A 72,089-nucleotide genomic window follows, 5' to 3' on the forward strand; every position below is an offset into this window, starting at 1 on the left:
AATTGCTTTGATTACGTTAAGGAATATTCCCTCTATACCTGCTTTGGTGAGAGTTTTGATCATGAATGGATGTTGGACTTTGTCAATGCTTTTTCTGCATCTATTAAGATGATCATATGGTTTTTGACTTTTCTTTTGTTAATGTGGTGTATGATGTTGATTGATTCCTGTGTGTTGAATCATCCTTGTGAACCTGGGATGAATCCCACCTGGTCATGGTGTACAATCTTTTTGATATGGATTAGGTTAGCTAAAATTTTGTTGAGAATTTTTGCATCTATATTCATCAAAGATATTGGCTGATAGTTTTCTTTTTTGGTGGTATCTTTGTCTGGTTTTGGAACTAGGGTGATGATGGTGTCATAGGATGTCTTTGGGAGTGTTCTTTCTTCTTCAAAGTTTTGAAAAAATTTAAGGAGGATAGGTATAAGTTCCTCTTTGAATGTTTGGTAGAATTCACCTGTGAAGCCATCTGGTCCTGGGCTTTTATTTGTAGGGAGTGTTTTTATGACGTATTCAAATTCATTTCTAGTAATCAGTCTGTTGAGTTGGTCTGTTTCTTCTTCAGTTTTGGTAGGCTGTAAGGTTCTAGATAGTTGTCCATTTCTTCCAGATTTTCAAATTTGTTGGCATATAATTGTTCATAGTATTCTCTTATGGCTTTTTGTATTTCTGTAGTATCTGTTGTGATTTCTCCTTTTAGAATTGGCTGGATTCTCACTCAGATTTGGTTTGATGTCATTAATGATGTTATTGCATACAAAGGAAGGGGGTGAGATAAGGTTTATTACTGATGTAACTGAGGTATCTGGGAAGGCAAGGCATTCCTCTCATGTAGATCTGAAATGGTTTGAGGAACAATGGAAAGAGACAGGCCTGGGTTTATTATGATTAGGAGGCAGGGCAGGGTGAGGTTCCCATATGGCAGAGGCCTTGTGTTTTGACTCTCCTGATGGCACTAAAAGAAGGACTTCTTATCTATTTGTCCAGATATAAGGCACAAGAGGTAGAAGGAGGTGGGGTTTAAAAGCCACTAGAAGTTAAATATGAAACAATGGAATCAAACTCCTCATTACAATCCACTACAGTGGAAACATGCTGCCCTTGCTTTGGTTAACTCAACTTTGAACCTCTTCCTAGGTTTGGCAAATTCACCATCCTGTGAAACTTGTACAGAAATGAGACTTACCTTCTAGCCTTCAGGAGTTAAAAACCCCAGACATTGGCCTTCTCTGAAGCCTAGAAGCTTGACTGTAGGTATATAACCCAAACCAATTCAAGTAGGAAACAAGGTTCATTCAAAGGTCATGGTTAATACCCAGTGCTGACAAGAGCAGAAACACCAGTAGAGGAAACTTGCTATAGTGATTACTGTGCCCTACCAAATTCTTAAAAAGCTGTGACTTTGGCTATAGTCCTGGCAACCTGCCTCCTTTGATTCTTCCCTATTTATAAATTTGGTTCTCCAGGCCTTTCATCTCTCTGTGAACCAGAAAGCATCTCCCCACAAATTCTTTTCTGCTTAACTATCCAAAATCAATTTCTGTTGTTTGTAATGAATAATCCTGACTAGTTACAACATACACACACACCCACACACACACACAGGCACTTGCACATTCACATGCAGGCACATACACACACTGAGTAGGGATGCTACATATATAGAGACACAAAGGTAGAGCGAAGAAATAAATAGCTTAACTTTGGCTTTTCAACAAGTCTCTGGTATGTTGCTCCATAATTAGAGTGGCTGTATCCTAGAGATATTCTCTAAAAAGGAAATACAGAAATGGGAAATTATAAGCCCCCAATTTTAGATTCATCAATTTAAAAAAAACATTTTATATTAAAACTATTGATCACAAGATATAACTGTAGTTAGTAAGAAATCCTTAGAGTATAAGAAGATGGATGGCACAAGTACCTTTGAAAATGCAAAGTGCTGGGTGTGTGAATATCTTAATAAAAGGACATATAAGCATCACATATTTCAACAATATAAGATTGAGTTTATATGCCAAGAATGACCATAACCTCTTCTGTGATATCCTCTTATTTAGGTACATATATTATTACTATTTCTTATAGAATATAATCCTTAACCTTGAAGCTACAATTGCTGCCAAAATATTTTATATATTTGTTATTGGATATTGTATTTACTATCTGTATGATGTTAGAGGAAAATTTGTTAGACTATGTTTGTTGTAGCAAATTGAACTTAACCTTTGAACTTGAAATGTACACATCGGTTCTGTGATGATTTTCTCATTGTAAATGATTGTGCTAACTTCATGTTCTACATGAATATAAATGCCTTAAAGTTACTCCCTAGTCAAAGAGCCTCAGCTTAATCTTTCATGCAGTTTCTGAAAACTAAGCTTGGAGTTGTAACACACCTATGTGTAAAAGCAATGAGAAGTTTCTTTCAGCTACAGAAGAAAATAGAAGTCATTGTCTTCTAATTATAAATAGTGAAAAGTTAAACATACCCATGCATATAGATATAACTATAATGGATGCATTGAAAATGGATACCAATACTTCTGAAAGCTTGAATATTTCTATTATTCTATAGACAAGAGCAAAATCCACCTTGGGAGGCAGATGGTTTTCGAACTGGTACTGTGTTGGGCTGTCAGGCTATCAGATGTGAAGCCAAGCTCCTATGCTGGCATGTGTTTTAAGTGTAATCATATGAAAGCCTATCTTAGATATGAAAAGAGTTGTCACCTCTATAAATTACTGTGTTGCTTGAAAGCCATCGCCTACTGGAGACAAGATAGGCTGGTTTCCCCCCTTAGAAACTGGTTACTTGCTCACTTGGGCACATCCTTGGACCACCTTTCCCAAGTTTCCTTGCAGATAGGCATGGCCATGTGACTGAGCTCTAGCCAATAGAGAAAATGAAAGAAAGTAATGTTCTGGGCCTGAAGCCTGGAAGAACTCCCAAATCTGACTCTCTCTGCTTCTCCCCTTTCCTCTGGCTAAATGCAGATAAGTACAGTATCCTTGGAAGCCATAAAACGAAGAGGATAGAAACTTAAGGTAAAAGACTCTGAATCTCTGAATTACTGCTTGAAGAAGATCCATTCTCAATTGCAAAAATCCACTCTGAATTTTATGAGAATGGGATATATAAATGCCTATCATGTTTGAGTCATTACATATTTCTGGCTCAGCTGGTAAGTTAGGCTGGGCTCTGCAATTTAGGATATAGTGGAGCCTAGGGAGAGATGTGGCTGCTGGAGTATCTGGGTGGAGGAACAGTGATACGAAGTCTCCAGTTAAAAAAAAAAAAAAAAAAAAAAAAAGGTCTTTTTTCTTTGTGATTTTGTATTGTTACATATTAGCACTTGATCATAGACATAATTTGGGGGAAATGAGGGAAGAAACTTCCCACTCTGTCTCAGAATTTGGGGGTAGATGGAAGAAATTACCTCAGGACAATGGTAGCAGTCTGCAAAGATTTAAAAAAAAAATTTTTTTGACAAATGGAAGACTTCTCTGAAAAATGCTCATAAACCCTTAGCGATGGAAATGATAAAAGCTGTAGCCATGTGACTTGGGTCCTCTCTTATTTCTGTATTAAAAGAAAGGTGGCTTCTGAAAGCAGGAGAATTAGGATCTCCGACTTATATAGTTGTATATTTGGGGCAAAATATATTTCAAAGTATGCACCACCATGCTAATGTAGCCGGCCTCACCCTAGCTAGTTTCAAACCCCTGCCTACTGGACAGATGAATCAAAGGCCATCTTTGCATCTTTTCAGTAGAGACAGTGCCCACAGAGAAGCCACATTCTCAGATTCTAGTTCTAAAGGCATCAACATGGTGTGAATCAGAGATATCCACAGGGAAACTATTTTCTTTCTGCCCCAGTGATCTAATGAAGCCTCTGAAGTGCAGAGTTAGAAATGCATAGGGTACAAGAAGCAAGAAAGAAGCCATAGAGGAGTATGTCTTGTCCACCACCCCTTTCCTGTACAAATAGAGAGGGTAGAGAATAAAAGTAGAGGATATCTCAGAAGTTTGGGTACTTCTAGTGTAGGGAGATTGATGTCCTGCTTCCTTTATGGAATATTTCAAATTTTGACATTTCTCTTGGTTTTTTGTGTGTTTGTTTACTTATTCTTTTAAGAGCTGAAGTTGGCAAGTATTTCTCACACCACTGCCCAAGTGATGATAGAGGTCAATAGAGATGAGGTGGTGACAAGGCAAATCTTGGCATCAGAGGGGCCTGATATCACCATCTCGTATTTCCTTCCTAATAATGACAGACACAGAGAAGGCCATTTGTATCCAGGAGCAGAGGACTTTATCCAGAGAGAGCTTCAGCCAGGAAGGGAAGATTCCACATAAGAATGCATGAATAGACCACCCAAACTGGGGATTGAAGGAAAGCTGAAATTTACTAAAGATTGCCAGTGTCAGAGAACTGAGTGTGTACTAAACAAACATCTGCAACTGTCCAGTTGACTGCCTTCTGCAGAAAGTACTGGGCATTCATGGAGGGAAAACACATGCTGGACAGAACATCATCCATGAATGAGATGAGACAGAACAAGAAATAGACCCTTCCTCCTCCAGCACAATTATTGGGCTGTTAGCAAAACCCTTTAAGAATCTCATTGGGCCTAGGTATGTATCCCAAAACTTATACATGAATGTCCATAGCAGCATTATCCATAGTACCCAAAAGTGTAAACAACCCACATACCCATCAATTGATGAACAAAGAAGCCAGATACAATGGAATATTATTTGGCAATAAAAAGAAATAAAGTATGGATTGATGTTACCGTATGAATTAATATTTAAGACATTATGCTAATTGGAAGAAACTGACACAAAAGTCTACATTCTGTATATTTACATTTATATGAAATACACAGAAGAGGTAAATACATAGAAATAAAAAGTAGATTCATGGTTGCCAGGAACTCGGTATTGGGGAGAATAGGAAGTGAAAGTGATTGCAAATGGTATGAGGTTTCTTTTTAGAGTGATGAGGATGTTCTAAAATGATTGTGGTAATGATGGTTGCACAGCTCTGTGAACCTTATAAACATCATTTTATTTTATTTTATTTTATTTTATTTTATTATTTGTCTTTCTGCCTTTTCTAGGGCCGCTCCCCCAGCATATGGAGGTTCCCAGGCTAGGGGTCTAATCAGAGCTGTAGCCACCAGCCTATGCCAGAGCCACAGCAATGTGGGATCCGAACCGCGTCTGCGACCTACACCACAGCTCACAGCAACACTGGATCCTTAACCACTGAGCGAGGCCAGGGATCAAACCTGCAACCTCATGGTTCCTAGTCAGATTCATTAACCACTGTGCCACATAGGAACTCCTATAAACATCATTTTACTATTCACTTTAAATGGATAAATTATATGGGATGTTATACTGAGTTAACATCCCAATGTTACTGTTATTAAAAATAGAATCTTATTGGGGGTTAGAGGGGACTATGGGGAAGAAGATGTGAGGGGCTGATGAGAATGCTCATAAACTGGAAATAACTAAGTTATTATTGAATCAGCTGAAAAAACACAGGAACCTGATTTACTACTTTCTACTATTTTCAGCAATGGAGATTTGTCAGTTATTGGTTCTTTTGGAAAGTCAAATTTTTGATATTCCTTTCCTCCCATTATTTTCCTCCCTTCCTTCAAGTTTCCCAATAAGAGAGACCATCCAAGACCTGCAGTCTAACAGTTCGAGCCTACATAATCTCTCTCCCCTCTTGTCTTCTCTACCAGATGACTTTCAACTTGTCAAATTCCTTGCCATCTTCTTTGTGGCTTCACACACAAGAACACTGCTGGTGATCACACACATTCTCCATTTAAACTGGAGAAGCCACAAAAGCTCTACTTGAATGGATTTCCCTGGTTAGCAATCCCATAAGTGGAAAACATGCCCTTCCTCCACTCAGGTCCAACTCTTACTACACAATCCTGAGATGCTGCTGCTCAGGGACGAAAATGGCAGTACCAAAAGGAGCACTCAAAATTCTCAGGTGTGAACTGCCAGTACTTTGGAGACCTTAGGAATAGGCCTGCACAATAGTGCTGAGGTAAAGGAGGGAAGGGGCTCCCTCTTCGAAGGCCCTCATCCAAAGAGATGACAAGGAAAGGTGCAGAGGGAATGTCATTTCTGAAAAGAACATGGCAGACAAGGAGCAGAGGCTCTAACCAAGGAAAGACCCTTTGTCCTCAACAACAATCCCTTCTGTCCCCTTAAAGTTCATCTCTGATGTCACTGTGAAGTCTTCCTGAGTCTTCTCCTTAAATATACCCTAGTCAGAATTCATATCTGCAGGCATCTTAGAACATCCAACATGTTAATGGGTTACCCCTTAACATCTTAAAATGCTGAGACACCTACAATGTATTGAAAACCTTAGTGGGAGAGGGTAGAGAGAGTAAGTATGGGTTTTTTTTTTCTTTGCTTTTTTTTTTTTTTTTTTTTTTTTTTTTTGCTTTTTGTCTTTTCAGGGCTGTACCCACAGAATATGGAGGTTCCCAGGCTAGGGGTCTAATCAGAGCTGTAGCCGCTGGCCTACGCCACAGCCATAGCATCAAGGGATCTGAGTCGTGTCTGCGACCTACACCACAGCTCACGGCAATGCCAGATCCCTAACCCACTGAGCGAGGCCAGGGATTGAACCCGCAAACTTCATGGTTCCTAGTTGGATTTGTTTCCGCTGCAACATGACGGGAACTCCAGTATGTATTTTTTCTTAATCCCAAACTTTTTTGACCTGAGAACCCATGTTTTCCCAGAACTGAAATTAACTTCATATAGAGTCTAGTGCGCCATGGCATGAAGCTTGGAAAGTATTGATAAATATCAAACTCCTAAGGGAAAGAATAAGTCCAAAAGTTTGATTGCATCATTCCCCAAAGAATGTCTCTTGGAATTTTATTCATGCATAGTATTCTTCTGCAAAAGGATTCCATGATTAAATAGGTTTTGGGAAAACTGCCCTTGCTAAAAACTGTTTGGGTTTTTGTCCCCCTTAATACATATAGATTAATTTCTACCACTTTATCTTTGCCTCCAGGTATTACTTCATCTAAGGAAAAGGATTTTAATATTTGCTTGAGTTAAATAACCACATATATTTGAGAATGTAACAAACAATTTCCATCTAAGCTACATCACCAAGTCAGATAGCAAGGCTCCCCCCGATCCCCTTTTTTTATCAAAATGACTTAGGTTTCTTCTAGTTACAGGTGAAGTTTTATATATGATTCATCTCTGCAGCTCCTCTCCTGCAATAACATCTTCAGCATAGAAGATACTCAAGACATTTTTTAAAATAAAAGAACAAAAGATAACACGGAGCCATAGCTGAAAACAGAATATAATCCTAGATGGAAGAGAGGTTTATCTTTATATTTTTTTTCTGATAATCCATAGTAGTCATCAGAACTCTGCCATTCATGACTGGATCCAAGCCCTTTTAAGAGCCACAATATGGTCTGCCACATCCTCCAAGGTATGCATTCTGCATACACCTGGAGAAAAAGAGCAAAACCCTTTGACTGAAATTACATGATGTCCAGAGGCTAAAATCAAGCTTCTGGGATGTTGTCCAAGTAAGGCCCAGCATGCAGGGTTTTTGCCTTGAGGACTGGCAGCAATATCTCCTTCGTGGAGGTAATTGATCCTTCGCCTAGTGAGCAGATGTTACTGGAAGGATGATGTTTGTAGCAAAGGATTGCCCCAGGCATTTGATAGCTTCCATAGTGGTTTTGACAGGAAGCTAAAGAAGCCAGCACTAGTGGCCAACCATTATCTGCTTGTCTGAATCATCCTTGTGCTAAGAAAGCTACTGACTTCACATACAAACTTCTAAAAGTAAAACTCTATCAACTTTCTTCCATGTAATTTTGTCATCCCACTGTTTAAATATGGCTATGAAAGAAGAACAGTTTGCCAGATTGGTGGGTATCTTGCCCAGGAGTCAGAATTATCTCCGTGTGCCATGATCCTTGCTATTTCTAGCTATCAAGTTTTTTTGAAGAGAGAGAAGGCAAAGTTGATCAATTCATTCACAAATGCACTTCATTTGTTTATTCACCAACACTTATTGAATGTCTACTATGTCCAAGAACTGCTAAGTTGATTCCTTACTTTAAATCTGACTGATTCACACAAACTTTATACCCATAGCAAGCCTCCACCTTGCTTGCATTTCACCTCTGGAAGCTATATACCTTCAGCCAATCACTTTCTCTGCTATTCCTTGTTCTTTACCTTTCTAGTTTCTTTTCCCTACTTTAATTGAATATTTCAGCTTTTACTCTCCTTCTGTCTAGCTGGTTTGCATATCAGAAGTCTTCTTTAGAGAAAGAGAACCAAGAGGAGATAAATATGAAGAAGATTTATTTTAAGGAATGGGCTCAAATGATTGTGGGGGCTGACAAGTCTGAAGTCTGACTAGCAGGCTGGGAACTCAGGCAAGATTTGATGTTATAGTGTTGATTTCAAAATCTGTAGGACAGGCCAGCAGACTGGAAAGTCAGGCAGGAGTAGACATTGCAGTCTTAATCTGAAAGACATAGGACAGACCAGTGATCTGGAAATTCAGACAGATTTCCATGTTACTGTCTTGGGCAGAGCTCCTTCTTCTCTAGAAAATATGTTCACGCTCTTGAGGCTTTCAACTGATTGCATGAAACCCACAGACATAATCAAGGTCAATCTCCTTTACTTAGTGTCAACTGATTGCAGATATTAATCACAACTATAAAATGCCTTCACAAAAAGATCTTGACGAAAAGTTAACCAAACTGAGTAACATAGCCTTGCCAAGTTAACACATAAAACCCAACACAGTTTGATACCCTGGATTTTTTCTTATTTTCCCTTGGTGATAATGTAGAACTTGACTTTCAGTTCCTACATATCAATTCCACATCTTTGAGTTACCAACTATATTAGATTTCAGGGATTGGGAGAGAATCTGAAAATGGCAATGCGTACATGGAAGATATTTGGACCCAACTCTCAATGAACTTCTGCTGCATATAAACACTACTTAAGATAACTTTAATTATGTCTAAGTCTCTATAGTGGGTAAGTATGTATGAAATGTTAGAATGGCATAGTGGAATGAGGGATTAGTTTCATCTATTAGAGGGAATATAAAAGGAAGGGGATTCACAAAGTTGAAATGCCATATCTTGAGGATGAATACAACAATTTTGGGTGGAGAAATGGCAAGAAAATGTTCTGAGCAGAGGAAACTGAAGGAATTAAGGATTTAGTGGAATACAATGAAGTCCAGGTGTTGCTTATTTGTAGAGAGGGGGAGAAAGTAAAATGGTCAGAGAAAGGTAGGAAAAGGAGTTTGGGAACAGACTGGGAAGGACTTTAGATGTCTTAATTAGTGGTCATCACTTTACCCTATAGACTTAAAAAACATAAAAATTTCACATAAGATACAGATAGATTGGGAAAATTTGGGATGACAGTCTCAGAAAGATGATGTGGCAGAGAGTAAAGAGGAAGCCTTGCCAGAAGGCTACCCTGTATAATTTTTCTGGGCTGAACTTCATCACCACATTGTCATAATCAGACATTTCTATTGATGAGGACCTTCTCATGAGAGCAAGGTTCTCCTTCAGCAGGAGGCCAGAGGCAGCTCACCCAATTTGTAGCTTGTCATCTGTTAGGATTTGAAGCTTCACCTGATCCACAGCTTCATTAACGTTATGTGAAAATGCCTTGGGGATTCTTAGTGTTCAGTGTAACCCTTGTGACTGCTCAAGAGGTGAGCCTGAGTTTGTAAGCTGCCCCTGGCTCAACCACCTCCTGTGAAAGCATGAGCTAATCAACTCAGTTTATAGAAAGAAGAAGTGATTTTTCCCTTTCAATTAAAAAAAGAAAAAAGAAGAAGAAGGGCATTTCACCATCTGACTTGGTGCTGATGTAGCATGTGGAAATTAATTGAAATTTTCTCATATATATATATATATGTTTATATAACTCAGGAAAATATCAAAACCCTTTTCCTGAGATGAAGTAATGGCTGGAGGCTAGAAGCAAGGCTAATACCAAGTGAGGTTTTATGTTGCCTACTTAAGGTGTCACCACAGAGCATGTCCTAAAATGTGAGCTTTAGGAAACTGGCCCTGGGGGCCAAGTATGTCTGGAACAGCGATCTGGGGAAAGGAGGGGGTCACTTTTGATTATCCTGCTCCCCAGTTCTGAGAGTCCAGAGTGTGGACTAGATAACTTGTTCATAAACTGAACCTAAGAATAAAAGATTGAGTCATTGAGATGCTGCAAGATATTAGCATCATTTCTCAAATTTCTTAAAGACCTTAGAGTGGAGCTATCATCTTTATGCTCCCACCCAACATGGAATCTCTTTCCTTCCACCTCTTTCTCCACTTGCTTTGAGCAGTAAAAAATAAAGAAATTTTAAAACATAAATATGCATACTTCCCAATCTACAACACACTGTGTGGTCACCACACTGTTCATAAGGTATACAATTCAACTGGAAACCCCACATCTTTTCTTTTCTTTTTCTTTTTTTGGTCTTTTTGCCATTTCTTGGGCTGCTCTCACGGTATATGGAGGTTCCCAGGCTAGGGGTCTAATCGGAGCTGTAGCCACCAGCCTATGCCAGAACCACAGCAACTCGGGATCCGAGCAGCGTCTGCAACCTACACCACAGTTCACAGCAACACCAGATCCTTAACCCACTGAGCAAGGCCAGGGAATCGAACTCGCAACCTCATGGTTCCTAGTCGGATTCGTTAACCATTGTGCCATGCCGGGAACTCCAGAAACCCCCATCTTTAAATGGAGTTCAAAATGGTGAATAATGGAAGAATAAAGATGTGCTCTAAGTCTTCTGACAGTCAAGTCCACTTATTACCATGTAATTTCCCCACCCTTAGAAGGGTAACATTCTAAGAGAAAAGGGAATAGTTGTAATTCCTCCAAATTTCAGTACTTTTTTAAATTCCCCAGGCAATATGGTAAGTGCTATGATACTTTAAGAAGATGAGGAGGAAACAGTGTGAGACCAAGACCATGTGATTCATAGAAAAGGAAACATTCTTTGATGTACTTAATTTCCTAACAAACAATAGCATGGAGAGCTCCTAGCCCTGTCACTTCCATTTTCCCTAATATTAGAACTCTGCTAAGCTTCCGCCCACCTTCTTTCTGTGAAACAGTCTCACAAGGGACTTTATGAATGCTGTTTGCCCAGAGGGCATGGTTCACGTTGGAAAAAAGTACCATTTACCTCAGTATTTCCAAAAGATTTAGTTGGTCCTCTTTGCTCCATTTTGCACTCAAAATTTAGAGAAATAAAAGTTTACTAATACCTTACTGAGTAATCCTGAGAGATTATTTCAAATGAGTCAATTAGATACAAACAAGGTTTCTTTTCTAAAAATTACTTTTAGTTGTAATTGTTTGCTGAACAAACTTCATCTCTACCAGGTACCTACCTATCTGGGTGTAGTTTTTCCCCAGAAGGCATCATGTAAAACAATCTTCTGGGAAATTACAGTGTATCAGAAATACAGGTAACTCTTCCCTGTTCATAGCTATATCAGATAATTACACTGGGCTGGTCAATGAAGCATACCTTTGGATATACACACCATGCTTAATACCATCTCACATTGACTCTGGCCTTGGCCATGTGACTTGCCACAGCCAATCGGGCAACAGTAAATATAAGGGTTGACAGTGCTTGCTCATTGGGGTTTAACCTCTTGGAACATCACTGTTGCCACATGAAGAAACTTGGTCTAGCCTCCTTAAAGATGAAATATCACATAAAGATAAAAGCCCAACATTAATTTGTTTTCTCAGAGAAGTATAGGTCAGGATGGGATCAGATGTGCAAACCATATACTGGGGGGAAAGCCCGCAGTGAGTAAGTGGAGGGAGCCAGGTACAGGAAGAGTCATCACAATGTGATGTAAGTCTGGCCTTATGAAGGAGACGGGGAAGCAAGGGTGCTGGACATGCTAAATGCAGTTCCAAGAAAGTTTCAGCTATGCAGACAAGGATTCCTGGGACCAAAATTGCCTGGCTCACAGAAATAGCTTTGCCTTTCTGTGCTTGCCATGCTCAGTCTTTGACCCCTGGAAATTGCGGTCTCCACATGAACAGGGCAGTGGACAGAGCGCCAGCAGCTGGGACTGTGAGTCAATTACTCTCCCCTAAGCAGGATGTCTAAGTGACTTATTTTCATGCCCATCTCAGCAGTTCTTAGAACTCACATTACTTAGTTTCCACCATTGGAGAAATATTGATATGTTCCTCATAATTTTGGCTGAAATAATCCAGTGGAAGGATCTAAATGCATCAGCTTGATCTGCAACCAACACCTGGTCCAATCAGCTGTACCCAGAGAGGCAGTACCATGTGTGACCACAGACACATGGCACAGGGAGTCCACCCCTACGTGTTGGGGAGACAATTCCTAGAAGGAGATGCATTGTGAGCCAGGCAATCACTAATGCTTTGAAGAAGTGGAACAAACAGATGCAGCCAGAGGACTCCCAGATCACATCACCCATTTTATAAAATCAGGTGTGTAAAGACGGTCCTTTTAGTCTATGAGCTTCCATCTGTGACAGTAGTTCATGAAGTCTTCCTAAGCTCCCTATTCAGAACAAATGCTTTCTTCTCCTCTAAGAGCACAATATTTCCCCTTTACTACACTATGCTTTCTATGAGGATTAAATCAGTTAACTCACACATTTAAGGAGCTTAGAAAAGAGGTGGACCTCAAGTGAACAAGTGTTCAAGAAGTGTTAACTACAATTGAGGTTATTACCATTGTTAAATTTAGTGGGATGCATCCCCGTCTCCCTCACTAGATTATATGTCCCTCAAAATCAGGGACTACTTCTTGGCACCCTGAAGAGCAAATGAGTCTCATGGTGAATGCCTGGTGAACTGAACTGACTGAATCTACTTTTAAGAGCACTCAGAAGATAGAGCATATGAAAAGCTAGAGAGTCCCTATGCTGCCACAATGTGTGAGCTGTTGTTATGTAGTCAGATATTAATTATCCTTGGGTAGAGCCTCCACGTTTTGGATTAGCCACAACACATGTTTAATCCCTTGTCACCAAAATGCTTCTAGGACTCTGCCCTGAATTGGGATCCGTTGGGAACGGAAAAGTAATTTTAGTAATTAGCCCATGCAGAACCTGATCAAAAGGTTAATTTTCTAGTCCCCAAAGAACTCAGTGCAAACAGAAGTGATTTTTAGATTCTCCACCCTTATCCCTCTCTTTCATTACTAGGAATGAAGGAAGGTTTCCTTTAAAAATCACAATTATTGTATAATCAATGGAAATGCTAGAAGTGACAGTCTCTAGGTAGTAGGACGGGAAACAAATTTTATTTTTTCAAGTTTGTTTATATATTTTTTCTATTTTTAAAATGAGAGTGTTCTCTTTGCATGACAAAAAGTTTTTTCCTTCCCCCATCTACCTAATCACTGTTTAATTGGGTTAGAATAAATTTCATGGTACTCACAAAAATTCCAGAATAAATTAGTCAAATGCTGAGTCTCAATTTTCTTATCAGTAAAGTGGAAGTTAAACAATTCCCTTAAAGGCTGGCTTAAGAAATAAATGGCACATAGCATAGCGCATAGTTCAGGCTCTTAAAATGTTTTAACTTCCTTTTTAACTGAGGTTTTGTGATTGTGAGGAGCACACACTTCCACAGAGAAAATCCATGCATGTCAGCCCCATGAAATTGATAATAAAGATTCTCATATGATATATTTAAACCATAGAATTGCACACAGTCTTTTTCTGAGGTATTTTTTTTATAAATGTATGATACATATGACCCAGGGTTATTGTTGCAGATTCTGATTCTTTATCTAAATAAAGAACACATTTTTTGAGATGATTGCCAAAAGGAAAAAAGACTTTCCCCAGGCATAGTTGGCCCTACCCTTTGCTTTAAAAAAAAATTTGTTAAGGTATGACTGACATCTAAAAGTTGTACATGTTTAATATACACAACATGATGATTTTGGAGAAAATTATGTATCCATGAAACCGACATTATAATCTATTATAATCTTTGCAATAAACATATCCATAACCTCCTTTTAAAAGTTTCCTTCTGCCTTCTTTATGCTTTCTGAAGACTATAGAAAGTGCCCCTCCTAGGCTTATAGAGTTGGAATTCTATAGAGACAACAATTTGCCTGTGTGGAGACTACTAATAAAATAGAGACCAATGGGAAAATACCTCAGATCAGAGAAAGTGCTTTATGTACTGCAAGAGTACTAGGGCATTCAACAAAAGAAAATTGGAAAATTCCAGAAAAGAACAGTTACAGGAACTTCCAAAAATAATAACAGTCAAATGATGAACAATGAACACAAACATTTGTTGAGTGATCGCCATGTGCCGTGTGCCGAGCCAAGCGTTTTGCATGCATCATTGTGCAAGAGTCTAATGAGATATCTATTATCATGCCCTTCTGAAGATGAAAATACTTAAGTTTTGAAAGGTGAATCTCATACAACTAGTAAATGTCATGGCTGATCTATCTGGTTGGGGAAATTATGCTCATACCCAACTAGTATGTGGTCGATGAACCACATGACCTTGGAGGCCTAGTAGATATTCCTAGTTTAGGATATAAGAATGGGTCTACAGGGAAGGCCGAGTATCCCCCACTATAGGAGGGAGACAGGTTTTGTACAGAGTCATGAAACAGGCTTCTAGGAATGATGCATGATAAGTGTAGCTATTTCTACAGGAAATTTAAAAGACTGTGAAAGCCTCTCATAGGAAGAATTACAGTAGGTACATCCAGGGTTGGAGATCATCTGTATTTGTCAAAGCTGTTTGTAGTTGATTTATTATTAGAGGTGGTATGAAGTGGCATTAGTTTTCTAGGGGTTCTAAAACAAAATACTACAGAATAGGTAACTTAACAGAAATGTATTTTCTTACAGTTCTAGAGACTGGAACTCCTTGATAGAGGTGATGGCAAGGTTTCATCTGAGGACCACGATGGATGAATTTGTTCCAGGTCTTTCTCTTTGCCTTATGGATGAACACCCTCTCACTGCTTTGTCCTCACGCAGTTGTCACTGTGTGCCTCTGGTGTCTCTTCCTATTCTTATGAGTATACTCATCATATTGGATGAAGTGTCTACCATAATAACCTTATTTTAACTCAATCACCTCCTTAAGGACCCTACTACCAAATCAGCTACATTTAAAGTAGTGGGGGTTGGGACTCCAATGTATGAATGTGGAGGATATACAATTTAGCCCATTACAATCTCTGATAGAAAGAAATAATGGGAGAAGGTGTGCTAGGTCTGTGCAAGTCTTGCCCTTTGCAATTCCAGCTGTGTAAAGCAGCAGCTGCTAGGGTCTGCTAGCAACTGTGGGGTTGCTCCCAACTCTGTCCCTGTCAGATCTCATCTGTGCATTGCACATCTAATGTGAGCAGACTTCTCTGTCAAACAAAGCTCTCTGCTACACTTGAGGGCACATTGTGAGACCAAGCAGTCCAGAAGAGAAGTCTCCCTAGTAGGTACTGGTAGGGGCTCAGGGCATGTGGCTATAATGGTTACCTCCTCCCTTCCCTCCATTAAGTTAGCATGAACCATGGTCCACAAGAGAAAGCAGAGTGATGTGGCTGGAGAATCTCAAGTCTGGTGGAGAGATGAATTGATACTATTCCAAAGTTTGCTACAAATTTGGAGTTCCCATTGTAGCACAACTGAAAAGAATCCGACTGGGACCCATGAGGTTGTGGGTTCAAACTTGGCCTTGCTTAGTGGATTAATGATCCAGTGTTGCTGGAGCTGTGGTATAGGTCACAGACACAGCTCGGATCTGGCATTGCTGTGGCCGTGGCATAGGCTGGCAGCTGTAGCTCCGATTAGAACCCTCACTTGTGAACCTCCATATGCCGTGGCCCTAAAAAGACAAAAGACAAAACAAAACAAATTCTGACCAATGATGTCTTCTATTTCTATTCACACAGAGATCTGCTATGTCGTTTGAATTCTGTAGCTTCTTTTCCTGGTTCTCTTATTCCCTGGGCTCCTTTGAGATAGGTTTGGAAATAAATGGTATATCCAAGTAGGAGAGATCAAAACAGTGGTAGAAGCAGGGTGTCTCAGTTTGGTCAGTATTGGCAGGTGGAGCGAGGCATCACCCTGTCCCCTCCACCTCTCCAACTTCTCTTTTGCAGATATTGGAACTAAAGAATCTCTAGGGAGAATAAGAAAGAGACTCATGTATTTGCTTTCGAATTGGAATTCAGACATTTAAATGCATGTGTGGAGCAAGGGCAAGAATGGAGGATGTATTAAAAGACATTATTTTTGCCAGAGTCATCTAAAAACCCAGAGAGAGCCAGCCTCAAGGCAAGAGCATGGTACATTGAAGAAGACTCAGGAATCCAGCAGGGGGTAATTTATCCAGGTATTACAGAACTTGAATTCAGCCCAATAGCATCACTTGGATGAGATTTTTTTTGCTTTGACCATAAATAGGTTATGTGGGTATAATCTTGTAACTCAATGAACTCAGAATTTATGCCCAAGCAACTCTACCTGACAGGGCACAACTCATAGGTTGCAACCTTCTTCATCCATTCTTGGATGACCCCCAAGCTGCTCTGACAGTGTGACAAATTAGGACCAAGTGACTAGGATAATTGCCCAGAATTTACATCTAGAAATACCACCTGAAAATGGCAAAGATAACAGGGTGGTGGCTGCAACACATCTCCCCTTGTCCACACAGAACCTCCCAGGGACTTCTATAAGGAGTTGCTAAATTCAGGCTTCAGGCCAGCAAAATTCAGGTGTTAACACTTGAGTGCTAACATTGCTCAACATCTGCTGGTAAAGCCTGAGCATATTGGGACTATAATTAGCAAGAGTGGTTTGTCTTTCTTCTTTCTTACATAGTTTTCTTCAGGTGAAATAGTTTCCCCTTCCTAAGCTGTTTTTATTTCTCATCAGACATAAGCTCTCCCTTTGCTGCTTGACCTGAAGCCTGGTAGGTTAAATTTAGGTAGTTAGGGCAAGATTATGACAAAATAGGTATCATGGCAAAGAGTAAAAGAGGAACTTTGAGTCTAGGAAACTTGAGCCCTTTGGAGGACTCTGAGGAACCCACTAGATGGAAAGAATAAAGCACTATGACATAACACTCAGGAAGCGCTGAGCAAGTGCTTGGCACAAGAGAAGTACACATAAATGTTAGTTCTTATTAGTGTTATGCCAGGTGCCAATGCCTTCCTCCTGCCTTTCCAACCTCCATAGGACCTCATGACCAAGGATTCTATTAGCTCAGGAGGTTTTAAACTAAACCTATTATCCTCGACAGTGAAGCTTCCCAGGTGCTGCTAAGTGATAGAATCAAGATTTGAACACAAGTAGTTTGATCCTGAGATTCACATGCTTAACCATTATCCTATGCTGACTATCCAGCTTAGCTAGCTTCCTCATATTCCAGCTTCTCTATGTTTGCCTTGTTCCTTCCCCATCTCATGCCTTTCTTCAGCCTGACGGATGAATAGGGACTGGATTCCATCCACCTGGAACTCAGCCAGTACGGAGGAGAATATATTAAGTGGCAAACAAATGGTACGAAAAGTTCCTCAGAGAGAAGGAAAAGTGTTTCTTAAGGCCATAGTTTTGTTTTGTTTCCTACAGGGATTCAAAAATGAGCTCTCAGCTCCTCAGGCCTGCATGAGATTTCTTTCATTCTCAGACTTTCCAAAGGCTTCTGATTTATAACGTGTGTTCTCTGCAGATTGTCACAGAACAAAGATCTTGCCTAAGCAAACATAATGGAGGCACCAGACCTCTGCTGACGTTATTGGGGAGCATCACCTTTCCTGCCATGGGGTGTGAACAGTCATTCAAAAAAGAAAAAAAAAAAAAAGAAAGAAAATAGCATAAAGGAAGGAGGGAGGTGACAGACTCTAAAGGGAAGAGTGGAACTGTCTTGAATGGTAGTTCTAAGAATGACTTTCTCCCCAGGTTTGTCTGTGTTTTGGTTTGTATGTTGTGGGACTGAGCAGATAAGCAAAAGAGGGTATCTGTGCAATGCTGAAAGTGGGATTGGATTCTAGCCCTGTTTCTTCTATTAATTAGTTTCGTGACTTTGAGCAAGACCCTGACCTTCTTTAAGACTCAATTCCCTCATTTCTCAAGCTGGTATGATAACACCTGCTTTGAAGATCAAAAGATGTGAAAGATTTTAATTTATTCATGTATTCCACAAACATGTATTGAGCTACAAATAAGAGGCAGTTTCTATGGTCTTCGTAAGAGGTGGCCTGTATTCTAAAATCTGAACCTTGAGAACAAAATGAAGATGGCGGAATAGAAGGACTGGAGCTCAACTTCTCTCCTAAAAACAACAAAATTCACAACTAAAAGCTGAGCAATCCCCACCCAAATGGACCAGAGACTTAAAAAATATACGCTACTCCAGAAGAATAAGAGGAGGCCACATCAAGAGGTAGGAGGGGCAATTTTGTGATAAACAACCCCATACCTCCCGGGTGGGAAGCTCCACAGACTGAAAACTAACTGGTTCACAAAGAGAGACGCACCTACAGGAGTGAGAGTTCTGAGCCCCACATCAAACCCTCACGTGTGGGGATCTGGCACTGGGAGAAAGAGCCCCTGAGCATCTGGCATTGAAGGCCAGCGGGGCTTGTGTGCAGGAGCTCCACAGGACTGGGGGAAACGGAGACCCCATTCTTAAAAGGTGCACACAGACTTTCATGTGCACTGGATCCCAGGACAAAGCAAAGTCTCCATGGGAATCTGGGTCAAACCTGACTGCAGTTCTTGGAGGACATCCTGGGAAAACAGGGGTGAATGTGGGCTTGTTGTGAGGGAGGGACATTGAAGGCAAAGCTCTCGGGACTATTCAGCTGCTGCCTTTCTCCAGAGGTGGCCATTTTGGGAAAATCTGGCCCCACCCATCAGTCAGTGCTGAGAAGTCCCAGGGCAAACAACAATCCAGGTGGAATCACAGCTCCACCCCTCAGTAAACAGGCTGCCTAAAGACCCCTCAGGCACACAGCTGCCTCTAATCTCATCCATAGACTAAGCCCCACCCAACAGAGGGGTTAGAATCAGCTCCACCTACCAGTGGGAAGGCATCAGCCCCTTCCATCAGGAAGCCTACAGCGAGCCCCCATACAGACTTCAGCCACAAGGGGAGCAGACACCAGAAATAAGAGAGGCTACAACCATTTTATCTGTAAAAAGGTCACCACACCAAAAAACTATAAAAATGAAAAGACAGAGAACTATAACTCAGATGAGGGAGAAAGGAAAAAACCCAGAAAATCAGCTAAGTGATCAGGAGATTCTCAGCCTCCAGGAAAAAGACTTTAGATTGTTGATGCTGAAGATGATGCAAGACATTGGGAATAAACTGGAGGCAAAGATGGATAACTTACAGGAAACACTGAGCAAAGAGGTACAAGATATAAAACTTAAACAAGAAGAGATGCAAAATACAATAACTGAAATAAAAATTCACTAGAAGCAACCAACAGCAGAATACAGGAGGCAGAAGAACAAATAAGCGAGGTGGAGGACAGATTAGTGGAAATTACGGATGCAGAACAGAAAAGAGAAAAAAGACTGAAAACAAATGAAGAGAGTCTCAGAGATCTCTGGGACAATGTTAAATGCAGCAACATCCATATTATAGGGGTGCCAGAAGGAGAAGAGAGAGAGAAGGGGACAGAAAAAATATTCCAAGAGATAATAGCCGAAAACTTCCCTAAAATGGGAAAGGAACCACTCACTGAAATCCAGCAAGCACAATGAGTACCATATAAAATAAACCCAAGGAGGAATACACCGAGACACATATTAATCAAACTGACCAAAATTAAAGACAAAGAGAAAATCTTGAAAGCAGCTAGGGAAAAGAAACAAGTAACATACAAGGGAACCCCAATAAGGTTATCAGCAGATTTTTCAGCAGAAACTCTGCAGGCCAGAAGGGAGTGGCATGATATACTCAACGTGATGAAAGGAAAAAACCTCCAACCAAAATTACTTTACCCAGCAAGGCTCTCATTCAGATTTAAGGAGAAATCAAAAGCTTCACAGATAAGCAAAAGTTGAGAGAACTCAGCAACACTAAACCAGCCTTACAACAAATACTAAAGGAACTTCTCTAGGCAGAAAAGACAAGACAGCAACAGGAAACAAAAATTCCACAAATGACAAGGCTCACTTATATATATAGTAAAGGTATATATACCGTAAACATACGAAATCATCTATGCACGATTATACCACCAAAATCAGAAATCATGAGAAGAGGTGGGTACAAATGCAGGACACTGGAGATGAACTTGCAATTAAGAGAACAACTTAAAACAATCTCGTATACATATAGACTCATATCAAAACTTCAGAATAACTGCAAACCAAAAATCTACAATTGATACAACTAATACAATTGATACACAAAGAATCTCTGAAGAAGAAATATACCTTATAGTAAATAAGTGCATAATCCACCATGAAGGGGGTCATTTGACGTCATTCTTGGAATGCTGAAGTCTTCTTACACCTGATTCTGATTTCCTCTCCATCAAAGAATTTATGATAATTATAATTAAATAATACAACTGTACAATTAAATTAAAGAAAAAAATAAATAAAATCTGAACCTTGCTCCCTATTCTTCCCATGAACCCAATCATGGTTTCTTTTCTCCAACATCCACAATGAAAACATTTTATATTTAAGAAAGAATAGTGAAAAAAAAAGGAAAAGCTTTGAAATAATGTATAAAATTGTTATTGGTGGAGCATGATAATGTGAGAAAAAAGGATGTATACATGTATGTGTAACTGGGTCACCATGCTATACAGCAGAAAGTTGACAGAACACTGTAAACCTTACATAATGGAAAAAAAATCATTATATAAAAATTGTTATTTTAAAATACTTATTAGTATATATTTGAAACCACTTCTGAAGAGTCCAGTAGCCTTGTCATCATCATCTCTGGAGAGAGATTCCCCTCAGTTTAAATTCTACTACGTATTGTCTGTGTAAAGGTGGGCAAGCTATTTAGCCTCCATAAATCTCTTTTCCCACTTAAAAAAAAGGGGAATTTGGGTTACATATATATTACAGGGATGTTCTAAGGATTAAATGAATGTATTAATGACTATAGCTAGGAAAGAAAGGAAGCAAAACTTAATGGCTCACTCAAAACCTAAGGCAAAACAAGACCTGAAATATATATACCTATTCCACATACTGCCAGCTAACTGCCTTAAAATGATATGTTTGTGACATACACATTGCTCATTCCAAGGGACTCTGACTCATGATAATGATAATATTAACTACAGTGTTTATAATGCCCTGTGCTAGGTGCTATGCCAAGTATTTACATATATTACTACATAGAGCTCTTTAAAATACCGGTATATTTGATTATTATCACTAACTTATAGATGAGAAAACTAAGGCAAAGAAAATTTCAACACCTTGCCCAAAGTCATAAATGTGGTAGGTAGTAGAATCAGGCTTTGAACTCAGATGGTTTTACTACAGCATCTGAATTCTTTTTTTTTTTTTTTTTTTTTTTGTCTTTTTGCTATTTCTTGGGCTGCCCCTGCGGCATATGGAGGTTCCCAGGCTAGGGGTTGAATCGGAGCCATAGCCACCGGCCTATGCCAGAGCCACAGCAATGCGGGATACGAGCCGTGTCTGCAACCTATACCACAGCTCACGGCAACGCCGGATCCTTAACCCACTGAGCAAGGGCAGGGACCGAATCCGCAACCTCATGGTTCCTAGTCGGATTCGTTAACCACTGCACCACGACGGGAACTCCAGCATCTGAATTCTTAACCACTATGCAGGTTAAAAAAATTGATCTCCTTTTGAGCCTCAAACCCCTTGTGGCCTGGTGCACCCTGTATCATGTGAGCCAGATGGAGCCCCTTGATCAGTCCCCAGGACAGGGGTAGCCAGTCTTCACACCCAAGTCTCCTATTCTGGTCTTGAACTATAGCAGAGGATGTGCCTTAACTTCCATCCCTGGGAATGGACGAGGCAGCAGTGGTGAGGGGGTGGGATGCTGAGCTGCCACAGCAGTATGTCTTCAATCTGGAGCCAGCATCTAGAATTGACAGTGGTGATGTGGTCAGATTAATTATTCAAGAGGGCAGCTGAGCGCTCAAGAAGCAGAGTCCCTTTTGGTAGGGACTTGACGAAAGGTTCTTCAAATATTGGAAGATCAATGTGATCTAATTCTTAAAGGTGGTTACTCTGTAAGGGAAATGACCTTTTTTTTTTTTTTTCTCCTGGGGAGACAGATAAAAACAGACTGAAATGGAGTGATTAAGTTTAGAATGAGCTAAAAGGTAGAAAGTCAATGGGTTAACTGGTTAGATAACAGAAAATGCGAACAAAGATTACAATTTACTATTATATACCATAGAAATGAGATTTAATAAGAAGGGAGGGAAATAACCTGGGGATACAGGATGTGAATGCGTGAGGAAGCTGAGGGCCTCCTCTGACTTCCCCCTTAATTAAATCTTGTTCTTTGTGGGCTGGGAGGAAGGAGTGTGGGCAGAGAGGCATTACCCTGTTCCTTTTTAGCCTTGGCCTCTGCACCTGTGATTTTTCCCTTCCACCACTAGAATCTTTCAGATCTGCTGGAGAAGAGAGAACACCTTAAAATGCAAAACATTCACCGACCATCTCAGAAGCTCCAAATACCTGTCCATAGAAATTTCCTGTGACTTGACCAGCATCCAGCAAAACCCTGCTTCTCTGTCTCCCTTCTCTTCACTAACTTCTGGGTTGCTTACATTTGAAATGCATGATATTTTAAAGTAATAATAATAATAGCCAGCTTTTGATGGTAGGACACCTATATATATATAGTCTATATATATATATATATAGTCTAAACTGCAATGCTTCTGACAGTACCAAGGTGCCATTGTTAGGCATAAACCAAGACAATCCCAGGCAAATGCAGGCCATAAGGTCATTCTATACACTGAGCATTCAATTTGCGCCAGGCACTGGGTAAAGGGCTTTGCAGGCTTTATCTCATGTATTCTTGCCAACAATCCTCTAAAGGAAGAGGTAGTATGGCCCTCATTTCATCAGCAAAGAAACTAAGTTTTGGAAACGTTCCCTCGGCCGTCATCCAAACCCAGGCAGAAGTGCTGAGTGTGCACCAGCCTGGAAGAGCCACCACCATGGGGCCCACCATGGCTCAGTGGAACTATCTGATCAGCCATAACTTTCCGACTGACGGCATGTCCATCATTCAGTCTTGAGCTAATGCCTCTCTTTCCCACTAAGATACCACCTCCCCACTCCCACCAGCTGGGCTAAGTTCACAAGAAGCCTTGAGTGACAACCTGAAGGACCCAAATTAATATTGTACAGAGCCTGGCAGCCACCTGATTAGGCACCACAATTATTCCTTTCATTGGCATAGAAACTCTTGAAATGTCCCTCCCTTTTTCCTTGGAAGTTAGGGAGAACTTTTAAAAAAGGGTTACATTGTAGCCCAAGAGACAGCAAAGAGGAGGAATGGGAGAGGGGTTGTTCAGAGGAGAGTTCCAGTGCCTTCTTATAAAATGTAAACACAAATTAATCTTTGAAGAAGACTTTCACTTGTGGAAGAGATCATCTCGTTGTGGTAGTTTTAGAATAGGAAAGGAGACCTTCCGATTCCCTGCTAAATGGGAAAAAGGGGGGAAACACTATACTTCCTTTCTTCATTCATGCACTGGAGAGAAGTGTACGGCTTTGCTATTCAGCAGCTTTGTGTGCATGGGCATGTTAATCTAATTCTCTGAAATTCAATTTCCTCCGCCATAAAGGGGAAATAACATCTACTTTGCAATATAGCAGGTATTATTATCTTCTATAATAGGGTTCAAGGACATGATCTAGATAGACTATTTGACTCAATAGAACAAAACTACAAGTATTTCTCATACAAAGAGAGAAAGAGGCTCCAAACCTGCTTTTAGGTGAGCATCTGTCCACAGCCTCCCAGAATCTAGATGTCACAAAGAACATAGGGGTCCCCAGATACACAACAATGATAAATGTGGAGCAGAAGCCACTCCCTAGACCCTCTGACTATAGTACCTGAAGCAGATCTTAGCTCATTTGAAATTCGCAAGACACCGAAGAAAATGAGAACAGTTGGATGCATATATATTTTCAAATTATAGTTTTCTCCAAATAGATGCCCAAGGAATGGGGTTGTAGGATAAAGATGTGCTGTGTATATTATATACATACATGCATAAGGAAATATTTCTCAGCCATAAAAAAGAAATAATAATCCAATTTACAGCAACACAGATGGACCTAAAGATTATCACCTAAGTGAGGTAAGTGAGACAGAAAAAGACAAATATCATATGATAGCACTTATATCTAGAATCTAAAAAAAAAAAAAAAAAACGAATACAAATGATCTTATTTACAAAACAGAAATAAACCCGGAGACATAGAAAAGAAACTTATGATTACCAAAGAGGAGAGGTGGGGAGAGGGATAAGTTAGGTTTTTGGGACTAACATATATGTACATTACTATATATAAAATAGATAATCAACAAAGACCTACTGTTCAGCACAAGGAACTACATTTGGTATTTTGTAATAACCTCTAAGGGAAAAGTAACTGAAAAGAAATATATATATAACTGAATCACTGTGCTGTATGCTTGAAACTAACATGATATTGTATACGTCAATAAAAAATAATGAAATAATTTAAAAAAGAAAACAGGAAGCATTTCAACTCACAAAGACAGATAGGACTGCATTTGGGAAACTGATAGTGAGAAACCTGAATAACGTCCAAATTTCACAGGTTGGCTGAGTAGCTCAAACCATTGAGAATCTGTGCTGATTTAGAAAAAATTGTGTGATATCATGTATAATTTTCATATACCGAACAGGGGAATATCTTAGAATCAGATGAATGTTATTTTGAATCCAACCAAGTTCAGCTCCTTATTATCTATGTTTTCCTGAGCAAACAATCCAGACCTCACTTTTTCGTCAGTAAAATGGGATGAAAGAACAACCAACAAAACAATTGTGAAGATTCAAGGGAAGGTGTAGAAATCTCATGTAGCTAATTCAATTAATTATGAGCTTTTTTTTTTTTTTTTTGGTATTTTTAGGGCCACACCTGTGCATATGGAAGATCCCAGACTAGGGGTCAGATTAGAGCTGCAGCTTCGGACCTATACCACATCCACAGCAACACCAGATCCTTAACCCACTGAGCAGCAAGGCCAGGGATTGAACCTGTGTCCTCATGGATACTAAAGTCAGAGTCGTTACTGCTGAGCCACAACAGGAACTCCTATGAGTATATTTTTTATTTCATCCTTGCACACAAGGGAAAAAGACACCTCCTAGAATAATTTGGATATTTTCTCATAGTAGCAACATATAATATGAAACAAGGATATTTATACAATCCCTGTTAGGCTAGATGTAAAGAGACAAAAATGTTTGGTTAAAAGTAAGTGGATTCCTGACTGATGGTCAGGTGTCAGGTGGGAAGGTGAGTAAGAAGTTACCCTTAACGTATATTAGAAAATTATTTAAGCATTTTCTTGAGAAGGATATTGTCTTCCCAGAGGAAACTTTGAATTAAACAATGCAAAATTTTTCTGACCCAGATGAGATGGCAATCAAATTTTCTTTTACCCTCCCTAGCACAGTATCTGACATATAGATATGGTCATTATTATACAGCAGGTATTCCTGTGGCAATTAACTCTGTGAATGGAGGACCATTGTTAAGCACTTAAATCTCCAAATTAAAACATACTCTTCCTTTAAACATGCATCAGCAGAGAAGAACTGAAGCATAGATAATGCCAAGCAGGGGGAACTAAAAGAAAAAAAAAAATAGAACATGGTTTAAGAAGCTAAATAAATGTTCTAGCAGCAGAACTAAATGATTAAATCTTTCAGATTCAGCCCATATTTAAATGATTGCTCTCTTGAGTATGAGCAAACTTATGGTGAAGTGTAAAGGGAAACAGCTTTGGTTTGTGCATTTTTCTTAACTTTAAAAGTAGAAAACCTGTGTGAGTAAGTAATCAATACTGCCTGCAGCACTAGAACATCTGAGAAGACCTCAGGTTACTCCTTTGACCCTCCACTAACAGGACTGCCAAGGATTAGGTCCTGAACAAACAGGCATGTTGTAGGAGCAAATTCTTTTCCAAAAGCCTTTAACTCTTACAAAAACTCCTGAATTTTTTCCTCAACTGCTAAATGCAGTATCATTATATCATTCTCTTTGTTGATCCTACTGTGCCTTGTTTCACTTGGGAAACTTTCAGAACTAAAAATGTGTTCAAAGCACCAAATGGCTTTTTCTACCCCTGAGCCTTCCAGAATGATGAACTGCCATGGTTAAGTTCTTTTAAATGTTCTACATTATTGACCCTGAGCTCAAACTCAACAGGGTGTCTGAGGATGTCACAGCCATGACCACTTTTCATTCCATGGAAAGCACTTTCATTCATATTCTGAGTATTAATGAACATATATTCAAAGTTTCATTAAACAGAGATTTATTTAATGATCTATCATTTTTCCTCTATATGTTTACGTGGGGGGGAGGGGTAAACTATTCTAAATGAATCAGGAACCTAAATAGGACCTCACCAGCTATCGCTTTACTCAGCTTGCAGCTTGGCTCAGCTCTCATTTGACTATCTTCTCTAAGGCTGTCCTAGGCATTGCACAGTGGCTGGCAGTGGGTAAGCACTCAAATAATTGATGAATGATTGCACTAACACCTAGCTATTTTGAACATGGAAACCAGAGTGCACACTATGTTCCAAAGGCTTCTACTTATCCAGTCCCAGTCCTTAAATCATGGCATTTGCTTGCGGCATATAGGGACAATCTTTCCCAAGGTGATAAAACACACCCCCACAACCTCCTCTGGAGTGATGGAATGCACCAATCATCAATCTTCCTGGCTAAGGCTGCTTCATGCTCAGACTCCTTCTTAATGCAAGGCTTCCAATAACCACTTACCAATCAGCACATGAGAGAAAACCTATTTGCTGTTACCACTTGAGAAGAAACACAGCATTTTACCACTGTATAGAGCAAAATAACTAGAGAAATTTCCAGCAGAAAACTGTAGATCAAGAGCTAGGTTATGCCTGCTTTAAATTTCTGTCTCTTTTTCCCTGGCCACCATGTTTATGTGAACGTGTGCACTTGCGCGCACACACACACACACACACACACACTGAACCCGTGGCCAATATCCTGTACACCTACATCCTGAAGTGTCCTGGGAGGCAAAAGATCAATCCTGTGGAAAGTCAACAGCTGCATTTAATGGCTTGGCCCAACTTTGCTCAGCCAGCTCATCGTGGGTGATTACGTTCTCATTTCCACCCTCAGACTGCAAAAGGAGAAAGGTCAGCTAGTCTGGGATCCCTTATACAGCTGTTACAGATGTTTATGGAAGAATCTGATATACCAAACCTTTCCCAGAAGTTAGGAAAAAAAAGGAGAGAGAGACTTGTGAATTGGATATTGAAAGCTCTAAATTAGTGGCAGTGAGAGAACAGATTTCTTTGTTAACTGACCCAGAACATTAAATTGATTATGTAATTTAACATCACTGTTCTATTTGATGGCAGCCTATTAATACTGCACCCTCCTACATTATAGTCAATTGCAAACTCTAGAAATGGAAGAACATATTTATTTTGCTTGGAATTTGCAATTTTCTACCATATGAACTATTAGTAATTTGTAATTTCTTTCTCCAAGGGGAGCCTATTACCCCAGGAGGAATGATGATCACCCTTACTTGAAACGTGCAGTCCTTGGCTTCTTCTCCTTTTTATTTCACTCCCTGATACAAGTGGACATGCATGGGATTCAAGCTGCTCAAAAATATACCCATGTTTGGAGGTGTGCTTTCTAACCTTGGGAAAATTCTGCCCTACTTAGACTTCTTGTCCTCCATCTCAGGAGGTAAGGGAAGAATAACTCATAGCAAAGCCCCCATCATCTGCCAGGCAGAGGCAATGAGCTACAGAGAGAGTGTAAATTCACCTATGATGCTTGTTATACATGCAGATTCCTGGGCCCCATTCCTGATCAACTGAGTCAGAATATCCAATCCAGACAATTCTTACACACAGTACATTTGAGAATGATACTCAGAGATTTGATGCCTAGAGAAGGAATTGGAAAGCAGGGAATACAAATATTTTAGTCAACGATGAGAATTTTCAGGTAAACCAACCCTAATGACATGACATGTCATTCTCAGCAGAGCCCTACCTCAGATAATCCAACCACATCATGGTTTTCAATTCAGGGATGCAAGGTGCTGTGTGATCTTGCATCCTGTCATACCTTTGTTTCTTGCAAGATGCCCCTAAATTCAACTCGAAATTCTAATAACATCCTAGTCTTTCCAAGGATGATCTTTCTCTAGCTGATTATGCGCTGTGTGGGCTGAGTTCATACAGATACTATTTTTTGCTTTTACTTATTCTTAAAAAAACGAAAAGGCTAAAAACCACTATGACAATCCCTGCTGGTATTTTCCGCTGTGGGTATTATCCTTGCACATTCTGTTTCAGCCCATGATGACGGCTGGGATCTGACCCCAGGCAGAGCTCTCCAAAGAACATACCAGCCAAGTTGTGTTTCCAAAATTCCCAATAACAGTTGAATAGAGCCAAGGAGGCCAGGTGCTGGGCAGGAGGATATTTTAGGCTCGGCCGATGGTTCAAACTGGGTACTTCCCCTGCCTACCAGAACCATCCATTAACAAAAAGAGCCTTGTATCTTTCCTCCCCTCAACCACCCTGTCCTCCCATTTCTCCTTCCCTACTCTGTACTCCTATTCTTATTTGAGTTGTGTGAAAACATTTGTGTACCATGTAAAACAATGCACATGCGTAAATATTTAGCTGAGAGTGTGAAGGATCTGAGTGTTAGAATGGAAGGACTGGTGGCTTGTTTCTCTAATAATGCTTCCTTCCCTGGGAAAGTCTATGGAACATTGTTTCTATTTTGTTTTTAATTTTTTTCCCCTTTTTTGCTGCCCCATAGCACATAGAGTTCCCAGGCTAGGGATCAGATTCTACTCACAGCTGCAACTTAAGCCATAGCTGTGGCAATGATGGATCCTTAACTCGCTGTGCTCAGCCAGGGATTGAAACTACACCTCAGTATTCCCAAGATGCTGGTGATCCCGCTGGACCACAGCAGGAATTCCAGACTAGGGAACACTGGACGTACAATGGGAACAAGAAGCATTGATGAGTTGTACATAAATCTAGGAATCGAAAAGTGGCTCCAAAATACCTACCAAGCTTAGAGATTAGGGTCACAGCATTCAAGTACCTTACTGGTTGATGCAAGCTCATCCAAGTAGGGAGGACAGTCTCTATTCCCTCAGTAGTGAGGGCTTTTCTCGAGAGTGCAAGAATCCTCCTTCTTCTTCTATATGCCACCACGTCCTTGAGACCAATCACTTTATTACAACAACATGCTGTCAACTGTCCCATTTCTCTTTATCTCTGCTACCACAATTTCAGCTCAGTCCTCATTAAGTTCACATTCTCTTTATGTTTCTTAGTTACTGAATGAAATAGCCTCTGGTTACAACCTCCTCTAGTCCATCGTGCTGCCAGTGCGATTTCTTATGACACAGTTCTTATCATTTTAGCCTAAACACCTTGGATGACTCTCCCATTGCTCAAAGGAAAAAGGCAAAACTTCTTAGGCCTTCATTCAAGTTCCAAAATTCCTTTTCAAACTTATCTTCTAAGATCCTTCTGCACACCTATATTCCTGTATATCCAACATCTCAGTCCTTCCAAAAAAAACTTTTCCTTTCCATACTTTCATAGTTTATTCTCTTTTGACTGCCCCTCTCACCTCTCTGAGTAACTGGAAATTTACTTTAAAGGCCAATTGAAAAATCACTTCTGCTGCTAAGTTCCCCTGATTTCCTCAACAGGAATTATTCCCTACTATATATATTGTGGTACTTAGGACTACAGCATATAGAATGTATTTTCCCAAATGCTTCAATACATTTTATAGTATAGTTGTTTGGTTATCTGTCCACCCATAAATTGTAAGCTCCTATATGTTACGGGTGAGCTGACTCATCCTTGTACAAGTGACAGTGTCCAGCATAGTACCTCGTCCATAGAACAGCTCTATATATGTTGGTTTGTAATAAATGAATGAGTCACACTCATAGCAGGCAGTTACTCTCTACTGCCTGCATAATTAAGTTGTAATTTTCACTTCTGCAGAAAGCCGGTAGGATAGAAAAGGAAAAGCATGCCCAGGGTGGAAGGCAGTGGAAATATTTGAAAGACACCTGCTCTTTAAGGCCTATCTTCATTACTCCCCACAAGACTGACACAAAGACCCTTTTCTGTTGTTTCTCTCTTACCTCCTTCCAGCTTCTAGACTTCTTTCATATTCTTATCTCAGTTGCACATAGCTTTTTGGAAATAGTTTTATTAAAGTGTATTTGAGGCAGTCACTGGTCCATTAGCACCTTCTTGCATCCAGCTGTGTCAGATAAGCTCTGGGAGACTTTTACTTTTCTCAATTAAGAAAAGTTGTAGCTTCAGAGACAACGGAGAGGCTTCTGGGTCTACCCAGGATGCAGTAACACCATGGCAAAAATTACATGGTTTCTGTGCTTTGGTAGCTAGTGTTCATGTGGTTATACTAAAACCCTGAGCACAAGCCAGAGAAGCTTCTCCTGCAGGCACCAAATCCCTCTGGCAGAGTCCACAGGAGGTTCTAGATCCTAAAGATCAACCAGAAGATTCACTTTCAAAGCTGAAGTGAAAGAGCAAGAAACTGAAAGATCCAGGAGGAAAATAACTACAATAGACAGATATTTTTAGTGCTAACCCTAACTACCCACAAAAGAGGCTGGGTAACATTAAGTATGGGACTCTGGCTTCTGCCAGGGATCTTGAGGGATTGGGTAGAGTTTAGAGCAAAAACTGGGGCAAACTTAAATACTTTTTATAAGAGAAAGGAAAGAATTAAAAATTCCCAGGCAGCAATTCCTATAGGAAGAAAAGAGGAAAAATGGAAGAATAACAGGAAAGGGATTAGGTGGAGGTAGAACACCATGTTCCCTGTCAGGTGAAAGCATTTCTTGTGGAAATTCATGGATGTTCTAATTTCTCACCCCAGGTTGAAAAACCAAAGAATTAGTATGAATACATATAGATACGATACATACAAAGCCAAAGACAGCAAAGTCAAGGGCCTGGACAGTCTTGCCTCCAAGCCTAAGAACCTTGAACCTCAGCCACATGAAAATTCTTCTTTAATCTGAAAACAAATGGTGGATTTGAAAAATCATTCATTTTTCTTTTTTTTTGGGGGGGGGGTCTTTTTAGAGCTGTACCCATGGCATATGGAAGTTCCTAGGCTAGGCCACAGCCACAGCCATAGCAATTCGTGATCCGAGCTGCATCTGTGACCTATACCACAGCTCATGGCAATGACATATCCTTAACCCACTGAGTAGCGCCAGGGATTGAACCTGTGACCTCATGGATACTAGTCATGTTCGTTATTGCTGAGCCATGATGGGAACTCCATTTCCTTTTCTTATAGCACAGAGCAATGAGATAATTTGTGTATCTTACACAAGGAAAAAGAAAAAAAGAGAGAGAAATCCTACAAGTTTATTTTTAAAATCTTCTCTTAGTCCTAAAAATGCTATTTGTTTACTATTATATTTCTCTTAGGATTAGGAAGTCCTTGCCTCGGAGACACAGAGAGTGAGAAGGAATTGTGATTGGCCTTCATTCCTGTCAATCACCTCCACTTAAAAACAGACTCACCCATCTTGTTTCTTGGAAGCATTGATCATATATGGCTCCTGGCTTTGCTGTCACTGAAGTCATTTTGTCTGCTTCAGCTAATACATGGGAGATAAGCCTCAGCTGTTTGAATCTTGGAACAAAGAAAAACCACCCTAGCAGAGACCTGACAAATCAGGATGGGAAATATTATTACTCAATATTCCCTTGAGTCAAAAATAAAAGGAACTTTGTTGGAAAAACCCTTTGATTGAGTCGATCTCAGAGATCTAAAAGATTTGTTCACACCTTTAAGCAAAAAGCCAACTAATTGATTTAGGGCCTGGCATGAAGGGAATTTCTTTTGATCTTTCATCATGAATGATCTTCAATAGGCCACAGGCCATTAGCCCTGGGGACCCAGCATAAATTGCAGGGAGGGCTTTGGAGTCTGTCATTGCAGGGACTGAATCAAACATTAGATATCTAGGAGAGAAAGGACCCCAGCTGACATCAACGTTACATGAAGATTAAGGGGGCACGAAGGAGAGACAATCACAGCAGAATAAGAGAAAATGGGGCAAATTGCAATCATTAGCCTGCAATACAGACAATTTAATGTAATAGGAGAATGTGATAGATAAGGGGGAATTGCAGAGATAGAAGATAATAAGATTTGGGAAGCGATTTGAAGGTCAAGAGTGAGATTGTGACATGTGCCCCTTGTTTCTGCAGACCTCTCTGGCCTTTGGGACATGTGAGTAATTGTGTGCTAAGCTCGTTCCCAAGTGGCTGCTGGTACAGCAGAGTCCTGTGTTTGTCCTGTTTTTCCTGTGAGCCTTAGGCCCCTGAGTCTTCCCGGGGGTCATACTCTGCCTTCCTCTTAAAGGAGTCTTTCTTGCTCCTGTGATCAAGTTTGCATGGGATAAGTTCACAGTAATTGAAGATTTTTAGTTCCCCGTTTATACCTGGGCACTGACAGTGAGGACCCTGGGGAAGGGGCTGTGTGTGAGCCCAGGCTTCAAAATTCCTCACTTCCTTCTTCCCTACCTCAGCCCTGGCAGCAGACATCATTCCCTGCCCAACTGCTGACAACATTCTGAAAGGCTTGCCCTCAGAACATTTTTTGTTTGAAGCTGGATTGAAGATGATTACTGTTCATCTTAAACCTGGGCCATACTTGGCACCTGTGAGTGGGCACACACATGCACATACACACATCTCATGACTAATGCAAAAGAGAAAGGACTCCATAGTCTCTGGAAGGCTATTTTCTGGATCCTCCTGATCATGCCCTCCACAAATCATCCTGTTTCAGCATCTAGCAGTTCTCTCCCTTCATATTTTGGTTCTGGACAATTTCCTTCACCACCTTCCTCTCTTCTCTGAGGATGGCTTTGCTTCCTGGGACATGAGTCCCTAACACTCCTAGGACATATTTTATCTTTTCCTTCCCTTACCCTGCTGGATACCCAAATAAGTACTCTATCCAAGCCTCAGATGGGCAGCCTCAGGAGTGGGCAGCACTCCTTCCAGGCCAGAAAAGTTTAGGGCCATGGAAAGGTGTTAGGTGACTGCACAGACTTTGCAAAATTTCATACTTGGAAGGGTGGTATTGCCACTATCAGTCAAAAGGATCCTGTCCAAAAACATTCACAAAATTGAATCTAAACAAAGGGAGTAAAGGATAAAAAAAAAAAAAGGAACAAAAGCTTCAACATATTTGGCAACTACAGGTTGCACAGACGCTACTGTCAGTTACTCGTTATCAAGCTCAGAAGATGTAATCTTTTTTAAGTCAACACTCAAAGCCTTTTAAATTTCTCTTTCCAAATAGAAAAAGGCACTTCAAAACCACTTCAGGAACCACCAATAAGTTAGAACCCTGTAGATTGCTGAGATCCAGTGACATGAACAATCCAGGACCAAGATTCTGTGTGTAAAGAAGACAGAGAATTGGGCTGGGGGAAATAATGTCTTTTGAGCACAACATGGGGGGCTGGCTATTGAGAATTCAAAAGCATTGTAGGAGCTCCTATCGTGGCTCACCAGGTTACAAACTTGACTAGTATCCATGAGGATGCTAGTTCCATTCATGGCCTTGCTCAGTGGGGGTTAAGGATCCAGCATTGCAGTGAGCTGTGGTGTAGGCCAGCAGCTGCAGCTCCAATTTGATCCCTAGCCTGGGAACTTCCCTATGCTGCAGGTGTGGCCCTAAAAAGCAAAAAAAAAAAAAAATTTCAAAATGGTGGGATTCCTTGGCCTCTGAAAACCCACCAACTAAGAGAGGCAGTGTTGTGAGCCTGGAGAGAGCTGGCTTGGCTCAAGCAGCAGGCTCTGTCCAGGGGTCCAACTCTGCCGTGAACCAGCTATGTGATCCGAAGCAAATTCCTTAGCCTCTGTCTACCACATCATCCTCACCTAATAATGAAGGCTACCTCACAGGGCTGAGGTGAGGGTCAGGCAAGAGGATGTATATGACGTGTCCAGCACACAGCTTATGCCACACTGGTGCTGGTGGGAAGGTGGGACAGACAAGTGGAGGTGTGAAGAGCAGGGCAGGAGCAAAGACTGCACATGGGTATCTGGATAGGGAAACAGGAAGTGCCCCAGGACCTCAAGATTTCACTTTCCTCATTCCCAAACCCCCTTCTTTCCAATCCCAATTACTATATCCCTACTACCCCAGAAAGGCTACTCTCCAGAAATAGGTTTAAGCAGCTGGCAGCACTCACTTAGAAACTCCAGGCAACTCTGAGAAATATGTCTTGTCTTCCCAAACACCTCCCTGCTGTTCAATTCCATCCAGTGAAGGGAGGTTATAAATCAAGGGTCTTATAAGGAGTTCATGCCACTGAATTAAAGAATGCCTAGACTGCCAGTACCTCCAGGGCACAGAAACCACTGACAAACTCTCACTAGGGAGCAAATGACTAACAGCAAACCCATCCAGAGAGGAGCTTTAAATGACATACCAGAGAAATTGGCCCCTGGGTTTTGAGATAGAGAGAAAACTAGGGTTCAGCAAGGGGAGGTGCTACCATAGAAGAGCAGAAAGCTTCAGAAGAGTACTCTAGGCTTCCCTGCCCAGGAGCAGACAGCTAGGATCCACTATGGTTCCGGGCCAGTCGACCTGCATTAGAATTCATGCTCTGCTCCTTCTTGTACCCTGAGAAAAGTTCCTCTGCATCTTAGAAGGTACCAGTTTCCTCATAAAGCAGGCATAATAGCACATCTGCCACAGAGAACTAGCTGATATAGGAATTAAAAGAGATCATATCAGAATGATCCCGAGTTTCACATCTGGCCTTGAGTTCTGTCATTTCCCTCCATCGCCAAAATGCTATGCTGCCTCCTCCAACCCCTTTCCCATCCAAACCCCCTTAATCTCCCAACCATGCCTTGGGTCAATTACTTCTGATTCAGTTTGCAGATTCACCCATTCTTTTCAGACTCTTCTTAGAGCCCCAGATTAAAGTGGGCTTCGGCTTTTGAGAGTCAATTCCCAGCAAAGTCATCCACTGAGACTTCATTGAGCCTTGGCTAGACAAAAGAGTGAGACTTTAACTGCCTGCCTCTTTGTGGCCTCAAAGACACTGGTGTCACAGTAAAATTGCCACTTCAGCCCTCCTGCTACAGGGTTTGTGGCAACAATTTACATGGTGAAGCGGGCCCATTTCTTTTTTTTTTTTTTTTTTTTTTCTGTATTAAATACCCACAGGCACTAATCCTCATTATGGGCCAATAGCTTGGAAAATGTTATTATTAAATCAAAACCATTTGCAATAAGGGGAAAAATTCATTGGTGACTATAAACTCTGTTGCTTATAGCTGGGCATTAAGAAAACAAATAGTAGCCAAGTCCCCTTAAGCCTAGCAGTTCCCAGCTTAATCCCATGGCAGATCATCCTGGGCCATGCTGGAAGGGGAGGGGGTTGCTGGCCCAGCAGGAAAGTTTCCAGGATGTAGATGATTTCTTGTGCGAGATCTGACTGGAACCTGAGTCTCGGGACAGTGGCCCTGGCATGGAAGCATGATGACCTGGCTGTGACTCAGGGTATTCTATTACATACATCATTTGTTTAATGAAAAGATACTAGGAAGGTTTAACTTGTATGGGGCACCCATACCCTATTATAAAAAACTGAGCATGGACTTTTGAATCAGACACATTTGCTTGGTGAATCCTGGGATACCACTTACTGTAATAAATTTGGGCAAGTGACTCCAAGCCTTCATCTCTACCTCTCAGGATTGTGATGAAGTTGTAGAGATTGTTGGATCAGAACTTGTTTCATCAGAGCTGTAGTCATGCCACATGTTGGAGTCTAAGAGTCCATGCCTTGTCCTGCTGGATCCGTTATTCTAGTGTGTGCTCCTGGGGTCTGAGCTGTGACGCAGGCTGACGAGATGCCCCTGACATGCTCCACTCCCTCTGTCACCAGTGGCCCAGACACTGCAGCCAAGACTGATCTCCGCTGTGTCCTGAGGGTCCTAACATGGCTGCTAATTAGAATCTGGTAGCTTAACAGGAATATGTTCCTCTTTCTTGAACTAATTAATTTAGGATCTCTGGAAATGGAGCCCAGGCATTTTTTTTTTAACTCCCCTTATTTACCCTTTGGGATTCTTCCAAAGGATTTGTGATCTGAACTCCATGGTCCACTGTATGATAAAGACTGTATGTTTATCTATAAAAGGTTAATCAAGTAATCCCAATGTGGAAGCCTTTTAAAATGCTAGAATAATTGTTATTATCTAGGTTTTGTCTCTTCAGCAATTTTTACCCTGCTGACATCATCAATGGTCTAGGGTCTGGCTTTCAAGCTCCCACTTAGAAATTGATTCTTGATTTAAGAATGCTGACTTACATGAAATCACTCACAGGTCTGGAATATAAAAATCATAATGTCACTTTTTCCCATTTATTATCAGAAACAGAACTGTCAAGTTGTTAAAAGTGGCCCCTGGTTTGGTTAGAGAAGTTAAGGACAGGGAAAACACAGTCTAGTTCAATTACGATCTTTCCAGGCCATGAACACCAAAAAGAGTGGGACATGCCAACAATAAGTAATTCAAAATAAAACAAATGTTTAACTGTTCCCACAAAGATGACATTGATACTTTCTTTAAATTAAATATCAGATTATTTCCAAAAATCTTGTTATGGTTGTTCCTATGATACCGACTTTGGGGGAATTCAGTGGTAATTCTCATTCCAGTCTTTCTATTACATACACAGACGTCAGTATAAATGAGAAGTACATAGGAGTTCCAATTGTGGCACAGTGGAAACGAATCCGACTAGCAACCATGAGGTTGCAGGTTTGATCCCTGGCCTCCCTCAGTGGGTTAAGGATCCAGTGTTGCCGTGAGCTGTGGTGTAGGTCACATATGTGGCTCGGATCTGGCATTGCTGTGCCTGTGGCATAGGCCGGCAGCAACAGCTTCAATTAGACCCCTATCCTGGGAAACTCCATATGCCGCGGGAGCGGCCCAAGAAATAGCAACAACAATAACAACAACAATAACAACAACAACAAAAAAAAGACAAAAAAAAAAAAAAAAGAGTCTATTGGGTCAGGTAGTCTGTTTCAGGGTTTTGGTGGCTGATGTATTAGAGTATCCTGCAGTACCCCCACTTAAATTGTTTATGCAGAGGGAGCCAGAGGACCAAATAGGGTGTCAGCATCTTGTTCTGTAGAACAGGATAAAGACCAGAGCAGTGAAACCTCTTAATCAGGGTTCTACTGCATTCATACCATTAGGAGTAAGACTATGCCTCAAAGGGCATTCCTCCAATACCATTACAGCACACTTTACACACATCATATTTTTTACTTAATGACATACTTTGATATTTGAAGGGCCCAATAAGGAACAATTCCTTCTGAGTCCAATTTAATGATAAATAAGACAGAAGAAAACAATAGATGGAGATCAAAATAGTAACTGTTAATATTGATAAGCTGATTGGAGACTGTGGCTGTGAATCTGTGACCAAAGTATCTGCTTACTATCCTCTGTCCCATTCTCTGCTGCAGTTAAATCCTAGGGACAGTTCACCTGAGAGCGATTCCGCAAGATAGGCGGAATCACATGGTCTGTCTCCCATGGTCCCATCTTCCTAAAATATGTTCCCATGGCAACATTTTTTTAGGAATTATACCTTATCAAGAATTTTTGCTTTTCCTCACTTTGTGTACAGTATCTTATGTGTGTATGTTTAGATAGATGATTATTTTATATACTCATATGACTCTATACATACATATATATACACACATATATATATAAAACTATATATAATTAGATTGGATAGGTATATATTCATCTTTGAATGAGTTAGCTTTCCCAGACCAGTAACTTGTAAAAGTATGGAAGAACCAAGGCAGTTTTCTTCTACCCTAGCAGATTTTTACAACAAAAAACTCTGTTATCACTAAGAAACTCTGATTTTTTCAAATATAATTATTCTGTGATGCTTCAGGTAGCCCTGCCTCCTTTTGCTTTTCAAAAATATGGGTTAACAAGGGGGCTTCTGTCTTACCTTTGCTCTTCCTAACTTCTGCATCCTTTAGAGACTAAGGAGCATAGTTTTGGTAACACCCCCACTTCCCCAACCTCCCCAGCACTGTGAACAGGGACTCTTGTCTGCCATTACAGTAAACAAAGAATGTTGCCAGCCATCCCAGCTCTACAAGGACCAAGCCATTAGTCACTGCAGCTGCCCACAAATGGTTTGCCCTCAGGGGAATTCAGGCTGAAGATAAACAGGAAACTTTCTGTACTTTGGATACAGAATATTTTGGAAAGTTAAGATGCATTTCTAAGGAATAATTTCTACGACCCCAGATCCTTGCACATTCCCATTCATGGCAAAGCACTGAAATCAGTAACTTGAGATGTCTGTTTTTGTGATTAGCAATAATATTTTGATGTTCAACTACTTTTTTTTTTTTTCTAGCAAAAAACTCCTGTATATCCTGGCTCCTCTCTTGCCTCTCCAGAGCAGTTCCTCAGAGCTATCTGAGAATCTGTCTGTCTCTTGTGCTATAGTCAAGTCTGAATAAAACTTAACGCCAAATGTTAGGTTGAATGTCTTCTTCAGTTGACAGAATATTCATTCTGTCGACCATTAGAAAATAGCCCCCCCCCACCCCCTGTGGGAAGTTGGGAAGTTTCTGAGACCTGTTTTGAGAAGTTTTTCTTTCCATTGAAATTTCTCTTCAGCTTGTTTCTACTTACCATTGAAAGGCTTCAACGCAAATCAGCTATTTTTGCCTTCCTTTGAAATTTTGGAATTTTTTTCTTAATTTGACCAAACGTGGAATTTTTAATACTTTCTACTCTTTTGGATGCTTTCCAGAAAAAGGGAAAAGTGCTAAAACTGTTCAGTCATTTTTTACTCTTAATATGAAAAAACAGCCATTTTACTAGACATTTGAAAGAAACAATGCTAGAGACAGATAAAAGTGAAAAGAAAAATAGAAGTAGCCTTGAGGAAACAAAGAAAAAGAGTAAAATAAAGCTTAATAACAACTCCTTATAAAGATAAGAGAAAGTGCTATGTTTATGAAATACTACCAGGTTGTTATATTCAAGTAGAAATAACTGGAGTATGATAAAAAGATATCAAAAATTGAAAATTAAAAATTAATATTAGAAATTTAAAAATCAAATGCAAGAGGGTGTTTACTGTAAAAATCTTTCAACTTTGCTGTAAAGTTGAAAATTTTATTTAAAAACATGAGAAAAATTCAACTCAAGAGCTGAAATGTAAAGCTGGGAAAGTTTCTCAAAAGGAGAACAAAGCAATAAGGGAAAAAGGAGGGAAGACAAGAAGGAATTTAAGCAATCAATCCAGGCAGTCCAATGGCTGGGAAAGGAAGAGAAGCAGATGATCGGAAGGGGAAAAAGATCCTAAAATGATATAGGGGAAATGTCACAAAATCACAAGACATGAACTTCAGATTTTGAGTGCCCAGAACTTGATGAAGACCTATATTTTCACCAAGGCACCTCTTCCAAGATTGCAAAATTGGCTATCAAGAATTCAAAGTCTGAGTAAGGGAAAAAAAAAATCACAGTTTACATAAAATGGATTAAAAATTCAAGACGGTATTTGACTTTCTCAAGCACAACAATGGAAGTTGGAAGATAACAAAGTAATGTCAAAACTCTAAAGGAGAATATTTTTCAATTTAAGATTCCCTACCTATACTAATTAACACTCAAATGTGAGGGTATAATGAAGATGTTTTCAGGTAAAATCTTACAGAGAATGTGCCTTGGATGAACTTTTTCCCTAGGAAACTGCTAGAAAAGCATCCCATCAAAAGGAGGCGCTCATCTATGAAAGAGGAAGACAGAGATCAAGTGAGAGGGGACATGACACCCAAGACAGGCAGCAGGATTCTTCAGGTGAAGGACACCTGTCAAAGGATAGCCATGGAGGAGGAAGGAGGCAGATGGCATGGGCAAGATGCGGAACTGATAGGTTCCTTGCCTTGCTTGACCCTTATAAGACTGGTTTTACAAACAGAAAGAGATTCTGTCAATGATTTAGTGATAGAGAGGCAAACCAATACTGCACCCAGTCCTCTTGCCAAAGCAGTGATTAATTCCAGAGAAAACAGAAATAAAATGTAATCATAATACATATGGCTGTGTAAAATAAATCTACAAAGGAACGTAAACACTGAACTCTGATTTAAACAAAATAAAAGTAATCTTATTGAAATCACCACTTCTGGCCCTCCATTCTCAAACCTTTTACCCTACCCCTTCCTTCAGCTGTATATTTGCTTGTTTGTGTCTATCTTACTAGAATATAAGCCCAACGAGGGCAAGGACTTGGTCTATTTTGGCTACCATTGTATCCTCATGTTGCCCAGAAAAGAGCTGAGTACCTGGTATACCTCAGTAATTTTTCTAAATAAATAATATAAATTTTGAAGGCGTGGGCATGTGTATGTGCATGTGAGGTGTTAGAAACCTAAATATTCACATCATGCTCAGCAGATAATGTCTAAAATAAAACAAGAAAATAGAGCAGTAAATTGAGCTCTAGTGACATTAAGGTGAAGAGCTGAGGAGCCACAAGAGTGAGAAGTGGCTCTGGGAGCAGAAGCCAGAGGACTGAGACAGGGCTGCCATTTCTTGTTATAAGACTTGTAAGCGTTGCTTGACATTAGAAACTGGCTCATGAATGACTTTGACAAAAACCAGGTGTAAAAAAAAAGCAGCTAGGGAAGGTTTAATACTTTCATCTTTTGCACATATCACTGTATAAGATCAATGTTTCTTTTAAAAGTAAAGAATCCTAATTGAGGACTTCCTGTCATGGAGCAGCAGAAATGAATCTGTCTGGTATCCATGAGGATGGAGGTTAGATCCCTGGTCTTGCTCAGTGGGTCAGAGATTCAGCGTTGCTGTGAGCTGTGAGGTAGGTTGCAGATGCAGCTCAGATCCCGAGTTGCTGTGGCTCACAGCTGTAGCTCCAATTCAACCCTAGCCTGGGAACTTCCATATGGCGCACGTGCAGCCCTAAAAAGCCAACAACAACAACAACAACGCAAACAAACAAACAAGTTTGGGTTTGCTCTGTGGAGTAGGATTAATTTCTAGGTATATCGAGCTCCCAGTTCAGCTAAAAAGAGCCCACTTCTTATGAAATCTTTGTCAAAGGACTGCAAATATCTGTTAATGTTAAATACCTTTAACTTTTTCCTCATACTTGGGTAGTTTCTTTTGAAAAATCATGTAGATGAATGTTGACAAGATAGGGCTCTGTGTATTCCTGACTCTCAGCACCTTCAGTTTTCTGAGGTGTGAGCTTTCACAAGCAATTTAACCTCCCTGAGGACACTCAATTCTCTCCTTTATAAAATGGGGTTGATAACATGCAACTTATCGGATTACAGCATTTATCAAAGAAGATATTTCTGTGAAACCACAGTATAAGATGGCTATTTAATATCTGCTAGTTTTGTTTCCTCATTTTCTTCTTCCTAGGACTGACTGGGATCATGGCTGAATTAGCTCATCAAAAAAAGAATTTGTTTGTCATGCTAGGGACAGGACTGAAGCTTTTCTAAGTCTGTAAAGAGGTTGGGGGAAGTTTGTACTTCTTTCCACATTACTGGATATTTCTATGGGAAAGCATGGCCAACATTCGTCAGCGTCTGGGAGAGACAGTTCATTCACAGCATAGTTTTCTTTTCAATTTAATTTTATTTTTATTAAAGTATACTGATTTACAGTGTTGTGTCCTTTCTGCTATATAACATAGTGACCCATACATATATATATGTATGTATGTATATACATTCTTTTCCTCATATTATCTTATATAATATTCTGTTCCAAGAAATTGGATATAGTTCCCTGTGCTATGCAGTAGGACCTCATTGCTTATCCATCCACATGTAAGAAGCACTGTTATTTATTATGAACGTTGTTATGGGAGAAACACGTCACTCCTGCCACACTTAACTGTTCATTCCCCACAGCACCTAACACTACCTAAGCACTCAGTCAGTGCCCTGAACTTGGCTTGTACATTGAGACTGGTCACCATGGACCAGTCAGGAGGCTCTCCAGCATTCTGTCCAGATGCCATTTGGGATATGATATAGTCAACTCAACCATAATTGTGAGAAGGTATGTTATCACCTCAAATGTTGTTTCCCAAAGAGACTATAGAGACTCCTTCACTGGCCAGACTCTACATAATGAGTTCTCTAATGGACCTGCTAGTTTCTCTACAAAAGGTTAATTTCCTTCTCCATTACCAAGCCTTGTGAATGGTCCCCAGATAAGTCCTTGGTAAAGGAAGAGAAGGTCCTATTACATATTAAGGAGTAAGGCATCAGGTTCACAGTATCACCTCTTCTGTGGGAAGGAAAAGATCACTTCACTGAAATTTATCAAGGGTGCTTCTACTGGGGACAAAGGGCACAGCCACATTACTCTTCACATGGGAACAGTGGGAAATGGCAGATTCCCTCCTATTTGCTATTTTCCACAAATGCCAAACCTAGAAACAAATGAAGCTATAGATGCAACAGGCATGGGGAGGGGAGGGAGATCAGAATTTTAATTTAAAGAGGAAATATGCTAATTCTACCCTCATAATTTAAGAAAGATATTTGCTGATATGACTTGTGCTACCATTTCTTATTTCCCATATCTTTGTGTGAAAAAGCTTCTTTGAAATCCAGGAAAGCTAGATAGTCAACCTCATGTCAATTTGGCATTTCTCAGTCAGGGCAAAGAGCCAACCGGGTCTCTTCCACATTGTGCACTAGATAAGAGATGTTTTATAAGAATTTGGCAGAATAAACTGAGGACTATTTGTGCCCCTACTCATCCCCCATCAGAAAAGACATTTGAAATTTCAGAAAATGTCTAAGAATTTATTTGGTGATAGTCATCACTGGTAAGAAGTTTTTTCTTTAAATGATGGATGATGTATTCTTTTTGACCACTTAAAAAAGATTTTTCTTTAGGTCTTATGTGCTCTGCTGTGCCTCAGCCTCTCCACACACTCCCTTCTCCTCCATTCCAGGCTTCAATAAAAAAAGAGTCAGGGGATGAGACTAGCCTTAGGGGAGGTTCTTCCCTTCCCATCCCCTCCCCTCCCCAGACGATAGCAAGACCTCCCACAATTCTCTCTAGGCCTTCTCTAGCTCTCTTCCACTGACCACCCAGCATGCAGAGAAGAGGCTTCCGATCACTGTGGGTTCCAAGTTGCTTTTATCTTCTTGCCTTTATGCAGTGAAAGCCTGACTCAGGTAAATAACTGGAGGCCTAGAAGGGACCAGAATCACATTTCTTCCATTGGCATTCAAACATGGAACTGCTTTGTCAGCTACCCTCTAACTGGATTACTTGGGGGTACGTTACAGTTTGAGCATCATTTTTATAATCTGAGTTGTTGAAAGATTAATTAGGCTTGCATGTATAAAATGTTCAGCATAGTGTCTGGCACAGAATAAGCACCAAATAAAAAGGAGTATTAACTTTTTCACTCTCACAATAGACAAGCAAATATTTACTGATCTCTGAGAAACTAAGTATATGCTTTTGAAATTTTGGAAAACATATCAACACCCCCTCCAAGTGTGCATGTATCTTTGGGGTATGACATATTATAAATCTTATTTTATAATTGAGATCTGATAATCCATAACCATATGATTCATGTCCATTGTTTTAAATACTCTATTTGCCAAAACACATTGATGGAATGAATGTTTTCATGGGTCTCCATGAAGAAAACAATTGATATAGTTACAGAGTAAGGAGACTAAGTTATCCAAGTTAAGACACTAAAGAAATAAAACATTTGTAGGGTAATATCAGTGAGCAACTGTTTGTAGAGGACAAGCAGTGCTAGGAAAACTTCCTTTTTGACCAAATAAGTCATTTTCCCTGTGTCCTATACTTCTGTGATAAGATATCTTAAGTCTATTATCTTGAATAAGCATGTAGACTGATAATATTAAAGCAGTTTTATTTCTTAAAATTTTATCTTTAGATTATTTGTATCCTAGTGTTTACAGTGTGCCTGGCACATACTAGGTATACATTCATTATACAACCATTTAAAAATTCATTTGATTCATTGAGTACTAGGGGAAGGTGGAGGAAGAAGGGAAAAGAGTACCTAAGCATTGATATTAGTTGGTACACTCGTGAGCTGTCATGTGGCTTTCCTCTTCATAGCTATATTAGCCAATCATCTATCTGTATTAAGAACACTTCATGATTGCCAGAACTCTAAGGATATATACCCTGGTTACACATAGACTCTCCTACCTGTACCTGTACTCTGCTTTTTACACTACATAGTCTCTAAGACATAGTAGGTATTCATTTTTTAACAGACAAACACTTCAGCCATATGGTCCATCTTCCCACCTCTACGTTTTAATGTTGTAGCCATTTCTAGAGCATAGGTCAAATGTTAACTTCTGTGTGATCTCTTCTTTGATTCCCCAACCTCAACTCTCACCAAACACTAGGCTTGAACCATTACTCTTAAATGTTCAAATTTCTACCTTAAGAATTGCTTTTTGTTGTTGTTGTTGTTGTCTTTTTAGGGCCGCACCCGAAGCATATGGAAGTTCCCAGGCTAGGGGTCAAATCAGAGTTGCAAGTGCAAGCCTATACCGCAACCACAGTAATTCAGGATCTGAGACGCATACGTGGACTGTACCAGAGCTCAAAGCAATGCCAGATCCTTAACTCACTAGGCAAGACCAGGTATGGAACCAGCAAACACATGGATATTAGACGAATTTGTCACCACTGAGCCATGATGGGAACACCCAATTATTATTGTTTTTTATATGGAATTTCCCCCCTTTCCCTTTTAAGCTCATGTGGCTAGAGGAAAGTGAGGGTGGGAGGAGGAATGTTTGGAGATGTGGTCCGAGAAGACCAAAAACCACATCATCTAAGGCTTTTCCTTGAGGGTAAGAACTTTTGTTATTATCCTAAACATGATAAAAATTTTGAGTAATGATAAAATCATTATATTTCTAAAGGCCCACTCTCACTACTGTGTGAGAAGTAGATGATAGGGTTACAAAGATGAGAGCAGAAAGATATGTTAAGAGACAATTGCACTAATCAGTGTGAAGAGTGATGGTGTTTTTGACATGGTAGTAGTAAGTTGATGAGAAAAGGTTTAATTCTAAATGTCTCTTGATATCTAATACAGATTATCAACGGCAGAATCAACAGGTGTTGCTAATAGACTGGATGCAGGGTGTGAAGAAAACAATGAGGAATCAAAAATTACTCCAAAGTTTTTGACCTAAGCAGTTGGTTGAATTTTTTAAGATGTAGAAAAAGGAAGTATAGAAGGTAGAAATGAAGAGGTTTTTTTTTCACATGTGAATACCTATTATAATTCTAAAAGGGATGTCCTGTGATTGTATATATGAGTCTGGCATAAAGAGAAGAAAATTCTGGAGCAATAAATTTAGGAATCTTTAGTGTATAGCTGGTATTTACATAAATACATCCTATAAGACTAGACAACAGAGTGTGTACAGAGAAAAGCAGCCCTAGGATGCTCCAATAGTTAGACTTTAGGGTATTAAAGTCTAGGAAAAGGAGACAGAAAAAAAGTGACCAGGAAAAAAATGGAGGTAGGAAAAAATGGAACAGTGTGATGAACTGAAAGCCAAATTAATATGCTACTCAAGGAGAAGAAAGTGATCTGAAGCTTAAGTATAAAGAGCAACAGGAACTGGCCATCAATTGGATTTAGTGATGGGAAGTCATTCATGAGCTTGATAAGAACAATTTCTTCTGAATGGCAGACACTAAAGCATGATTACAGTGAGTTAAATACAGAATGAACAAAATGAATGGGCAACCACAACTATGAACAACCCTATCTGGTAGTTTTCAGCAAAATGTATCAGAATGGGGCAGTAGCTGGAGGGCAGTAACTGGACAGAGAAGAGGGGATGGTGTAGAAATGTATTTGTCTGTTTTTAAGATGAGAGAAATAATGGTATGTTTATATTATGCTGACAATAATCTTGAAGAACAAGCAATGTTTCTAAGATGCCTTTAGAGCAACACTCTTGAGGAGGTGAGAGAGGATGGACAGAGTAGATAAGAAGAAATGGCCTTAGAAGCATGGAGAGTTTCCTCCTTGATTGAATTGATTGACTGATTAATTTAATTGGCTGTTTTAAACTAAAAGACGCTTATATACACTTCAAGTTTTATTTACAGGGGTCATTTGTTATGTTTCCCTGCCTTCCAGCATTTTTTGAAGCCCTAAGATTTTTTTTTCATTTTTTTTGTGTGTTAGTTTATTTGTTTGCTTTTGAGTTCTGCCTTGTCCTGCTAAAAGCCAGGCAACTAAACTTTCCCAGCTAGGGTGCAATAAAATAATCAAGCTCTTCCAATTAGGCACACTCACATAAGACTTAAAATGAGAGGAGATCAAATGATCCAGCAATCCCACTCTTGGGTATATATTCAGACAAAACTTTCATTCAAAAATATACATGCATCCCTATGTTCATTGTAGCACTATTCGCAATAGCCAAGACGTGGAAACATAAAATGTCCATCATGTCCATCAATAGATAAATGGATTAAGAAAATGTGGTACATATATAAAATGGAACACTACTCAGCCATAAAAAGAACAAAATAGTATCATTTGCAGCAACATGGATGAACTAGAGATTTTCATACTAAGGGAAGTAAGTCAGAAAGAGAAAAACAAATACCATATGATACCATTTATATATGGAATCTAATATATGGCACAGGATTTTCCATTGTGGCTCCATGGTAATGAACCTGACTTATATCCATGAGGATGTAGGTTCAGTCCCTGGTCTCTTAGTGAGTTAAGTATCCAGTATTGCAGTGAGCTGTGGTGTAGTTCACAGACGCAGCTCAGATCCTGCTTTGCTGTGGCTGTGGCACAGGCCAGCAGCTGCAGCTCTGATTGGACCCTAGCCTGGGAACTTCCCTAGCCCTAAAAAGCAAAATAAAGTAAAATAAATAAAATAAGGCACAGATGAACCTATCTACAGAAAAGAAACAATCTCACAGACATGGAGAGCAGACATGTGGTTGCCAAGGGGGAGAGAGAGGGGCTGGGATGGACTGGGAGTTTGGGATTAATAGATGCAAACTCTTACACTTAGAATGGATAAGGAATTAGGTCCTACTGTATAGCACAGGGAACTATATTCAATCACTTGTGAAAGAACATGATGGAAGATAATATGAGAAGAAGAGTGTTAATATATGTATGACTGGGTCACTTTGCTATACAGCAGAAATTGACAGAACATTTTAAATCAACTATAATAAAAAATTAAAAAAATAAAACTCTTGATGATTCCCCACATTAAAAAATAAGTAAAATAAAAAAACATGAGACGTGATCAGCATGAGGGGCAGGATTCATGTCCTGGTAAAGGTGGCATCAGCTGTGACTATTGAAAGGCTGCATCCTTCATGTGGAAGTTGGAGTGGCAGACAGTGCTGGTTGCAGTAAAATTGAGTTCATGGTGCTCAAGGGGCAGAGATATAAATTAGGGCATCTAAAACACAAAGGAGGAAATTGTTGTTGTTAACACACTGATTCCATGGAGTGATGTAGAGTTTTGTTAATGGAAGTGCAGATTTGAGCCTGCTTTTCTACCCTTCCTGTGAGTCTGAGGGAGCTTCTCAAACTTTTAATGAAGTTCTTTTTCTCCCTAATCTTCCAGACTCAGTTTCTGTTCCATGCAATTAAGGACCCTGCCTAGTGCAGTGTTTTAAAGGAATGCAGCAAATGGTTAGACTGTGGAACTTCTCTCCTCAGTTTACTCTTTGTTGTGGGGTTATTTTGCTATTTAAACAGATACTTTTTAGTAATAAGGAAATCATGATACTGAAAACAAATTTTCAACATCAGTAAAAAATCTGTTAATTCTTAGACAATTGAGGACAGTGGCCCTGACATATCTGTGATATCCTTTTTGTGATCTATGTGTGAAATTATAACTGCCGAAGACAAAATCATCTAGCACTAAGGGGATGAATGGAAACCTTAGGACAGAACATTTAAAGTGGGTATTTTTCCAGAAGACCTAGGACTTGAATATACAAGCACGTGTGTGCATGCATATGTAGATGTACGCCATGTGCACATGCATAGAGTCTAAAAACAAAGATCATTTGTAAACAACTACCCCATACCCTGGCTGTAACCATAGCGACTGAAACTATTCATTTTCTGTCTCAAATAATGTGCGCAAGTCTGTCTCACTAACAATTCAGAAGGGACATTGACAAATGATCGCTATATTCACCCAGCCATTTAAAATAGGAAGGCATTTGGCTGAATTCTAATTTGACCAATGAATATTTAACTGATAATCCTGCCAGATATGATATTGGCCAAAAGAGAAAGAAGAGAAATGAAGCTGGAGTTGCTATCATGCAAAAATCCTTTAATGAAGGACATGAAAGGAATGCTGTGAATTCTGGGCTGAAAATCTGTTCTGTTTTGGGAGATGGAAGAGCAGCTGGTCTACAATTTAAAAACTTTGAAGATTCTGTGACCTCTAGAATGTCCAAGTCATGGAGGGTGTTTTTCACTCCTCTGTTTAATGCTTTGTATTTCTCAATGTTTTAACTTCAAAGCATCAGAAAAAAGGTGAAATACTGGAAAAATTCAAAAACTGCCATGTCCTAAAGTTTTCAAACTTTTATTCTTCTTAGATTGCATTGCATCTTAACATGTTGGGCAAACCTGTTGATTTATTTTGAACCTCCACTAGTCCCAGGAATATTCAAAAGTAGGGCTCAAGAAGATCTAAACTCAGGTTAAATTTTCAAGCAGATTTTCATAATAATTAATATTTATTGAATATTCATTACTTGTGAGGCCCTCTTCTTGGCATACTTTTAATTTTTAGAAGTCTCTGAAATGGGTACCATTTTTAGTTTCATTTTATAGATAATGAAGCCAAAGTTCTATAACTGGATTATATAACTGGCTCAAGGCTGTACTGAAATATCAAGGAGAATCTGGGAATATACTCTGTATTCTCTCTCCAGAAACCTGGGGCTCGCTAAGCCACTGTTCTGCTTTCTGCTTTTCTATTTCTCTATTCTTTATCTCTGCCCTTTCTTCTCTTTTCTCCTTAGTCAATTTCTTTCATAAAACATGAAAACATACATATTCCAGGGAGAAAAAGAAAGTGAATGAAACACATAGTTGTACCTGGTATATGGTAACCGTTCAATAAATTTTATGGATAGAAATTATTTATAGGCACATGCACTTATTTGCAATATTGGACTTGATTACTCTGCACATTTTTGTATGTGTAGGAACGTTTTCAAGTAGTCAAGTTACAACCAGAAGGTTATTTGGAAACATTCAGTAGGAACAATTTAATACAGTAGAAAATCATAATGGCTAGTGTCATCAAGCTAAAAGAAAGCAGGGCATCCATCCAGGGCCATTTTGTCTATTGCATCCAACAGACACAATGCCTGGAGCTACGACCGTCTCAAGGTCTTACTAAAATAGTTAAATCCTGAAGCAGACGGTGGGGGGATTTGGCTCTAAACACAAAAATGAAATTTTACAATTAAAATTCTTAAATGTTTATTTCCATGTCTACAAATGAAACATTATGTCAACTTAACTCATTACTCCATTTTGGTAAAGTTGAAAAATAATTTGCAGTATCCTAAGGAATGTATGATGATTTCTGAGAAATTATAGTCAATGATAAATTAAATGAGTGACCCGTAGTCATATATTTTTGAAAGAAAATGCATAAATTTCTTTTCCAAAATCTTGACCCCCTCAAAATGTATGTTTAATGAGAATTTGGGTGCAGTTAAATATGTTTTCAATGGTTGTGGGTAGGACTTATGAAGTCTGAAAATAGCCCTGCATCATCTTTCATAGGGGGTTACTCCTACTGCTTTGTTAAGAAGTCTGGAATCAGCTGGCAGGGAATCCCTTTTATTTAGATAGTTAAGGAGACATGCCTGACTATATAATTTTCTTGAAGAAGAGTTAATTTCTTTACATGATTGGTGGGTGACTACTGATGCTCGAATGCCTCATTTTCCCCCCAGAGCTCTACCTCCCACTATTCATCTTTCCTCAGTCCATGATGCATTTACGGTTGCTTAGTTGCCAAATAGATTGATGATTTCTCCACTCTAAAAAATATTATTAATTGGTTTATAGAATGCTGTTCCCACACATCTTTGCATTCTGTGAAGCCACCTCAGTACTAACAGAGGCTATATTAGCATAACAATAACAGGCCAAGTTAAACAGCCCAGGAAAGAAATTGTCAATTTAGTTTCAGAGGCAGAGATTTCTCCGTACAAAGTCCTCATAGGCAGAGTTACTGTGGGGCATTCAGGCAAAACTTGGGTCAGTTTGGCTCACTGAAAGGCAATTCATGGGTAATTAAGACTCTGTTATCTCTAAAAGCAGTGATCAAAATGGGGCCTTTGTTGCCTTTGATTATTTAGTGCTTCTGACATATGCGGCCTGATCTTTTGCCCCTAAATCTCCTCAAGAAACAATACTATCACAGGTTCCCCAGTGCCCTGCATTCAGACCTGCCCACTGCATCACCAAGGGATTTGGGGCCCTGGGGGCTAAGAGGTCCCACATAGAGACAAGGTGAATTGAGCCAGGGGTATCCCAGTGCCGGGGCCAGCTCAGCAGGATGGGGCTGAAGAACTGGTGCTGTGGAACTTAAGGAAAAATAGTTAACATAAAATAAGACACAGAGACATTTATCTTAAGTAAAGGTGGGAGCCAGGGACTCAAGGTCTCAGGGACCAAGAGTGCCGGGGAACTCCAGATCTCAGGTCTCAAGGACCAAGAGCACCCTGCCTCAAGAAACCACACTGCTTTTATTGTGAGATTAAGTGAGGAGTGGCTATGGGTGGATGATACAGGGTTTGTTTACTATTATATAAGTTCTTTTATTATTTAGAAAGCCACTTAGGTGGTAAAGGGTTAAGCTCTTACTCTGACCTCTAGGCACATAACAGTTCTTAAGCTTAAGTCACTTATGCCTTTAGGTCTTTGCTCTTAAGCTTAAGTCATTTACCAGCACTGTGACTGTTTCTCCAAAAAGGAAGATGGGATAAAGTAAGACAAGAAGATGGGATAAAGTAAAGAAGGGCAAGATGGAGTTTTCAAGGAAACATGTCTTGCAACATCCCAGGACTGACAAGGCTTGAAAGAGGTTTCTCAATGAGGGAGCCTATAGTTGAGAGGGCTTGAAGACAGGACGAAAGAGAAGGGAAAGGAGACCATGGTAAAAGTTCAGAACCTTAAAGGAAACATGTCTAATTACAATAAAGGAGGACGAGGAAACAAGAGGAAACATTGGGGTTCTCACAGTGGGGCTGAAATTGCAGTTAGGTTTATCTGACACTTTGGGGCACAATTATTCCCATGAAATTGGTTAACATTTGCCTACCTGCTCAGATGTAGAGGCCTAACCAACTTAGCATGGATATTGGCGTCTGAAAGCCTTGGATTAGAATTCCAGAATGTTCTCTATATAAAATGGGGATAATAACATCTATTTGCAGGATGGATGTAAAGCCTTAAAGTGTCTGGGATACATTAAGTGCTCAATAAATGACAGGTAGATTTAAATCTGAAGATAAAAATACATCAAATATAAATACATTTTAAAAAGACAAAAATATCCATAGAAGGATTTTTCCTATTCTCCAAAGTCAGTAAGTGCTTTGTTATTTTTATTGCTTAGAGAGAGAGTGCGAGAGTGAGACAGACAGACAGACAGACAGACAGACACACACACACACACACACACACACACACACACGGAGAGGTATTTTGCTTAAGTAGATTTGTTTTCCTTAGGTAATTTATAATACATTTATTATTAAATTCCTACTATGTGTGAGGCACTATTTCAGTCCTGCCTAATGTCCAAGGAGGACTAGTCTCAAATTAGATCAAGTATATAACCCCTTAATTGACTTAGTTATAGATAGTGAGATATTTCCAACAGCACAGCTTCAGGCTTAGAAATTACTGACCCGGAAAGTCATGAACTTGGTGACTGTAAAAATCAGCCACTGGGGCTTTTAGAGCACTTGAGCACCTACCACTGTGTGTGGTTGTTTGCACTTGCTGTGTCTTTGTGACTCTCCTAGGGCTGGTGATGAATCACTTCAGGGAGTAATTGAAGTACCTACCTCACCGGAATTGTCTTCCTTCTAACCAAATAAACATAATCTATCTATCTTTCAGCACCTGGTCTTTCTCTGAAGACTTATTGCACTTACATCAGCACATAGTTCAGTGCTTCATTGTATAATATATCTTATTATTTAGTATGTGATTAATACGTAGTTGTCCAATCACTTCAAGTGGACTGTAAACCTCCTGAAAGCAGGCACTCAGACCTTGTACTTTTTATATTTCCCATCCTTAGTAACTAAGATAATATTGAGAAAATGAGTAATAAGAGCTTTTTATTATACAATAGCTCTTGAATGATGGATTACACATAGCTCATATACCTCTGCATTATGGTAGTTTCGCAGTTGAACTTTACATTTCTGTTAGTGATTACTTGCTTAGTATCTATCTCCCCAACTGGACTATAAACTCCATGAAGGTAGAAACTAGTTCTATTTTTGGTCATCATCTATAGCAAGTTGAATAGTGCCCTTCCATCATCTCCACCTAGAACCTCAGAATATGATGTTATTTGGGAAAATGGGATCTTTGCTGATATATTGTAAGCTAAAGCCTAAGAGGAGATTATACTGGATTAGGGAGGGTCCTAAATTCAAGCTGAGTGTTTTTGTAAGAGACAGAAAAGGATGCATGGAGACACAGAGAAGAAGGTGTGAAGATGAAGGCAGAGGTTGGAATTATGCATCTATCCACAAGCCAAGGAACACTAAGGATTGTCAGTAAACCACCAGAAGCTGGGAGAGAGGTGTGGGCGGATTCTCCTTCAGAGCCTCCAGCAGGAGCCAACGCTATTCACACCTTGATTTTGGATGTCTGAACTCCTTAAACTGGAGGGAATACATTTCTGTTGTTTCAAGGTGCTTGATTTGTGATAACTTGTTACATCAGCCCTAGAAAACAATTTTACCTTATACCCCTACTATGTAGGTAGGGGTGCCTGGCCCATAGCAAGAGTTCAACAATTACCCGTGGGAGGAAGGAAGATAGGTTAATTCTTCCTCTACATCCTTTTCTTTCTTTCTTTTTTTTTTTTTATTGTCTTTTTGCCATTTCTTGGGCTGCTCCCGCGGCATATGGAGGTTCCCAGGCTAGGGGTCGAATCGGAGCTGTAGCCGCCAGCCTACGCCAGAGCCACAGCAACACAGGATCCGAGCCATGTCTGCGACCTACACCACAGCTCACGGCAACGCCGGATCGTTAACCCACTGAGCAAGGGCAGGGATCGAACCCGCAACCTCATGGTTCCTAGTCGGATTCGTTAACCACTGCGCCACCACGGGAACTCCCTCTACATTCTTTTCTAATTCAGGGTTTCTCTAAGTGTCATTCTTGGACCTACTCTTTTGGAATCCTCTGAGTGCTTATTTAAAAATGCAGATTCCCAGTACCACCCCAAACCAGCTGTGTCAAAATCTCAGAGGCCGAACACATGTTTTTATAACACACTCCCATGGCAGGTCTTACATTCATGAATATTTTTGAACTGCTGCTCTTTTTGTGTTATCATTCTTCAGGCTTTTTAAATTTCCTAAAAGATAGTTCTCCAGCCCTTATGGACAAAACACCTGATGGGAGGAAGCCTGCCTCCTTGCAGGAGGTGTGAGGCTGACCGCCTCATTACCATTGCTGGGAAATTCTGAGGCATAATGTTCCAGCTGTCAGTTCCTTTTTTCCTTGAGGGTACACCTGGCTGCTTGACATGACCCCCAAATCTTGTCTAGAGGTAAGGTTTCTGTTTCAATAGCAGTTTTTCAAGAAAAGAATCATCAAAGAATAAGACAGATGTAGAATCCCTCCACTCTTAGGGCTATTTTTCTCCAAACAATAATGTCCCTGTAGCATCACATGAAAACTTTTGCAGATTTCTAACTTCCAAATTCAGCCACATTTCACCTCTGAAAAAACTTGACTCTCCAAAGAGAGGTGACAGTTTATAACAAACAGGTTGTTCTGTGTTCCATATTCATCACCTATTTATGACTTTCTCATCCAATTTGCTGAATCCTCAAATCAAAACACATACCAGGATACAAGCTCAAATTGGCATCTGCAAATCAAGCTGCGTGCTTTCTGCTGTGCGCCTCCCCCCAGGAACTCTCAGAGCCCTGCAGTTGTCATTCATGTGGGTGTGAACAGTTCTCTGGACCCCATGGCATGGCCAGCTACTCTTCAGGCATCTTTCTCTAGGATTTTTAATCTCGTTGCTCAGGGATCCTCCTTCCTGCACACCTGAAAGAACAACTCAAAAGTTGAAACAAGAACTGGGGAGGTTAGTTCAACTCCACGACTTTGCACTAAGTCTGGGAAGATTTGTGGGCTTGTCAGGAGGGAGTTGTTGCAAAATTCAAGTGAATCACGGAGTGGAGGTGGATATTAAGTCAAAGAGCAGAGGAAGATGAAAGGGACGCGTCACAGAACATGTAGAAGCACTTTGAGCTAGCTGGGGTGTCCTGACTTCAAATAACCACCTGTGGGCTACATTAAATTCTAACTTTGAATGATAAGCTATAGTGTAAACTGCTTTTGCACCAGAGTTTGAAGTGGATTTGAAGAAACGTTTCCATCACTAGAAAAATAAAGTTTATCTAATTCCTACTAATGTTTTTTTTTTTTTTTTTTTTTTTTTTTTTTCTCCTGCAAATCAAACACCACCATCTATCCTTGTCACACTGCCTGGAAAGCTCAAGTTACCTCCGCCTTGCCCTTTCTCTCCCCTCAACCCCATATCATGTCTGTCACAAACTGCCATCAGTTTTATCAAGGCTCTTTCTCTCTCTTCATTACCCTCATCACCACCCTCATTGAAGACTTCACACCTGAGTTTCTGCTACGTTGAGGCTTCCTATCGCCTTTGGACACTGGGAAAAGTTCTGCCATGGGTTTTCATTTTACTTCTTTTTAAAAAGATATACTATATCTAAAAGGTTTACCTACCACTAATAAAAATAGCTACTATTTAACAGGGTACCTAATATGCCCAAACTCTTGGACAATAATTCAGCAGATCTTATACAGAGATTTAGGAACCTATATTTTTAACAAGCACCCCAGTGTAAATCACCCATCTAGAAAAACGGCTACATACGTTCAACGACTCTGAAACATGTCATTTCATCTATTTGTTGGGATCAAGGAAGTGTTGAGGTATTTTGGCCATTACTTACATTCTGGTCTAGTTTACTCTAATTTAAGAATATTTTATTCTTTTGTTTTTAAAATGTCTTGGCTTTACACCCCATTGTTGTTGGTTTAACATTTCTTCTTCTCTGGACTTCCCATTGTGGCTCAGTGGTTAATGAATCCAACTAGGAACCATGAGGTTGTGGATTCAATCCCTGCCCTCTCTCAGTAGGTTAAGGATCCAGCATTGCCGTGAGCTGTGGTGTAGGTCGCAGATGCAGCTCGGATCCCTCGTTGCTGTGGCTCTGGTGTAGGCTGGCCAGCTACAGCTCCAATTAGAACCCTAGCTTGGGAATCTCCATGTGTCGCACGTGTAGCCCTAGAAAAGACAAAAAGACAAAAAAAAAAATTCTTCTTCTCTATCCATCAATATTTAAAAAAGGGAGTTGAACTTAAGAGTCATTTTGCAGATAAACAAGGGAATGCATTATGGCCTAAAGCACACAATGGAAAGATTTATAATCACATTATTTTAGGCCTGGAAAAGCTTTTTAGAGATGTCATGGTCTCAGAATTTTAGAGTTAGAAGGGAACTTCTAATTTTAGAAAAAATAGTCAAAAGTAATACATGATAGCACTGTGGTGGGCAACCAAGTAAAGAACAATATAGGCACTAAGCTGTCAATAGGTAGCAAGAATTCAAAGAAAGGACATGTGTCTGATAAGGATTGAAGTTAAGGGACCTACTTTGGCCAATGAAATGGGAAACTGAAGCTACCTATGTCACTTTTGGTTAGAAGTTTTGTTACCATGTGTGAGGCTCCATGCTCTCTTTTCCTGGGTCAACAGTCATGGAAACATGAGACAAAATAGGGCCTCCAACAGCCTGAGCCCCTGAGTGACTAGGATGAATAGACTTCTCCTGGTGGTGCATATTTTAACCACTGGAACAAGAGGGTTGTCATCATAGGAAAAGTCTGGTCAACCTGATCAATATATCATTCTTTCCCTGATTTTTTTTAAGCTGGGCAAGTTCACTGATAGTAATAAGGATGATGATGATGATGATGATAGAAACAGCTAATATTTATTGAGAATTTATCACAGTCCTGGCCCTGTGCTGAGTGCTTTGCAGGTTTTGTGCCTTTAACCTTTATAACGACATTATGAGAAAAATGCTATTATGAGCCTCATTTTATAGATAAGAAAATGGAGGTTACAGAATGTTTGAATTAGAAGTCCATGATCACATTAGAATTAAATTTGGGAGCAGGCTCAAATTCTGACATTTTGATTCCAGAACATGTCTTCTTAACCATTAAATTGCTTCTACTGGTTCATAAGTCAAAAATGCTATTTCCCCAAAGCACATTCTACATATATTAGCTTTATGGAATATTAGCTGGCATTACTTGAGAAATATATCTAAATCTTGTTTAAATATGTTTATGAAACACTGAGTTAAATAAAATAAAGCATATTTAAAAAAAATCGCAGAATGTCTAGATGCTTTTAGGATCTGCTTGATCCTTTGAATCCTCTGCTTAAATTTGTTTTCGTTCTCATTTTTCTGGCCCCAGGTTTTCTTGTTCCACATCTACACACCTGTTTATAGCCCTACAAGGAGCAGTAATCCTCTCCATTCCCCTGCTGTTGACTTGAACTTCAACATTCCTATAAGATTTTCCACTTTTCTGCATCCTTGGGCCTGGGACTCTTCTGTATGGTGTAAGAATTCTCAAGGCGAGCTTTCTGCTTCACGATTTCTAGGTCCCTTTGTTTATAACTAAGCCCTACTCACTGGCCTACAGACAGACACAAAATGTGATAGGAAATTTTCCTGATCTTCTTCCCGATGATTTTCCTTTCTATAGTCCCAGAAGCTTCTCCCATTGCTATTCTTTCCTTTGCAATCATTCAGAGTGTCCAGTGTTTTTTCACTCCTTCTCCACATCCCATTTGAAACTCTCAAAAGCATTCCAGTTAATCTTTAATTAAATATGGTCTCCCTATTTTTTGTGAGTTAGAGGTGATTAAAAAAAATCTGATGGTGGCAGTTGGAATTTTAGGAGTGGGTATTACATAGTCTGGGGTCATTCAGTAATTTTCCAGTAAGAAAGGCTAAATGTTTCTTTAATCTTTAGAAAGTCTATATTTTTAAGAAAGACCAATATTGCCCTTAGTACAATATCAGCGGATTTGGGATAGCCCAGGAGGAAGATATAACTTTTAAAGTTCTTATAAATAGAACTCAGAGAAATAGAAGGAATCTGACTGGGGGGGACCTTAGCAAAGTCCGGGATCCGTAGAACAATTTAGGTTTTTATATTATTCAGAGAATTTGGTGAATGCTATCAAATCTTTCTCCATAAAGCTACTCTTATCTCCATCCAGGACAAAAGTTACTCATCTCAAACACTTGAGATCCATCCACCTGTTCTTTAGGTGTAGAAAGTCTGAAAAGGAGGCAGGGATGCTGTAAAGTGTGGTATAAATGGGTATGAACACCATGTGCAAACTGTTCTCCTAAAATGGTGAAATGAGGCCAGACCATACCACCCTATACTGAAGGGGCTAAAAATCTCATGCTCCTTCCAATCTATGTTTGGAAATCAAAACATTCAGCCATACTGGGGAATATGGAACAGTTAAGCCAATGTTTGATAGTTATTTTATTCTTAAGGTGAAGTTTTAAAAAAATTTGGCAAGAGCAAGCAAGTAGTAGTGTATTTTTACAATTCTGAACCAATGCCCAATTAAACTGTAATATTAAAAACAACCCTTGTTTTCTTCCCTCCCATTGAAATCTTGTTCCTTATAAATACCGTCAAAAAGAGACTATATTTGGGTTAAATGTAAACATCACAATGCTTTTCCAGTGTTGCAATCTGAAATAGCCACTTTTCTGCCATTGAAAATCACTGATTATTCAGAGCTAGTTATGGAGAGCAAAATATCTATGTGATTGCATGGTTTCGATTACCATCATTATAATGCTGTGCACAAAGGCTGATTACCTTCCATTTTGCACTTCTTGTTAAAAACTGGGTTAATAAGAGACTTCACAAGGGCATTCTCCTCCTCGTATGAAATTTTTCATAGACGTGCAACGTAATAATTAAAATTATTTCACTGCTAAAAAAGAATTAGCCTATTGTACAATTTTTGTAGCAGTTTACAATATCTCATCATTAATGTATTTATTGATTATTGCTTTATATGAAGCAGATTTTGGTTTTTTACATACATTCTACTGCTGGTTTCAGTGAGACTAGAGTTCAACAATTTAGAGTTAATTCAACTTAAGTTGGATAGACTTATTTCTAGTTTTCTAGCTATATATACCTACAGCGGTAAGAAATTAGAACTGTTTCATTTCAAATGTATCTTGTAGGGAACATAAGTTATTTAGAGTAACTTTTTTTTGAACTAGTGACTTCATTAAAAAAATCTATATGATGATTTTCTTTTTAATAAGAAATTCAGTAGACAGGAGAATGTAATAAGGAACAAGAAAAACAATTGATGTAAGTAACATGTTTCTTGATGGATAGTAGGTGAGAAGGGATGGGGAGTGGGCTGTGGAACCAGAGATGGATTTTTCACTCCTAGTCATGAATGAATGAAGTTCCTTCTTCTAGGTCACCATGTCCTAATAGGTAAAATGAGTGAGTAAGACTGATTACTACAAAGACTCTCCAGCTCTATGACATTCTTCAAGAGTAGCAAGACCCCCAAATGGAAAAATTACAGAAATGGTGGAGAGAAAAGAGGAAATTTCCATGTTTAATTACTCTCTCATAATAGATAAGCAGAATCGTTACAGGCTATTGACTCTGAATGATGTGCTTAAACTACTTATTAGTAGGAAGTGATGTGAGATATTCGAGAGTAAGTAAAAGGAGCAAGAAGCCTGTTTGTATTTCTTTTGGTAACATTCCTTATTGTGATTTGGCTCATGAAATTAGTGTTATAATTGGAAGCAAATTAAACCTTTCAGCAGTTAAGAAAGTTCTGAGTTATAACTGAATCAATGTGATCTATTGTTTTAGTTTGAACTGCTGTAACAAAATACTAGGTAATTTAAATTAAAAAAATTATTTCTCATAGTTTTGGAGGCTGGAAAGCCCAAGATTAGAGTTCCAGCAGATTTGGTGTCTGATGAGAGCCTTCTTCCTGCTTTGTAGATGGCTGCCTTCTTTCTGGGTCCTCACATGGCAGAGAAAGAGCCAGGACTCTGGTCTCCCACTCTACTTATAAGGGCACTAATTTGTAGTGGAGGCTCCATCCTCATGACCTCAGCTACACATAATTATCCACCATCTCCAAATACAACCACACTGGGCATTAGGGCTTCAACAGATGTATGAAGTCACAAAAATTCAGTCAATAATCTCTTAATTTGGTTCTTCTGTTACACATGGAATGCTTATCTATGAGCACTTGCAAAACGCTATTATCTACATGGTGGCAGCTACTGCAGGTGTAGCATTGTTTTATTAGACATCCCTTATATGCTTTTCATTGGCATTCAACATCAATCAAGCAATCCTACAATAATGAATGATGGTCCTATTGAAAGTGTGATTGTTGGGCTGAGGGCAGAAATGCCATTATTCACTACAAAAGCCTAATTGTTTTAGCTACATATTCAAGTGATACAGACTGCAATGTTACTTTATTTTTCTAGGGGCAAAGAAACCTAGAACTTTTATGATATGGTTGAAAGAAGAATGGGGAAGAGGGGAGAAGTGTTCTTGAAATGATAATGAATGAAGAAAGTATGTAATCTGTAAAGGTATGTAGAAGTTTTTCAGAATTAAATATCTATTTAATGTGTCAATATATTTCAAAATATGTTTGCCTATTCACTCAGTCAACAATGTGTTTGTGTGACTAACCTAAGGAAATAATCTGAAACCCCAAATAAAGTTTAGATGTTCATGGTAGCATTATTTATAACAAAACACTAGAAACAGGGTAAATATATAACTGTCGGTAAATGCATGTGTTAGGAATTGCATATATTTGATACAATATTATGCATAATTGTAATAGTATAAATCATGATATGAAAACATAGGGAAATAATTCCAAAGTAACATTAGGTGAAAACAATGGAATTGCAAAGTTGTACAAACAGCATCACTACCTTATATAATACAAATGTTGGCATAGAAAAGCAATGGAAGGATAGACATCTTAGCTGGCACTGGCTATTGGTTTGGGAGATGGGATGACAGGATTAGGTGATGAGCCTGCTGTCTCCTTTTTTTTAATTTTCTGTATTTCCCATATTTTCTGTAACAAGCATTCATTTCAATTAAGTTGAAAAATATTCCGTTTATACTTTTAGGTGAATCTCTCCAGTTCTCAGGTAGCGAAAGGAGCCAATTTTAAGCTCAAGCCCCTCTGCATAGACTCCCTCACAGGGTCTGAATCCTCACTAACATCCTCCTTAAGCAGCTTAGCTGGAAAGCTGGCTCTGCCAGCTCTCTTCCCAACCCCAGCTTTTCTGCTCAGCAGGGCCTGCCTCCCCTTCATCTCAGAGCAGAGCCTGAACCAGAATCACATTAGAACCCCTTCCCTCTGAGCCCATGCCCTCCTCCCCTGAGCCCCAGCAGTGCCTTTCTTCTCTCCTTTCTTGATTTCCCTTCTGAATCTTCCCTGCGTTCTCATTCCAAGGCCAGATGGCTGATTTTCTGAAGCATTCATGTTTCTCCTCTGCTGACTTATAACTGTTTAAAACCCATCACCCACACCTTCCTGGTAACCAGGTTCTGCCACTGCACATTGCCTGGTGGGATTTGGCAAGTGTGGAGAGGGTGGGACTGGAGAAACTGTCCAAACGCTGATACGTTAGTCGGCTTCACCTCATTTATTTGGAACTCTTGGAAAGCATAGAGTGCTTAATGAGGACCATTAAAGGGAAAGCAAGGTGGTTTAAAGAGCTAACAGTTTTGTTGAAGCTGGTTTAGCAGTTCAGAATTTGATGAGTAGAATTTCAGTTTTTGTTTCAAAAAACAGATATTGTTTATGTCAAAATAATATACAGATAAAAGACTTCACTGACATTTATTTCACATGGGCTTAGGCAAGGTTGTAGCTGCTAATTTGCTTTGACTACTGGTGAACCTGGAAAATGTGAAGGGAAATACCAAGTTTTTCAAAACAGTTGGTTTCAGAATACCCCAAAATAAATTAAACCTGCTCTGGGCAAGTCACTATTCAAGGAATGGTGAATGACAAATGTAGATAAATACAGAATCTATGTCCTCAAGAAGATTATAATGGGAGAAAAAAATGTATATGGCAAATAAAAAAATTATTCTATTAAAAACATATAGCAAATAGCAAATACTTTATACAAAGTTTGGCATTGAGTAGTGGCTCAACAAATTCCCTTTCCCCTAAGCACTATGTATATCAAACTGAGCATCCTTTAAGATGCTTTTAGTTTCAATTAACCAATAAGGGCAATTCACTGTTTCTTATACAAAATCAGAAGGGAAAGCAGTTCCCTAAATGATGTGTCAGTCAGGGTCTAGATAGGAAAATATAATCCACTGTAGATGTTTTAAGCAGAGGAGCTTTAATACAAGTACTTGGTCACCAAAGTATTGAAAGGGCTAGAGAAGCCAAAAGGGTGACCTAAATGTTCATGCAGAACTGGACTCAACATTGCTGCTCCTGAGCCAGAAGCCAGGAGCTTGAGGTCCCCTGGATACTGCAAGAGACCCCAGCTACCTGCATTCCCTGCTGTTGCTGGGAGAGGAAATAACATTTGCCTGCAGTTCCTCACTGTTCTTCATGCTAGAACAAGAAATGCGAAAAAAGACTTGTCTTCTTTCTTCCCTCCATCCAGGCTTGTGCAAGTGCCTTGTCACTGGCAGAAGAAACCAGCAACCAGCTAGCAAGGGAGTCTGGGAAATGCTTCTCCCAGGGTTCTCACCCCCCAATGCCAGCTATACAGGGAAAACACAGAAAGACTGGAATGGGGCTAAGTAGCAACTCGAGCGAATCTTGTGGGGTTGTGTAATTCAGCAGTTACATAACATCAAGAAGGACAAATGTCCTTTTGTCTTTCCTTTATGCCATCCTCAGGAACTGATGGCTTTTCCCTTCAGCTGGATTCTGCTAACACTACAAGGTAGCTGAATGTGGAGGACAACATCAAAGGCAGAAAAGGCAAATGTCCCTTTCTTGTGCTCTCTTGAAAGAGTGAGATGACTAGCAGCTGACTTGCTCTCCTATGGCAGTGGCCAGAAAATGTAACGTAAGCTTTCTTAAATAAATTACTACCAAAGGGAGTTCCTGCTGTGGCACAATGGGTTAAGAATCTGACAACAACTGCTTGGGTTGCTGCAGAGGCAAGGGTTTGATCTCTGGCCTGGTACAGTGGGTTAAATGATCCCATGGTGCTGCAGCTGTGGTAAAGGCCAAAGCTGTGGCTTGGATTCAATCCCTGGACCAGGAACTTCCATATTCCATTGGTGTGGTCATTAAAAAACAAAACAAAACAAAACAAAGAAACTACCAGCAAGGATTTAAAATGAAGCCCATAATTATCTAATAAATAAATTATATAACAATTATATAGTATACAACCTTGTGGTAAAAAGTCTATTAAATATGAACTTTTAAAATAATACAACATTTTTGTAATCTTGTTTGCATTTCTCCATTTTTTATTATTATATGTTAGTATTATGTCACCATATACTCAAAAAGTAGAAGTGGCCTAGCCTCTCTGAATCTCAGAGAGGATTTGTAGGGCGGTAGGAAGAGCTCAGGGAGACGTCCTGAAAAACAGGATAAGTGGGACTATCCCAAGCTACTTTGGCCAATAATATAATTTAAACAGAAAAAAGGGGAATGAATCTACCAGTACAGAACCAACCCGGCCAAAAGAGCCTTTGGAAATTACGAAATGCCTTCAATGATTTGGTTGCTCACCCTGAGTTCTAGCGTCATTTTGGCAAAATGAATAAGAAGGAATCACAGAGTGAGCTCTTTCATGCCAATAATGAATGCAATGGAAATTGATTTCTTTCCATTCCAGCTGTAGCAGCAGGAGGAGGTTTTGCTGCCAACACAAAGCTCCATCACAGTTTAGAGTTGAAATACTGGTCAAACCAAAGGGCAGGGGGGCGGCATTTAGTGCAGATACTTCATGTCAAATTGCCAATCTCACGCCTAAAACTTTGCTCCCTATGTCACAAACACCTCCTTTGAGACTGTTTATCTCCTTCCAGCCCTTTGATTAATGAACTATCCAACAACACTCAGTAATATTAAAACTATCATCTGTACATTAGTTTGTGAGGTGCTTTTCCTTTTACATGATTTTATTTAATCCATACAGCCACTCAGTCAGCTGGCTTTTTACCTGAGGAGAAATCAAATTCAGAGTTGTAACGTGGGTAACACACAAAAGCTGTGAAAATGAAAGTTGAGCCTGTGAAAAATGCGACATTGGATGGAGTTAGGTAAGATGCAGTTCTGGCCCTGGGGGAATTTATTTTGTAGCTAGGAAAATGAGGAATGCAGATAAAGAACATCCAGCACATTGTTAGGGATGTGAAATGGGCAGTATATAAGAAAAGTACCATCTGTGAGAGAAAGAAAAAAAAATCATTTATTGGGATTGTCAAGACTACTCATTTGTTCCTTCTCAAGGTGCAGTGTGGAATTTCTGTCGACCTCTAGATGATGTCATATGATCTTCCTGCATGGTCTGTACCCAAGGGCAGAATAAAGGGGCAGACTCACTTTCCAATTCCAATATCACCATAAATTCTGCTCTATAAATACTACTTCTCAGAGTAATTCAGATATTCTTTTCAGTGATCACTATGAGGGAGAATTAAGGGAAGTCATTGTAATTTAATAACTCAAAGAGAAAATAACTGTAGCCACGTAGTAAGTACCATAAAAACATAAGCATTCAGAATCAAAATTTCAGGGTCTTTCCTCTTTTAAACTGAGATGATCTTCTTCTTCATATTTGCCACATATAAAGATAAGTATTTCTATTTATAGAAAGTGATCACTTAAAGAAGACAGTCAGAGGATGTGTTACATTTTTATCAATATCAGCTTATAGTTTATCACTCAAATAATAAGGCTTACCTCTGTGGAACAAGCCCACATACGATCTCTTCTTCTGGCATCAACTTCTAGATCCTTGGTTTCATTTTTAAAATTATCAGTATAAAACAGTATCAGACTGATTATTCACGCTTGTTTTGGTCATTGGTAATCAGGTAATGAGCATCCATGAGTCTGTCACCACAGAAAAATCTGCATGGCTATGTCAAAATGCCCTTGAAATGCTGAAGAATTGGGACTGCAGAAGCTAACTGAACTCACAAATATGTTAAGTATCCAGCTCCTTGGGAAGTCAGTGCAAGGTGCATGCTAGACCAAATCTCTTCTGGACCATTGCTCCCTGAGCTGTGGCTTTACATGTGTCTTTTATGTCTGTTGTGCAACGAAGACCCCACCTGTTGCACCACCTTCTGTTCTGAACCCATTTATCTGCAATTCTGAGAGTGCTTCACATATACGAGACTTTAAGAAGAGGATTTTTCCAGCACTACTAATGGAGTGAGTAGATACATGATGGAAGAAATCTGAATGAAAAAGCTCTTCATGTGTAAAATAGTCTTTAGCAATAGCCACATAGCCTATAAAAGTGCCTCAGCTGTTATTGGAAGAAATAGGTCTTCTAGGTTTTCCCAAATTGAGTGTAATTAAAAAAAAGGAAAGAAAGAAAGAAAGTAACAATAACGAAAACCTCTATTGGTTAAAAAAAAAGAAAAACAAACAAAAAAACCTTAAGGTATTTTGTAGTTGTATCAGAGGTTTGATTTCAGGATTGGTGGCAATATATGAAAGTATTTAAACTCAGTTTAAACATTATTGATGGGTGCTTTGAAAAGAATAGACTTGGGGATGAAAGAACAATACATGGAAATTACAGTAATATTGTTTTCTTTGCATATTTTCAAAGTCAAAGAAGAGAAGAAAAAGTTCAAATTAAATCTCAACTGGAGCAAAATTAATACTCAGGGTATTCCTTTTAAGACTATTAAGTAAATCAGGTGACTTTTTTTTTTCTGATACGCAGGTATGTGAGCCTTGAGACTCTTTTACCCTTGGTGTCCTGAGGTTAAGGCTGACAGAGGGCCTATGACTTAGAGTTGTTGGTACTAACAAAGTAAAACAGAAGACATGCACAACAATAACACTATTGAAGTGGCTGGTATATATTTTAACATTTGTTACTATTTAAATTATATTCCAGGGAGGGAGGAAGGAGGCTGGCAAACACAACCACTAGGACAACTGATCCTAAATCATGCTGGGCCAGGGATTTGAGAGTCCTTTCCCATTTGGAGGCAATGTTCAGTCTCCCAGTGTTAACATAATAGAGTAGATGAGGGGCAAGAAAGACATGTGGACAAAGAGTCTCAGGATCAGCAGAAGGTTTCAGCTGTCATGGAGTCCACTTTTCCTCTAGCTAACACTCAACCCAATGCTTATGCACAGATGCTACTGCTTCATGGAATCAATAGGGTGTTGATGTTCAATAATCAGTAACTGCAAATCAATTATGCCTTCCCCTGACACAGTAGAGTCATCTGGAATCAGTGTTGGCAGTCGGCAAGAAACCTTGAGAATAATGTAAATGCTTTCTTACAATCCAACACTGTTTCCATCTCTTTTTCATGGTAACTAGAACCCAAAAAGGACAGATAGGCTGATAGAGTTTCCCGCTTATCCTCTAATCCTTTAAGACCTTTTACTTCCCTCATTACTAGACACTTAAATTCAGGTAGGAAAGGTGTTCCTTTTCAAGTCTCCTCCTTTCCAATTTTTTGTCAGAATTCAATTTTGCAAAGACAATAAATGACAGTGAAATGTGGTTGCAAATAAAATAATAATCACTAAACACGCTGACTATGGCATTCTTTAAAGAAACAAATTCTTGTGAAGAGTCTTATATTTGCAAGATGTCAAATAAAATGTAAGTGCTATCTTTTGTAATAAAAGATGACAGGGAAGGAAATTTAAGACAAACTGCCAATAAATATGGTGTGTAAAATTTAAGACTTAGTGATGTTATAATTCCACTCACACAAACACTCAGCATTCAGCTTTTGGTGGATGGTTTAATTAGCTCTTTTTGCTGCACTGTATTAAGGGTGAATATTTCCTTCCCGTGAACTAAAAGTAGAGGACAGTCTGAAATTTCACTTTGAAGTCCCTTCTTTCTCATATTTCCTATGGGTTCTTTCACACCATTCCTTTCCCCATTTGTTTCCATTTTCTTTGCTTGGAACTTCTATTGTCCTAAATTCCTGAGTTTCCACCACATCCTGGACACTGGCTTTAATTAAGGGTTGGTGGTTCATTACACAAATGTGTTTTTATTTAGAACATGATATGCTTTACTTGTGCTTAAGATCTCATCTCAATCTTCATTTCTTCAGAAAATCCTTTCCTAATCTCCTGATCTAGGTCAAAGCGCCTTTGTTATATTATGTAACATTCATTCATATCACTTTTCATAGCTTTAACTTTACATTTATTGGTATCATCCTTATTTAATGACAGACTTCTAGACTGGACCAGAGCTCAATGTATGGACAGAGTACATGTCTATTTTGGTTTTCCATTATATGTACAGTGCCTAACTTATAGTAGGAGCTCATCCCATATCTGTTTGTATGAATAAACTGAAAAAGTCTTATGTATAACATATGCTATCTAAGGACCATCTCAAGTGTAACAAGTTCAAAAATGACGTCTGCATGATCCTTTCCAAATTCTCTTCTATAGTCATCTCCATTTTGGCAAAGGGCAAGTCAGTTTTTCCTATTCCTCAGTCCCAAACCCTTTGTGTCATCTTTGATTCTTTTTATGTTCTTATCTCACACATCCAGTTCATCAGCAATGATAGTTAGTTGGCTCCACTTTCAGAATTCAACCCCAATGCTCCTGTTCCCTGCTAATCTTCTAGTTTAATGCACTATCATCTCTGGCTGGGTTAGTATGATGACCTCCTAACTGGTTTTCCTTCCTGCATCCTTGCTTCTCTATATTTATTCACCATATAGCAGAGTATTCTTTTGAAACATGAATTAAGTCATAACACTCCTCTTTAAAACCCTCTGATTTTTTCCCATCTCACTCATGGTAAAAGTCCCTATGAAGGCATGCAAGCCCCTACACAATATGCTCCATGACAATAGGGACTTTACTATACTCTCTGCTATACCTGCAATGAGTAGAAGGGTCAGTGGCGCAGAGTAGATGCTTGATAATTTTTGTTGACTGACTGAATCTGTATACCCAAAGTCAGAGGCTGTGTCATTTAAAAAAGTACTCTTCTCACTCTTAAAGCAGAAAAGACTCCATCAAAGGGTTTCAATGGATACATTTACCATTTAGTTAACTCATATTAAGAGTGTTCAATACTGAGCATGACATTATGAACTTTTGTTCCAAGTCCCACTCCTAAAAAACACACAAAATTACTTGTATTATGAAGCCAATGTTGACTTTTTAGGAAAATCATTATTGCAACCAGTATTAGTTCAAAGAGTCATTCAAGAATCGTATTATGTCATAAGACTGACTATTGTGATTGACCGAGTTTTAGAATCAGAAAGAAAACATTCCACATGGTAATTTAGGCTGTTTTTAGGCACTAAATCAAGTGCTCAGTGTGGTTGTTATTTTGAGCCTCTTTTTAGGAAGTATAAAACATAATCCCTGAATATTTTTGGTGGGGAATTTTCATTTGTTGCCGCATTTTAACAACCAGCATATCACTAAATCTAGAACAACCTATAGCATGTCATATATCAGTTTCATTAGTGTTTGCCTTCTTAACCTGCTTGTGGTATGCAAATCTAGTATTGAATAACTTAAAATCTTAAAGGGAAAGTAGGGCAAGGGGAATGAGATCAAAACAGACCTCTGTAAATAATTATAGGTTTTTTTCCTGTATACACTAACATATGCAGTAAAGTGAACATAATAAATTGAGGGAATAGTGATATTTCATATCATTTAAGTGAAAAGTAATGGTTAATGTACAAAAATTTCCACCTGTCTTTGATCTTAAAATGAATTCCTGAGATGCTTATGATGATAAAATTGAAATTAGGATGATGAAAGGGGCAGGGAAAAGATGGTGGGTTATTAAAATCTAGATTTCTGAATTGTTCATCCTTCTTCAAACCCATTCATTTCTATATTTGTAATATTACCTAAAGATGTTTGAGAAAAATCAATTTTTTTGCAATGGCTGGAGTAGCTTAATTATTTTATAAATTACATTTCACAAATTCAACAAATATTTACTGAACACCTATGTTGTGCCAAACGCTGTTCTAGGTATGTGAATACCATTGTATCTGCTTCAGTATGACACTATTACATGTGATTAAGAACTTTGGAGAAAAGATTTGTCCCATGGAGAGAGTGAACCATATATGAAGCAAGAAATAAGAATTTATATAAGTTGGAAAATAAAATAATAGTATGGGGTTTTGCAAAATTCACACTTTCATTTGCTCCAGAAATTAGGAGGCAAAAAGGAAGGAACTTGGGATAAATTTATGCTGTAAATGTATTTTGCCACCATTTAATATAATCAAAATATTCTTGAATAAAATAAATTGAGATGTATCCAAACTTCAGTCAAAATTATATATATGAAACAATTTTTTCCTCAAGTCATCTTAACGTTCCACATGAAGGATTTGTTATGTATGCATCCAATCTGAGATTGGCACTAAGGCTTCTAAAACATAAATAAAAAGAAAAAAAAAAACCATAAACAATGGATCAGCTTCTCTTTAAGTAACTTGTCATGTAGACATGGGAAAATATGATACAATAGATCAATAGACTTAGATTCTGCTGTTCAGTCTCACTGAATCCAATCCAAGGAAACAAATTCAAGGCTCTTCCTGCCTTTTATTTCTTTTATTGAAACAGTTGGTGCAGCAGGAAATTCAAAGAGATGATGTATATTCAAGGATAGGGGAGAGAGACATTCTAAAACAAAGAAAAAAAAGCCAAATGAAAAGCAAGTAAACAAGTAGAAGAAGCCCTCAAGAGAGTTTTTCAACTGTTAGGAAGAAAAGACCCAAAACTCTATGAACCTCTAAAAACTAGGGCTCAGTGAAATGCACCACATCCATATTCAACACTCAGATAAGCACATTAGATCCTCAGGCATCGTTTAAAGACCCATATGTTTGGTGCAATTTCACTAAACAGAGATAAATTTCCAAGACCTAAGAATGTTTCTTTTCTTTTATCCCAGGAAGGAAGCTATTCAAGCAATAAGCACTTTGGAAACCCTTCCTGTGCAAGAAGAGCCTGGAGTCCACACTGCTCACCCATAGCAAATGCCATGCATATGAATGGACTCTTTGACACTATGGGAGACTGACTCTAAAATAATAAAAATTACTTATCCTTAAAGAGGATTAAACATATTCCCAAAGCAGAAAACTTGAGACTGCTGAAATTCTGTACATTTGTATGCGCACATCTAAGAAATAACAGTTAACCAAAATGCAAACTATCAAAAACACATCACTGAGCAACCTCGGAATTTTGCTGTCAGCTATTATGCTGCAGTGGGAACCTTATATTATATGTGACTCTGTCATAACTCTGTTTATCCAAAAGCCTTCACCAAGAACCGAACAATTCCCCCAAGAGAATGTTAGCTGTTTTCTTTTGGAAATATAAAATTATATGTTAGACTTAAATTTGTAAGATCCCTCTTCCTCCCAACGCATGTGTCATAATGAATTGAATTATTCTTCAAAGTAAATAGCTAAACAAGTCATATTCTATGCCATTCCCCTGACCAACATTTCAACTAAGTGAATTAAAGTGAAGTAACGATGGGAACCTTAAAGAGAGAGTTGCTGATTTCTAGAACTTTAAGAGAAGAATCTGAAAAATGGAGAAAATCCATTTTCTTAGTCTGTAAGTTAATATTTGTAGCCAGCATAATTCTAGTTAACCTAAAGAAGATTCAAGTTTAAGTCACTGTGCTGGGCTGGTAGCCTCTTGTGATCTGTATGCCTGTGATATTTTACTTGTGGTTTGCTGGTTGAAAGAAAAAGGAGGAATGAGAGTTTGGGCACTTGTAGTGATGGAAAAAGCAGGGGTCCAATCATGGTGGCATCTTTTATCTGATCTCTCATGAACTGCGGTGTTTTCCTTTCATACAAGTATTGGCTCCAAGGACAGTAGAGTTTCAGCAAAAGCTGAAGAAGCCATGAGCATGAAGAAGAGAGGCACATCACACCAATGAAGTGGTTATAAGAAAGGAGAATCTCTTCTTTTCTGTACAGAACAGGACAGGATACCACCCTGGAATTCCAGAGACTGGTGGCTTCTCAGCATGAGGAAGATTTGACCATTTGATTTCACAGTGACTGAAGTGTTGGGAGTCTCAGCCTGCCTCTCCCAGGTCCAACTAGCTGAAATCTTATTTCTGAGCCTTTGAGGAGACAGGAGTCTGTTCAGTGGACATTTGTTCCTTTCATGTCCATGACCTCACTAGAGTCTCCTGGCTGCCAGCCATAGGACACAATTAGCCATGAGGCAAGCACAAGTCTTCTAAGAGGTTGGCAGAAGAGCAAGCTTGTGCTGCATTTCCTGGCCTCAGAAATTCTCCCCACTACATATTAAAGTTTTCTTGATTTATTCCCCATATGGTCCATGTGGTTAACCACGGTTTTATTTTTCTTAATAGCAGTAAAGAGAGACTCATCATGACCCTTCTCTAGGCTCATCACTCTCTCTCTTTCTCTCAGGCCTATGATTTATTAGGAACATCCTCTATGGGGATGAATGGCTCAGCTATTTGGTAATAGGATACGCAGCTCTTACACACTGTGAGCTGTGCTGCTTTGTGCCAGATGACATTTCTGGTAAGTTGCTGAGTGAAGTAAGAATCTGTCTCCATTCCTAATCCACTGAACTGGCCAGGTGTGTTCCAGGCCAGGTCAAGAAGGGGTCAAGCCTTCTTCCTCTCCACACCCTCAGTGTAAGAGGGTAGGTATTTGAGCCAAGTGGACTTGTTTTTGAATTCAGGTCTGTGACTCTGCTGTAGAGGTTATCAAGCAGGGTCGATTTGGCCCCCCAGGAGATACTTGGAAGTGTCTGGAGGCATGGGTGATTATCATGACTAAGGAAAATGCTTCTAGGAAGAGGCCATCCTAGT

The sequence above is a fragment of the Sus scrofa genome, chromosome 1, assembly GCF_000003025.6.
Source record: "Sus scrofa isolate TJ Tabasco breed Duroc chromosome 1, Sscrofa11.1, whole genome shotgun sequence".
NCBI lineage: Eukaryota > Metazoa > Chordata > Mammalia > Artiodactyla > Suidae > Sus > Sus scrofa.